Here is a 72021-nt window from a genome sequence, read left to right on the forward strand (position 1 = left end):
CCCAAGGGAAACTCTGCTCCTGGATGAAGATTGATGGGACCGTCATAGCTGTGATAAGACTGTAGTGTGTCGGCTTTCTTTTTGTTGAACATATCAGCATAGTATTGACATTTAACAGGAATCCCTGGGGCCTTATGGGAGGTTGTGGGTATTGTCAAGTTTGCCTTTGGATCTTTGTTCACATCTATGAGTTATTTGGGGAACTGAGTAAGCTCTCAGGAAACAGGATTGTTGGCAAGATGGGGAGTCAAAGCGTGCCATGCCTGATGAGCAGCTCAAAGACGATGATACAAGCATGCCAATGACAACTGATAAATGTGGTGAATGAATTAGCCCAAACTGGAGTATTTCTCAGTGGCCTCTCAGGGTAGTTACCTCTAAGAGAGCTGTCTGGTGGGCAACTAGACCCAATGTAAGAAGTGACCCATTTATGGACTCCACTAACTTGGGGGAGTGCTTGCATTGAGTGGGGATATTGTGTGCTTGAGCAAACTCCATATCCATGACATTTTCTGAGGCACCTGAGTCCATCAGCACCTCTAGGTTGGTGTTGGGCATCAATGTCTAAACTGACTAAGGCGTGCAGGCTGGATGAGGAGTCCACCCGTACCAGTTCATCTTTAATATCAGCATTCGGGCCAAGCCAGAAATGATAACGCTGAGTAGCCTTGTTGCAGTGATGACAACTACCAGCATTGGAACTCTGCTGAATATTTAGCAAGTGGCCAGCATCCTGAAGTGCAGCTTTGGCTGTAAGCTTTCGACTTTGGTCATCAAAGATCACCACAGTCTGAATAAAGTCCTCAAATTGTCCCAGAAGCAGGTTTGATTTTTCCAGGAGCAGAGATACCCAAGCCAGGGCCTCTCCAATAACTAGACCAGGGGTAGGTAACCTATGGCACGTGTGCCAAAGGCGGCACGCGAGCTGATTTTCCATGGCACTCACACTGCCCAGGTCCTGGCCACCGGTCCGGGGGCTCTGCATTTTAATTTAATGTTAAATGAAGTTTTTAAACATTTTCAAAACCTTATTTACTTTACATACAACAATAGTTTAGTTATATATTATCAACTTATAGAAAGAGACCTTCTAAAAAGGTTTACATGTATTACCGGCACGCAAAACCTTAAAATAGAGTGAATAAATGAAGACTCGGCTCACCACTTCTGAAAGGTTGATGACCCCTGAACTAGACTGATAATCAGTCCTACTTGGGCTTGGTCAGTGGGGCATGACTGCAGGTGTAGCAGAAATAGGAGATGGTGCTGATTTAGGAACCCACAACGTTTGTTGTGCTCAGCATTGATATTCTCAGGTTGGGGAAGGTTGGACTCTTGGGGGCAGGGTTGGAGTTGAAGATGGTGCAGCTTGAGCTTCCAGGATTGAATTCTGTGCCCGCAAGGGCTCCCATTATCTTTGTCAGAGAGATATTGGGTGTTGTAGGATCCATGCTCACTATATCAACTCTAGTTCCCTTAGCTTTGTGTTTGGGCTGCTTAAGCTGTCACAGGGTCAGGATGTGGGCAGTCATGCCTAGTGGTTAGAGCAGGAGTCAGGCCCCGTGATCAGAACTGGCATTAATCTAATGATTAGAGCAGGAGTCAGTAGCCAGGAATCAGATCCCAGGTCAAAGTCGAAGGACAGATGCCAGGGTCAAGTGTCAGAACCAAAGTCAGGAATCAGAGATGAGGGTCAGGATAGGGTTACCTGGAATTAGGCAAGGCAGAGGCACTACAGCGTCCAAGGCAAGGCAGGAGTGGACTAGGTCCAAAGCAAGAGTGGGTCTGGAACAAGGCAGAAGCGAGGCTGGGAACAAGCAGACATAGGAGCAGGGGTGAAAGTAACTTAAAGGACTTGCCGGTACTCTGGAGTCCTGAGGAGGGGCGAGACCTCCACCGGAAAAGGCGGGGACTTAAATCCCCAGGCCCTTTAAATCAGGATTTAAAGGGCCTGGGGCTAGGGCTGTGGTAGCAGCAGCTGGGAGCCTGAAGCCCTTTAAATCACCCCCTGAGCTCCCAGCTGCAGAGGTGTCTGGGAGCCCTGGGGTTTGGGGGCGATTTAAAGGACCCGGGGCTCTAGCTGCTGCTACCGCAGCAGAGCCCTGGGCCCTTTAAATTGCTGCCGGAGCCCCAGGGCTCCAGCAGCAGGGCCCGGGGCTCCAGCTGCTGCTACCCTCAAGGGCCCTTTAAATCGTCTCCGGAGCCCTGCTGCTGGAGCCCTGGGGTAGCGGCGGCCGGGCTCCGGTTGCTATTGAAAGGACCAGGGTGGTAGAGGTAACGGGAGCCCCGAACCCTTTCAATACCAACCAGAGCCCTGCTGCTGCTACCCCAAGGCTCCAGCAGGCTCCGGAAGCTATTTAAAGGACCCGGGCCCTTTAAATTGTCCCCGGAGCGGCAGTGGGGCTCCAGTGGCGATTTAAAGGGCCCGGGGCGGTAGCGGCAGCAGGAGCCCTGGGCCCTTTAAATCGCCACCCGAGCCCTGCCGCCGCTACCCCAGGGCTCTGGCAGCGGGGCTCTGGTGGCAATTTAAAGGGCCCTGGGCTCCAGCCCTTTAAATTGCTGCCCCAGGAAGCCGGTCCACCCCGGTATGGCACACCAGCTCTTGCCAGCAGGGATGGCAGGTTTGTAGAAATTTTGGTGGTGCCCAGAACCTGCCCCTGCCCAAACTCTGCCCCCCCAACTCTATCCTCCACCTGCCTAAGGCTCTGGGAGGGAGTTTGGGGATAAGAGAGGGTGTGGAAGGGGGTGCAGGGGTGAGGGCTATGGGGTGAGGCTGGGGGGGAATTGGGGTGTGGCTGGGGATGAGGGGTTTGGGGTGTGGGAGGGGACTCAGGGCTAAGGCAGAGGGTTATGGTGCATGGGGATGAGGGCTCTGACTGGGGCTGGAAATGAGGGGTTTGGGGTGTTGGAGAGGCTCAGGGCTAGGACAGAGGGTTGGGGTGTGGGGGGGATGAGGGCTCTGGCTTGGGGTGTGGGCTCTGTGATGGGGCAGGGATGACTTTGGGGTGCAGGCAGGCTGCCTTGGGACTGGAGCCAGAGAGGACGACTCCCCCCAGCCCTCTCCCTGCCAGCAGCAGCGAGCTCTGGGGTAGGGACCCCCTTTTCCCCCCTGGCAGCACACTTTCCCCCCCCCTCCCCCACTGTCACTGCACATGCTCCTAGGGCCCCTCTCAGGTCCAGGAATCCCTCTCGCCTCCTCTGTGGTGGGTGCCATGCCCGTGGGGGCTGCCATCACATGTGCGCCTCCTCCCCTGCTGCTGCCCCTCACTGTAGCCTCACTGGGGGTGGGGGATGGGGCTGCCCCTTGCCCAGCGTGGGGCAAGAGTGGTAACTGCGGGCAGGGGGGGCGGCTGTACTAGTGGAGGGTCCCACCAGAAAATGAAAGGGTCTGAGGGGGAAGGGCAGCCCGCCCTGGCAGTAGTGGAGGGGGGGCACTAGGACCCTGTGGCGGCAGTTAATGCAGGCAGGCAGCATGGAGCTTCAGGGGAGAGACACAGAAGGATGGTGCACGGGGGCAGCAAAGGGGGGCCAGCCCACACTCAGGGGAGGCACGGTGGGGCCTCAATATTGCTGGAGCCAGGAGGATGAGTCAGAAAGGGAGAGAATGCACCATTTTCTTGCTGGTACGCTACTGCACCTTTTCTTACCGGTCCTCCGTACCGTCCCATACCGGCTTACTTTCACCTCTGCATAGGAGCAATCACAGCAATGAGCAAATGCTTTGAGCAGCTGCTGAACTGCTGCTGCTGCTCAACTTAAGAGCCAGTCAGTTGACTTTTCCAACCAATCAGGCAGTGTAGCCAATCAGCCAGCCTGCCACAGGCAGCTGCACTTCTTAGTATGCCAGAGACTGGCTCTGCTGAAGGCCCTGATTCGACGGCTGGATATCACAGAGACTGTAGGTCTGCCTCGGCTGGAACAAGTTATATGAATAAGAACTGGCTGGAATCAACACAAATAAATGGAGTACTCAGCAGAGAAAAAGGAAGACCCAGCAACCACACATTAACTTTTAATGTATGCTCTTTGAAGGTGCAATTGGAAAAAACCCAGGAGCAGGACAAAGAAGCCAAGGTGCGGATGCTGGCCTTTAAATGGCACACAGAGAGCAGGAACTCAGGGTATGTCTATGCTAAAAGTGCTACAGCTTCACAGCTGCAGCTATGCACTAACTACGGTGATAGAAGAGTTTTTCCATCGCTGCAGTAAATCCACTCCTTTAAGAGGCAGTTAGGTCATTAAATATTGATTAAAGGCAGTTAGGTCAATGGAAGACCAGCATTCCCTTCTGGTTCGTCACCCCCCAAAGATGTGAAACCAGTTCCCCAGAAACCAGTTTATTTGGCATACACACTCCATGCAGTTTATACACCAGAGAGCTGCTTTGGATGAAAATAAACAGAAAGTTTATTTAATTGATAATTCCCAGATTGAAAGACAAAATAGTAAGGGGAAGCAAATATATACACGTTGCACAGAAAATAAACCTAAAGATGCAACCTCAGACTTTGCATTTTCATATTAGATCAAATTCCTTTTCTAATAAGAGTTACCTATTGCCTTAAAACATTTCCTTGCATATCTCCTGGATGTAACAGGGAACCAGCATTCATGAATGGCCTACTGCCTCAAGACTTTCCCCCCAAGTACTGGATTAAAAAAACCCTCAATTCCAAGACTGCTTTTAAAAGGCTTTTCTACCTCTCTCAGTTCATGGTGATTCATGGTTAGTCAGAGTAGGTAAACTCCCTCCTGACTGGAGAGCCCAGATGTTCTTTTCAGTTTTGAGATGTCTCAATGTCTTTCCACTAACTCTAATGATCCATCGTTGTCTTTTCCTGGATGGAGAATGAATAGTTACTTGAAGCCGGTTTCCTATAAACATCTAGTTTGGAAGGTGCCCTTTCCCGCTTGACTGCTCACTGCCCTGCTGTGAGGTGTAGCTGAAGTTGAGTGAGGTAAGCTCCATCATTGATATACCTAAGTGACTATACAAAGCTAGAAAATGTATACGATAAATAAAATTAAGCCCTTTTTCATTGGAGGTCAGTGGAGTTTTTGGCTTTCTGAAACGCAGGCATATCTATAGATTTAGGAACCTACCTTAAAGTTCCTATTTTTTCAGAATCTTAGTTTAACTGATCTAATTGGTCTAATTTGAAACCCAGGCCTGCACATGCACCCACCTGCATGCAGTGCCCTTCTCCAGCAGTACCACTTAAATATACAGGTGTTAGAAGATATCAACTGTGTGCACAGGTTTTAGAGCTGAGAAAGTGTGGAAGCAGGAGTGTGTGCACACAAAGTTGTTCACACACTCAGTGGAGGCCAGGGTGTGTCCCCAATACAAGTGAAGCATAGTAGTTTTCTTCCATGGCTAATTTACAATCCCATGAGCTCTGAAACAGGAGTCCTTGGGTTGTTCTTCCACATCTCAGTCCTGAAAAATCCATCTGTGTTTATGTGGATGGAAATCAGGAAAGGATTCTGTAACAAGCTGTCAATTACACAGACACATCTTTGCATCCCCTGCCTGAGAGCTCATGCCTGTAAACAAATCACTATTTCACTAGACAGAAAACACATTGAAGTGTGATTCCAAGACAGAGAAAATCAAGAGGAATCATAGGTTATGGCATATAGCTCCTGCCCCGAAATAAAGGACAGCTGTGGTCGGCTGGATTACTCTTATGGCTGGGAGTCAGGACGCACGGGTTTAATTCCTATGTCATTCCCCAAAAGTCTGTTAATTCTTTCTGTGCCTCAGTTACTCTGGTGATGACAATGCTTCTTTCTCATCATTATAAAGCACTTTAAGATGGACTGATGTAAACGTCTAAACAAGTGAAGTATATTGGTATTATTATTAAAAGATGGGATATCTAATTCCAGTTGCTAAAACATGGCTCCTTAGCTCAGCTACTTTGTGTCCTGGCCTTTCTTGGACACATAATACATCAACTTTTCACAGTCACAGGCTACACAACAGAGGTAATTTCCTATACGTCCTCTACAAATGAATACTGGGATATCCCTAGAGCTTTTCATATACCGTATTAAGATACATTAACACCTTTGTGTTTACATACCAACTCTTCTCCTTCAGGTACCAAAATCACTTTTTAAAACAGTGAGTCAGAAGCCAGCGGTGCAGTAACTATGCAGGCAAATGAGAGAATTCTGATCTCAAATAATTTTCAGAAAACCTGAGCCTGTTTCTTTGAAAACGTATTAGCCCAGACCCTGGATTTTTTTCTCTGAATGTTTTCAAAGAGTTTCCTGAGAATCCTTACCTTTGCTGGGTTCCCCTCACACATGGGCACAGAACATGGTTTACAACACCACACTCTAATACTGCCTTTCCCTTTAGTACTGCCCTCTAGCCTTAGAACTAGATATGAGTCCCAAGGCTTAGTATTTTACTTCACCCCTCGTACTTCAAATACAAAATTGAGAGTACTACATCCCGTTGAGCAGGATAATTTGGGGTGGGAATGGTTGGACCTTTTGGAAAGGCTCTGATAGGAAGGATGAGTCTCTGATGCTCCTGACCTAGCAAACTTCTAAAGGGAACAGACAAATGTGAGTGGGAAATAGCTCAAATCTGCTCACAAAGAGACCTCAGGGGAGAGAGAGTGTGTCAGTCACATGACTTTCAGAGTCATACTCTGGCAGCCATTGTTACAGAGATGATTGTGTGGACATTTTAGTTGAGTAATCCATCAAATCTTCAGGAGAAGAAAGGGTGAAACCAAGGCTTTTCGCTCCTTAATATGTGACATTTTTAAGATCTAAAAAGTTCACATGCCCACACTCAAATGCCAATTAAATATATATTTATTAAGCTACAGTAAAAAAGCTGCTTTCACAAGATTAAGAGTGATAACATCAAAAAAGAAATAAAAATTATAATTACTTATCTGACAGCCAGAGTATGGGCCTAATCCCATTCTCACTAAAATCAAAGGAAAGATGGCTATTGATTACAGTGGGTATTAGATCATACCTTAGATTTTATTACAACATCTTTGAGGTGATTCACTGAGCCACTCTACCTTCTCTCAGACATGGAGACAGGAACTGACTGTGATAGCATTCAGCAGCCTGGGACTCAAACAGACTCTCAGTCATTGTTGAGAGAGGGAACCAGCCAAAGGACAGCTATGATCTTTTCTTTCTGACCTATGGAGTGACTGAAGTGTTATCTAACTCAATAACAACAAAAATATTTCGGTTTCAGAGTAGCAGTCGTGTTAGTCTGTATCCACAAGAAGAACAGGAGTACTTGTGGCACCTTAGAGACTAACAAATTTATTAGAGCATAAGCTTTCGTGGGCTACTGCCCATTGACAAAATATAATTGAGTGAATTAGGTTTTAATGCTCAATGTTTTGTGACTTGCCAGGGCAGAGAAACTCTCTGGTAGGACTGATGCAAATACTTTCAGAAGTAGCAAATTTGCCTAAACACTGATCCTGCAGCTACCAGCCACAACCCCCAGACCAGCACCTGCAGCCAGCATTTGAGCATGTCTAAACTGAGGCATGTCTGATGTGGCCTGTGTTGGTAGCCAAAAAGCTAACCCTTGTAGCTTTTGGATAACTGGTTGTGCTGCTGTTTGAGTGCTGGGCTTGACTTCCTATCAACTCACACAAAGAAACAATTCTGAGTTTTCAGAGACACTTCGGCGTGCAGTAGGTATATTTTCCACACCTCTTAAGAAAGGCTGTGAGTTCTTCTGAACTGGCACTTGTAGAAACAGTTGTGTAGGACTGTGGGATATTTATCTTTAAAAATAGGAGAGGACCCCTGGAATTTTTCAGGAAAGCGATCTTGTTTAAACAAAACAAAGCTCTATTTTCCAAGCTTCTCTACATGATTCCAGATACAGAGCCAGATTCTGCAGTCATTTACATGTATGTAAATTCATAATAACTCCTTTGACTTCAGTGGAATTACTCTAGATTTACTCCAGAAAGCACCATTTGGTCTATGCTCTTTTACATGGACCTGCTTCTCAAGTGACACTTGGCATAGTGCAGAATCCTGGCTGATACCTGTTTCAGTTTGGGATTGCCCAAGATCAAGATAATAGAGTGTCTCATGGGATAAGCAGCCATTACAACTATACAGATGACATCCCAGCTGCTGTTAGTTGAGAAGATGTTAGCTAATGTGAGAATCAAAGCAACAAAATCGAAAAAGTATAGGATGAGGAAGGAGACGATGGATTCTATGGCACCCATGTGGGCCTCCGTGTTGGGATCTGTGAAGCCAGTTGCCTTGTTTTCGATCTTCCTGGTGTGTCTCCACAGAGAGGTTATTAACAGGACAGTGGAAGCAACAAACACTAGTAAAGGGAGACATATCCCAATGTTGTAGAGAAGAATCTGGGGAAACAAATTGATCTCCTTCGCAATTGTCCCCTTTGTGGTGTTTGCCATGGAGTTGTTGCAGTACACATTGTAGATGTCCCACAAGAAAGGAAAACTGCTCAGTAAGGAGAAAAGGGATGATTCTACCAGCAGCCATGGAACCAGACTGGAAATTTTTCACTTCAGCCAGAGGAACCAAGGGCTGGGTGAAACTGGCTATCTTGGCACAGTAGAAGACACTGAGCCAGGCAGCAAACCAGAGGCTGGAGTAGTTCAGGAACATGACGAGGGTATTGAAAATTTTGTATACCTTATCCTCGTTGTAAAAGGCTGGATAGAACATGCTGCAAACCACCATCAGCATGAACCAGGACTGCAGGCAGAGTATGGATAAGCTCAGGAAGATCAAGATCATATCACAGGAGGACAGTCTACTGCTCATGACCCAGTTGGTGAGATTGATAGCCACAATGATTCCATTTCCCCCAATTCCTATGATGGATTCAATGGCTAAAATGATCAGATAGAAGATATGAGTTGGCTTGTCTGCCCTCAGGGAAGCACAGTCTTCACCTGACATCCTTGTGGGCTCCTAAAAGCTCTGGACACCTAGGAATATGCCTGCCTATAGATGCTGGTGTCAGCTGGCTGCTGTCCCCACATTCCTGCCTATTTATCTCAGAGGAAGAACTCTGCAATAGATCATTTCTCATTTATTTTGTTTATTTCTTACATTATTGGATGATCAAAAGCCCAGCTACATTCCCTGGCCCTTGGTGAATCCATGCTGACTGTTCCTGATCACCTTCCTGATGACCATCCTGGTCAGGTGGTCGATAATAGATCTCTACCGCTATATTCTTATTATTAGAGCATGGAATTTCTATCCATAGAGATTCTATAGTACAGTTTGATTCATTTATGATTTTTACTTCATTTCTTTCTTGCTTTCTTTCACATATAATGCCACTCCCCCACCAGTATGACTGCTCTGTCCTTCCGATATATTTTATACCCTGGTATTGCTGTATCCCATTGATTATCCTCATTCCACCAAGTTTCTGTGATGCCTATTATAGCAATATCCTCATTTAATACGAGGCACTCTAGTTCACCCATTTTATTATTTAGACTTCTAGCTTGGCTAACTGCAGGGAAGGATTTCTTTTCAACCACAGGCAAACAGCCCAGTAGGAACGGCCACCTCTGTCCCCTTAATTAAATTCCCATATTTCAACCAGGTTACCATGAACGATATCACTCTCCTGAGGATTACACAGCAAGATAAAGAACGGATGTTGCTTGAATGCCAGCAAACACCGGGACCATACGCTGCCAGGCTTTGTCATGCAATGATACCAGATTACTTGCTACTAGCATGGCGTGGTCAAGTGTCCTACCATGGAGGACGGAATAAAGCAGCACTGCCCAGAAACCTTGTGGAAAGGCTTTTGGAGTACCTCCAGGAGAGCTTCATGGAGATGTCCCTGGAGGATTTCCGCTCCATCCCCAGACACATTAACAGACTTTTCCAGTAGCTGTACTGGCCACGAATGCATCCCAAATCCTCAGGGCAAAGTAATCATTAAAAAACGCTTGCTTTTAAAACAAGTTTTATATTTTAAAAGGTAAACTCACCTGAGGTCCCTTCCATGGGGTCATGGTCTTGGATACTGGCTTGGGAGGGTACTTCAGTCAGGCTAAGAAAAAGATCCTGGCTGTTGGGGAGAACGGAGTGTTGTATGCTCTCTGCAAGCTCGTCCTCCTCCTCCTCCTCTTCCCCGTCCGCAGAATCCTCAGGTGTGGCTGATGAGATTACCCCTGCCTTGGAATCCACGGTCAGAGGTGGGGTAGTGGTGGCGGCCCCCCCTAGAATTGCATGCAGCTCGGCGTAGAAGCTGCATGTCCGCGGCTCTGACCCGGAGCGACCGTTTGCCTCCTTTGTTTTTTGATAGGCTTGTCTGAGCTCCTTGACTTTCACGTGGCACTGATCCCTGATGATGGCCTTTCTCCATCATGCCCTTGGAGATTTTTTCAAAAGTTTTGTCATTTCGTCTTTTCGAACGAAGTTCTGCTAGCACTGAATCCTCTCCCCATATAGCGATCAGATCCAGTACCTCCCGTACAGTCCATGCTGGTGCTCTTTTTCGATTATCAGCCTGCATGGTTACCTGTGCTTATGAGCTCTCTGTGGTCACCTGTGCTCTCCTGTGCTGGGCAAACAGGAAATAAAATTCAAATGTTCGCGGGGCTTTTCCTGTCTACCTGGCCAGTGCATCCGAGTTCAGATTCCTGTCCAGAGTGGTCCCAATGGTGCACTGTGGGATAGCTCCCGGAGGTCAATACCATCGAATTGCGGCCACACTAACCCTAATTCGAAATGGCAATATCGATTTTGGCGCTACTCCGCTCGTCGGGGAGGAGTACAGAAATCGATTTTAAGAGCCCTTTATTTCGAAAAAATGGCTTCGTTGTGTGCAGGGTTAATTCGATTTAACACTGCTAAATTCAAATTAAACTCATAGTGTAGACCAGGCCTTAGGTGCATGTACATGAATGCAAGAAACCTGGGAAACAAGCAGAAGGAATTGGAGGTCCTGGCACAATCAAGGAACTATGATGTGATTGGAATAACAGAAACTTGGTGGGGCAGTTTACATGACTGGAGCACTGTCGTGGAAGGGTATAAACTGTTCAGGAAGGACAGGTATGGGAAGAAAGATGAAGGAGTTGCATTGTATATAAGAGAGCAGTATGATTGCTCAGAGGTCCAGTATGAAACTGGAGAAAAGCCTGTTGAGAGTCTTTGGGTTAAGTTTAGAGGCGAGAGCAACGAGGGTGATGTCGTGGTGGGTGTGTGCTATAGATCACCGGATCAGAAGGAGGGAGGTAGACAAGGCTTTCTTCGGACAACTAACTGAAGTTTCCAGATCACAGGCCCTGGTTCTAATGGGAGACTTCAATCACCCTGACATCTGCTGGGAGAGCAATACAGCATTGCACAGACAATCCAGGAAGTTTTTGGAGCATGTTGGGGACAACTTCTCATACAAGTTCTGGAGGAACCAACTAGAGACCGTGCTCCTCTTGACCTGCTGCTTACAAACAGGGAAGAATTGGTAGGGGAAGTAGAAGTGGGTGGCAACCTAGGCAGCAGTGACCAGAAGCAGGGGCGGCTCCAGGCACCAGCGCAGCGAGTGCATGCCTGGGGCAGGAAGCCGTGGGAGGCGGCCTGCTGGTTGCTGTGAGGCCGGCAGGCAGGCAGCTTTCAGTGGCATGCCTGCGGGAGGTCCGCTGGTCCCGCGGCTTCTGCGGCAATTCGGCAGCAGGGATGCCGAATCCATGTGACCAGTGGACCGCCTGCAGGCGCACTGCTGAAAGCCGCCTGCCTGCCATGCTTGGGGCGGCAAAAAACATAGAGCTGCCCCTGACCATGAGATAGTCAAGTTCAGAATCCTGACAAAAAGAAGAAAGGAGAATAGCAAAATACGGACCCTGAGTTTCAGAAAAGCAGACTGTTACGGAGTATTGGGGGACTCAGGGCCCTGCACCCCCGGCTTCCTGTGATCCACCATGACTCTCAGCCAGCCAGTAAAGCAGAAGGTTTATTTAGATGACAGGAATACAGTCCAAGACAGGTCTTGCAGGCACAGACAACAGGATACCCCTCAGTTAGGTCCATCTTGGGGTCCCCGGGCACCCTAGCCCCCCTGGGAGGTCAGAGCCCCGTCTGCCTCCCAGCTATGTCCCTAGCCAGCTCCCAAAACTCTGCCTTCAGCGACCCCTCCCACAGCCTTTGTTCAGTATCCCGGGGCCAAGGTGTCACCTGGCCTCCAACCCCTTCCTGGGTTCTCATGTTACATGCTCAGGTATTCTCCTTCGGGCAGTCTCCCATCCCCCAATGCAGACTATCCTAGCCACACTCCCCTGTCAGCATTCACAGACCACAGTAAGAACAGTCCCAGTTCGTCACACAGACTTAGACTCCTTTAGGGAATTGATGGGCAGGATCCCCTGGGAGGTTAATATGAGGGGGAAAGTAGTCCAGGGGAACTGGCTGTATTTTAAAGAAGCCTTATTAAGGGCATAGGAACAAACCATCCCAATGTGCAGAAAGAATAGCAAATATGACTTGCTTAACAGTGAAATCTTTGAGCTTAAACTCAAAAAGGAAGCTTACAAGAAGTGGAAATTTGGACAGATGACTAGGGAGGAGTATAAAAATATTGCTAGAGCATGAAGGGGTGTAATCAGGAAGGCCAAGGGACGATTGGAGTTGCAGCTAGCAAGGGATGTGAAAGGTAACAAGAAGGGTTTCTACAGGTATGTTAGCAACAAGAAGGGTTTCTACAGGTATGTTAGCAACAAGAAGGCCAGGGAAAGTGTGGGACCCTTACTGAATGGGAGAGGCAACCTAGTGACAGATGATGTGGAAAAAGTTGAAGTACTCAATCCTTTTTTTGCCTCAGTCTTCACAGACAAGGCCAACTCCCAGACTGCTGCACTGGGCAGCACAGTATGGGGAGGAGGTGAGCAGCCCTCAGTAATGAAAGAACAGGTTAAGGACTATTTAGAAAATTTGGACATGCACAAGTCCATGGGTCCAGATCTAATGCATCCAAGGGTGCTGAGGGAGTTGGCTGATGTGATTGCAGAGCCATTGGCCATTATCTTTGAAAATTCGTGGTGATTATGGGAGGTCCCGGACAATTGGAAAAAGGCAAATATACTGCTCATATTTTAAAAAGGGAAGAAAGAGAACCCAGGGAACTACAGCCTCACTTCAGTTCCCGGCAAAATCATGGAGTAGGTCCTCAAGGATTCCATTTTGAAGCACTTGGAGGAGAGGAAGCTGATCAGGAACAGTCAACATGGATTCATCAAGGGCAAGTCATGCCTGACCAACTTGATCGCCTTCTATGATGAGATAACTGGCTCTCTGGATGTGGGGAAAGCGGTGGATGTGATATATCTTGACTTTAGCAAAGCTTTTGATAGAGTCTCCCACAGTATTCTTGCCAGCAAGTTAAAGAAGTATGATTGGATGAATGGACTATAAGGTGGATAGAAAGCTGGATAGATTGTCAGGCTCAGTGGGTAGTGATCAACGGCTCGATATCTAGTTGGCAGCCAGTATCAAGCGGAGTGCCCCAGGGGTCAGTTTTGTTCAACATCTTCATTAATGATCTGGATGATGGGATGAATTGCACCCTCAGCAAGTTCGCAGATGACACTAAGCTGGGGGGAGAGGTAGATACACTGGAGGGTAGGGATAGGGTCCAGAGTGACCTAGACAAATTGGAGGATTGAGCCAGAAGAAATCTGATGAGGTTCAACAAGGACCAGTGCAGAGTCCTACACATAGGAAGGAAGAATCCCATGCACTGCTACAGGCTAAGCAGCAGTTCTGCAGAAACTGAGGATTACAGTGGACAAGAAGCTGGATATGAGTCAGCAGTTTGTCCTTGTTGCCAAGGAGGACAATGGCATATTTGGCTGTATTAATAGGAGCATTGCCAGCAGATTGAGGGGAGGGATTATTCCCCTCTATTCAGTACTGGTTTTAGGTATATCTCCATATATATATCTCTCACAGAGCTGGAAAGGACCTTGAAAGATCATTGAGTCCAGTCCCCTGCTGTCACTAACTGACCCCCTGAAGGATTGAACTCATAACCTTGGGTTTATCAGGCCAATGCTCAAACCACTGAGCTATCCCTCCCCCACTGGAGTAGTGTGTCCAGTTTTGGTCCTCCCACTACTGAAGCGATGTGGACAAATTGGAGAGAGTCCAGCAAAGAGCAACAAAAATGAATAGTGGGCTGGGGTACATGACTTACAAGGAGAGGCTGAGGGACCTGTGGGGAGGGATAGCTCAGTGGTTTGAGCATTAGCCTATGAAACCTCAGGTTGTGAGTTCAGTCCTTGAGGGGGCCACTTAGGGATCTGGGGCAAAAATCAGTACTTAGTCCTGCTAGTGAAGGCAGGGGGCTAGACTCAACTCAATGATCCAAGGTCCCTTCCAGTTCTAGGCAATATGATATTTCCATTCATTTAATAATTTTAATTAAAAAAAAATTAGCCTGCAGAAGAGAAGAGTGAGGGGGGATTTGATAGCAGCCTTCAACTACCTGAAGGGGGGTTCCAAAGAGGATGGACCTAGGCTGTTCTCAGTGGTGGCAGATGACAGAACACGGAGCAATGATCTCAAGTTGCAGTGCGGGAGGTTTAGGTTGGATATTAGGAAACTCTGTTTCACTAGGAGGGTGGTGAAGCACTGGAATGGGTTACCTAGGGAGGTGGTGAGATCTCCCTCCTTCGAGGTTTTTAATGCCCAGCTTGACAAAGCCCTGGCTGCTATAATTTAGTTGGTGTTGGTCCTGCTTTGAGCAGGGGAATGGACTAGATGACCTCCTGAGGTCTCTTCCGACCCTAATATTCTATGATTCTATGATTAGCAAAGCTGATCAAATTACTCTTTACAACTGTGAAAGTCTGATTTCCAAATGGTATGGAAAGCAGATTTCTCTCCATCATACTCTGACTCATCAAGTTTGGCTTCCTGGCCCCTTTCACTGCTGCTCTTTCCCACACAACAGGGAGTGAAGAGGATGGATGCTGCTCCAATGGGATTCCAGGCCAGGGGCTCTCAGAGCTGCTCCTGCCCCCAGAATGTCCAGCAGAAGCTCTTGCTGCCGTTTACATACTGCCCAAGGTATGACAAATGGACTGGGTTTACTTGTAGACCTGTCTATGTATGACAGGGAGGGTGCAGGTCACATAGGAAACAGATCACACATTATGTTCATACTTATCTATAAAGATAGTGGGCCAGATCCTGACCCTCACTTCAGCTCCTTTGCACTGTTGCAAAGCAGCCACTGGCAAGTATGGGAATAGGAGGTTTATGATGTTGAAGTAAGGCTACCTTTGCCCAATTCTGCATTCCATGGGTACTGCATCCAGTGCTGCTTCATTGGACCCAAGGCTCGGGCCCCATATTTTATCTAACAGCCTCAGATGATGGGGTTCTATAGTAGAGTTTTCATTATGCATTAGCTATTTAGCAAATTGTAATGGTTTTATTAGCCATTAAAGCTGGCAGGTACTGTAGTGTGTGGAGTGGCTGGGCTGTGATTTCTTAGCCAGATGTTGAGAATTCATTGTATGAGTGAGTTATGGAAATGGTAAATGAATAATTAGGGTGCTTGCATCATTCCAGAAGAAAAAAAAATTTCTGACAAAAATAAAGATCCATCTCCAAGCAATTCTAGCCTCCAGTTGTAAGATACAGCCTGCCCTGATCTCCCCTTCTTCAGTACAGCATCTGTCAGTTTACATGGGCAACATAATCAGCGTACTCCAGAGAACTATGTGGAGGAGAAGCCAGTAACTAGGGAAGGGCAAATATGCCATCCCTGTTTATCATTTTTCCTAACATATAGGCATTCTCATATAGGTATTTCTCACCTATGAGCATTATCATTTATAGTGACTGTGAATGTCACTGAGCTAAAGGCATCGACCTGTCTGCAAATGATCAAATCTTGGTCTCTCTCTGGGACTGTTTAATATTTGTGTGCAGTGGCCAGCCACAGCAGCTGCCTTCTGCTTTTTCTTCTGAATAGAACCGTTCTCTTTGCGGTTCAACACTCATGTTTTCTACTTTTTCCTGATTTTTGGCGATGCCTGCAGCTTCTGGTTTACCAGTTGCTGAAGCACCTCCTATTATGTGAAGACAATTAATGGCACCCATCGCGTTTTCCTCAGGATGAAGATGAGAAACTCCAGGCAGACATCCTGGATACTCCTGTGTGAAATGGTGAAAGCCTTCAGATTCAGTCTTGCTGCAGCCTGGGATGTCTGTAAAGAAGCCTCTCCAGGCATGATGACCAATTTCAGCCTCAGTTACAACAAGCCATCACTTCTTTTTAACAGCTACATTTCCTTCTGTCTCATCCTCTTTCCCCTGGCCTGTCCTTGGCCCTTAATAGTAGCATCACTTTTTTAATAAAGCTCATCAAGACCATCTGCCAGCACAACAGGTATCTGGAGTAGACCATGGTCTCTGGAAAATCTAACCACAATCATGCCATCCGAACCTTGACTTCTCTCCTCATTCTCTATATTTTCTATTACGTGCCTGAGAGTTTAATCCTTCTGGATATTTTTTCATATGACCGCACCTGGTTCTTAATTTGCATTACCTCATTTCCCATACTCATGTTTGCACAGGCCATCACCCTGATGCCCAGTAACTCCGGTCTGAAACAGGAAGACTTGGATACCCTCTGAGGCATCAAGCAATCTCCCAGCAAAGAGACAGACCATAAGCCAGCCCCGTCTTTAGAGAGTAATATTTCTTATATGACTTTGGTCATGTAAAATGTTTTATAAAAGCAACTGTTCTACCTATCTAACTTCTCTCTGTCTCTCCCTAATCTATACTAATCTGTTTTAATATTTTGTAAATTCCAAGGCCAGAAGGGACCATTAGACCAACTAGTCTGACTTCCTGCATAACACCAACCAGATAATTTCATCCAGTTGCCCCTGCATTTATCCCAATGATTTGTGTCTGACTGAAGCACTTCTTCCAAAAAGACACCCAGTCTTGATTTCAATACTCCAAGATATGGAGAATCCGAAGGCTCCTCATGATATCTCAGCCCTTGTATGTAAAACCATTTTCTATCAACATTTCTGCTTCTGTTGTTTAATATCATGTGTTAGGATATAGATATTCAGGTCTGTCTGCAAAGACCTGTACTTTAAGATTTGAGGTATATGTTTATCATTTGGCTAGTTGTAGAGGTATAAAAGAGAGAATCAAAATCACTGTCTGCCTGTTTATAGGCCTTCTCTCACTATGATAGTCTAAGGCCGTGTCCTTAGGCTGAGGTCTTTGGCAGCAGAGGCAGCTATAAGCTGGGAAGTGAACGGTCACATCCTCACATTCCAAACTAGTCACATGGAAATAAGGCAATCTGGGGCTGTTAGAAAGGTGATCCGATCTATCACCTCCAGAGAAAGGGAAGAGCCTAAAAATTTTAAAGAAAACTTAGTTTAATAGCATCTTGTCTGGCAAGAACTCACTTATCAATAGCTGGGGTGTAAAATTCTCATTTCTGTGTTGTTCTATCATTGTAGTCTCCACTTCCCTATTGTTTGTCTGTATAATCTATGTCTGGTTCTGTGATTGTTTCTGTCTGCTGTATAATTAATTTTGTTGGGTGTAAACCAATTAAGGTGGAGGGATATAATTGGTTAGATAATCATGTTACAATATGTTAGGATTGGTTGGTTAAATTTCAGTAAAATGATTGGTTAAGGTGTAGCTAAGCAAAACTCAAGTTTTACTATATAGTCTGCAGTCAATCAGGAAGTATGCGGGGTGGAGGAGCAGAATTGGAATCATGTTTTGGTAAGGGGTGGGGGGAATAGGAACAGGGACACAGGCCAGGCTCTGTAGCATCAGAGCTGGGAAGGGGTACACTGAAGAAGGAAATTGGAATTGTTGCTTGCTGGAAGTTCACCCCAATAAACATTGAATTGTTTACACCTTCGGACTTTGGGTATTGTTGCGCTCTGTTCATGCGAGAAGGACCAGGGAAGTGAGAGGGTGAAGGAATAAGCCCTTTAACAGCATGGGGCTCCCTCTTTTTCTCAAGAAGGAGAGGGTGGGCAGCTATAGGGACTCAACACCTCCTTCGAACCCTTCTCAGGTTGGGTGATGCAGGGGGCAGTGGGCAGTAGTATAGGAACCAACCTGACCCCATTGAAAATACCAGACTCTGTAACTTTCTATTTCCAACTGGAATATCCTCAGGTCCCTGAAATTTGCCTAGCCATTCAAGTCAAAAAGGGGCAACACTGGTATCAGGAATAGGATTCAGTTTCCAAGAAGAGAAATTGTGAGCTGGTATTCCAGCTGAACCAAAATGATGGCAATACTTGCAGAAATCAAAGATAATAAAAGGGAATTGAAACAAGACTAAAAACAGGAACTGGATGCTTTACAAAAGAATTTAAAACAAGACCTGGAGGTTTCACAAAAGGAACTAAAGCAGCATCTGGAGGATTCCCAGAAAGGGCTGAAGTTTGACTGTAAATGGAGGAAGTTGTTGGAGCAACAACTACAAAGTGTCCAGACAGGTTGGGAAGCTCAGTTGCAAAGCTCCCAGGCTGGAATGGCAAGACAGATTAAAGAGGTGACCAGCAACCTGACTGCCATAAACCAGGAGTTTTCCATGAAATAGTGGAGACCAGGCAGCCTTTAGTCAACTTGGAACTTGTTAACAGAGATGAGCTGCAGCAAGGACATAAGGAGCTGACAGTTCAGCTCCAGAAGGAAATCAAAGGATCACAGATCACAGTGGAAAGCAGCCCTCTGGATGAGGACTTGGGTAAGACTGGACAGTTACAATAGTTTTCTACCCTATTTGTAACACAGAGGCCCAGAGGGGAGAGTTTGGGCTGTCCCAGCTCAAATAATGCAAACTCCCACTATCTTTGAGAGAGAAACTCCCTGGGAGACTTATTTGGTTCAATTCAACTTTATAGCTCCAATAAATGTATGGGAAGATGGACATAAAAGGGCATTTCTAGTGGTCAGCTTGAGAGGCCCAGTTCTACGGTGCTGCAGAATCTATCCCCAGAAAAGACATGGAGTTACCCAGACCAGCCACAAGCCCTACATGCAGTTTGGAGCTAGCCATCAACCTGAGCTGGCCGGGGTACAGCTAAGAGCTAGGAGGAGAGGGAAAGAAGAAACCCCTCCTGAATTGGCTGTGGATACTTGTGTTCCTGGCATTCCGAGATACCACCACAACCTACCAAGATAGACTGGTGATGGACCAATTTATAGATCCTTAGCTACACTTGGACTTGCAGAACAAGATCAGTGAAAGGAGGCCAAAGAAACTGAGAGAGGCAGTGGAAGGTGATGCAAATTTAAACATCTGAAATCCAGAAAATGAAAAGATACACATAATACCTATATGGGGTATGGGGTGGGATAGCCAATGTGTCAGAGAGGGAGCTGGTTTGGAGGAGGGGTGAACTGGGTGGACCTGGAACATGGCTGGGGAAACCTGGTTGAAGCAGGACAGGAGTCCAAGCTGGGAGTGGGTAGTGGGAGTGAGCGGCCCAGCTCAGTGTGCATCTTGGATAACATAACCAAAGTAGTGTACAGAACTCCAGTAAGCCATTGCCTATGATGTGTGTACACAGCAGCATGGGACAGGAGACAGCAAAGAGCAACTTCTTGCATATTAATGGTTGCTACAGTGCTAACTAATGGCTTAATGGGATGGGAAAAGGAGGGGGAGCCAGAAATATTGAGGGATCTACATATTTTGGGTAATGGTGGGGCAGGGATGCAGAAGGAGAGAGACACACACCAGTCTTCTCTCAGACACTTAAAGTAACTGTAATAATTAAATAATAAAACTGATAAGGTTTTGGGACTGTGACTCTGGGATCCTCTCAGTGCAAACTTGGAGAGGGCCTACCCTCCCCTGTAACCCAGATCCGGCCTGACACACTCACTACCTCCACCAAATGTCATAATATTTATCTAAAAGGTGTCATGTAAGGTATCATATGTGAACTGGGGACACCCTGATCCTGAAAATAAAGTATGGGTTGTGTATGAAGAGTTATATATATGTGCTGGAAATAGGTTCTTAAATTGTGTTTGTGAGGCAGCGTATAAACCCAGCCTGCCCTAGACAAAGGAATGTGGATTCGCCTGTCTGACTGTCTTGGTGACAGGCAGAGGACAATGAACGTACATTTACATATAAGGTAAAAAAGCTAACAAGTCAACAAGCGGTACCTTAGTGAGCACACCAGTGGACGGAGTCTGCACCCCATGAATCCTTCCTGGCTCTTGAGGCAGAGAAAATGGTAATATAAAGGGAGCAAAAATTATGTTTTCCATTTAGTTATCCATCACTTACGGGACATAAGGTATAGTTCCCTCTGAGTCTGTGAAGGTTGAATCCCCCAGCCTGGAGGGCCAGGGATACTGGTAACTTGATGTGAGTAAAAAAACTGCTTGGGCAAAGATTGTAACTTGCTAAAATTAAGTTTTAGTCACTATAAAGTAGTTTTATTTTGTTTTGTTTGTATCCATCCCTGTCTCTTTTTCTCTTGCTTGTAATCCCTTAAACCTCTGTTCTTGGTTAATAAACTTACTCTTATTTTATTACAAAACCATCTCAGTGCTGTGTATTAAAGTGAAGGGTGAATCCATAGCTAACCTAGCAGACTGATGTGTGCACTGTCTCTTTGGAAGCAGCAAACTCAATCATTTCTGTGAGTGTCACAGTGTGAGGGGGGAGATGCCTTTGGGGAACTGGGGTCACTGATTTACCTGCAAGACAAGGTTTAGATTGGCAGAGTTTTGAAAAGTTTGCTGGCAAGGCAGTCAGGTTGGTGTGGCAGGGAGCTGTCACACAGCTTAGCAGCAACAAAGCTCTCACTTGCTTAAGTAGAGGGATATCACAGTGATTTACAGTTCTGGATGTCCTGAACAGAATGTCACAGGGACATACACCATGGATGAGATTTCTGTCAGTGGCCCTGTTAGCAACTAAACATTGGACACATTTCAAAGCACTACCATCATCCCCATTCCATTATAACAAAATGTACAGGAGGGGAAGAGAACTGAGGAATCACATAGTAACCATACAGCCTGGTGAAAAGACCACTGGACAGGGACTATTCCTAGCTCAGCCACTGGCCTGCTGCGTGAAACTTTACCTTTCTCTGCCTCACTTTCCCATCTGTAAAATGGGAATAATAGAATCATAGAATATCAGGGTTGGAAGGGACCTCAGGAGGTCATCTAGTCCAACCCCCTGCTCAAAGCAGGACCAATTCCCAACTAAATCATCCCAGCCAGGGCTTTGTCAAGCCTGACCTGAAAAACCTCTAACAAAGAAGATTCCACCACCTCCCTAGGCAACCCATTCCAGTGCTTCACCACCCTCCTAGTGAAAAAGTTTTTCCTAATATCCAACCTAGACCTCCCCCACTGCAACTTGAGACCATTACTCCTTGTTCTGTCATCTGGTACCACTGAGAACAGTCTAGATCCATCCTCTTTGGAACCCCCTTTCAGGTAGTTGAAAACAGCTATCAAATCCCCGCTCATTCTTCTCTTCTGCAGACTAAACAATCCCAGGTTTCAGAGTAACAGCCGTGTTAGTCTGTATCCGCAAAAAGAAGAACAGGAGTACTTGTGGCACCTTAGAGACTAACAAATTTATTAGAGCATAAGCTTTCGTGGACTACAGCCCACTTCTTCGGATGCATAAACAATCCCAGTTCTTTGAGATCTACTGATGAAAAGCACTATATAAAAACTAGGTCTTTTGATTATTACCTAGCTATAGTAGCATATCAGCTGGAAACCTAGTTAATGACAACAGCTGTCTAAATGACCATTGACTCCTACCAACAAACATTTCTGAATCAGATTTAAAAATTAGAAAATTAAATGGCAAAAACGTAACACACAGTTAAGGTTGCCCAGTGATCGCTTGTGCCCTTCCAGAACACCAAGTTCAGCAAAACTTCTGAAAACTTCTGATTTAATTTCAATCAGTTTTGAAAGTCAAACATTGCGCAGCGGCTATGTGAGACATACGCTGACAAGATTAAGGGTTTAACGCTGCAAACGATAAACATCTGTTGGTCCTTTAGCGATCATAATTCATTAGGGCTCACCTATGAAAGAGATGGTCTCGGGAAAGAACTGAGACAAGTTTTGACTCCAGTGATTAGAGATGGGAATCTGCTTGTATTTAAACTCTTTGTATTTAAACTCAAAGAGATTAGGCAGATCGGGGGTCACATTCAAGATGTATTTAATGCCAAACTCCTCTAAAACGTCCAGATTGGTGGAGTCCTTAGCATGAAACACAGCATTAAGGTAAATGCCCATGCAACCTTAATTCGCTTCTCTTTGAGCAATACCCCAATACACCCATAAGACACACACTCAAATTCTGCCCTTTCACTGTAATAGACGAGCACTATCTCCACTTACCCTGCACTGCACTGAGCCTACTCCACTGAGAGAATACCACACTGATAAAATTTAACCACCACTTCATACTCTTTTAAACCTCTTCAAATCTGCACACAGGAAACATGTAATTTCCCCTCTCCATCATTAAATCCACAGACTGCTCTCATATCCCACATCACTAATACCTATGGCAAGAAGATGTCAGTGCCCTGCTACCAGAGGTGAAAGTAAGCTGGTTTGCCGTACCGAGGTGGCCTGGCTTCCCCAGGGAGCAATTTAAAGGCCCTGGGGCTCCCAGCAGGGGCTGGAGCCCCAGGCCCTTTAAATTGCCACCAGAGCCCCACTGCTGGAGCCCTGGGGTAGGGCTGCAGGGCTCTGGGGGCTATTTAAAAAGTCCGGGGCTCCCGCTGCTTCTACTGCCCCAGCCCTTTAAAGAGCCATCGGAGCCCCAGCTCCACTACTCCAGGGCTCCGGCGGCTATTTAAAGGGCTGGGGCGGTAGAAGCAGGGGAGTCCCAGGCCCTTTAAATAGCCCCCAGAGCCCAGGGGTAGCAGGGGGATCCAGGGGCTATTTAAAGGACCCGGGGCTCCAGCTGCCTCTGCCACCCCAGTCCTTTAAATAGCCACGGGAGCCCCGCTGCTTCTCCAGGGCTCCCGCAGCTATTTACAGGGCCAGGGTGGTAGAAGCAGGGGAGCTGCGGGCCCTTTAAATAGCCCCCGGAGCCCCAGGCTGCTGCTGCTACCCTGGTGGGGGGGGGGCACTTACCTTACAGGGCGGGCTGGGGCTGGCTCTGACTCCCTCAGCCACGCCCCTTCTTCCCTAGACCCCGCCCCTACCAGGGGCCAGAGCTGGCCCCAGCGTACCGTAAGTCACTGGACTTACTTTCACCCCTGCCTGCTACTGAATTCAGTATAATTCTATACTGAAATAATGTAGATTGGAACCTCACGGTATACATGCACCTCTTTCCTTTGATAACACTGCTCTACAGCCAAAATGCTTCTGAAATAAATGTAGTCAAACTTTACTAATTCTGGGTCACTGAGAACGAAAATGATGCTTAAAATTCTTGATTGGCTCTAGTTTTCAAGATGCTATTGGGTCAGTATATACGACCTTGACTTGGGAATGGCAGAGGATAAGTGAGTTATAAAGGGAAGGGATCTCAATTTAAACCAGAAATGACTAAAATACATCTTTGACTGGATCTATGAATAAATCTATGACTGGGTTTGGACAGTACTTGCTTTTTAGGCAAAACAATGAATGATGCAATCTGAAGCTGGTATTGCGTCATACATGATATGAATTGCATCATGTTATTCCTAGAAGTCATGGATGATGCAATCATAACGAAGCTTACATCGCTCTGCTGAACAAATTGCCCTATATCGGCTCTAGAAAGCATACACTGTCGTGCTCTCTTATTTGTCAGTGTTTGATTTTGCAAAGGGACACATTTCTGTTTAGCCAAAGTGAGCAGAGATGCCTTGTACTTGTGTGAACAGTGCAGATAACTTCTGCTATGTTTGTGGTGAAGTGACTTTTGCATCACAAAAGCGCAGTATAACCACTATGGTTAAGAAAGTCTATCACCTTTCTTTTGGCTGCAAAATTGGAGATCAGGACAAGAGGTGGGCCCCACACATATGCTGCAACACTTGTGCAACAAATCTTCGCCAGTGGTTGAACAGGAAAAGGAAATCTATGCCTTTTACAGTGCCAATGATTTGGAGAGAGCCAACAGATCATACCAGCAATTGTTACTTCTGCATGGTGCCTCCAGTTGGGAAAGGTGTGTCAAAGAAGAAAAAGTGTACTGTGCATTATCCAAACTTTCCATCAGCTATATGCCCAGTACCCCACGGAGAAGGACTGCCGGTTCCTGATGCACCAGAATCATTCTCACTTGAGTCATATGAGGAAGAGGAAGAGGATGAAACTTCTGGTCCTGAACCATCAATGTCACAGGACCCACATTTTCTCCCATCCTCCTCCTCTGAACCACACCTCATAACACAAGGTGAACTGAATGACCTTGTCAGGGATTTGGAACTACCCAAGAGTAAGGCAGAGCTGTTGGGCTCCAGACTACAGCAGTGGAATCTCCTGGCAGGTGATGTTAGGGTTTCCATGTTCCGTGACCGTCAAAAGGATCTTGTCCCATTCTTCTTCATGGAAGGTGATCTTGTAGCCTGCAACAACATTGATGGTGTGATGGCAGCCCTCAACATCGTTCACGATCCAGATGAGTCTTAAAGCTGTTTTACTGCATAATGGCAATGTTTTGCCATCAATTCCAGTTGGTCATGCAGTCCATATGAAGGAAACCTATAACAACATGAAACAACTTTTGAGGTGCATAAACTATGACCAACATCAGTGGCAGCTTTGTGGCGATTTGAAGGTTGTTGCTCTCTTGCTTGGTCTGTAGACTGGATACACAAAGTACTGCTGTTTTCTCTGCGAATGGGATAGTCGTGCAAGAGATTCCCACTACATCAAGAAAGATTGGCCACTCTGACAGTCATTGGAGCCTGGGAGGAAAAGTGTTCAGCATCCACCACTTGTTGAATCAAGGAAGCTTTTGTTACTGCCCTTACACATCAAGCGGTCTGATGAAGAACTTTGTCAAGGCCATTGACCAAACACAAGCAGCTTTCAAGTACCTCCGTGGAAAATTTCCAAGGTTAAGTGAAGCTAAGATAAAGGAAGGTGTCTTTGTTGGTCCTCAGATTCGTGAACTTCTTCGAGATGATGCATTTGACCATGCACTGCGTGGCAAGGAAAAGACGGCATGGAAAGCCTTCCAGTAAGTGGCAATAAATTTTCTCGGAAACAACAAGGCAGACAACTACAGGTTGTTGGTGGAAAACCTCCTCAAGGTATACAAAGCCTTGGTTGCAACATGTCACTAAAGATATATTTTTTGCACTCTCATCTAGATTTTTTTCCACCGAACTGCGGAGCAGTGAGCGATGAGCATGGCGAGCGATTTCACCAGGACATTGCAACAATGGAGAAACGCTATCAGGGCAAATGCTTGCAGACTATTGCTGGACAGACATCAATGCTTGCAGACTATTGCTGGACAGTGACAAGAGAAGCTCCATTTAATGAATACAAGAGACAAGCCAAGAAGCGCCGAGTAGACACTGAATAGGACTAAACGATGTACATAATAGTTTTTTGCCTTTTGTTTCATAATCAATTTTATTTATATAACCCTTTTGCTGATTTTTAAAGTGTTACATAAACAGGACAGGTGAAATATTATCATGTAAAGCAACCATAAACACATGAAAAGACCTAGGTTTACAATTTATGATTAAAACTCTACTATCTACACAATATACATAGACATAAAATGTAAAAACTTAAATATCTTAGAAACAGTAGCCAATCAGTTTGTTTTAATTGTCATATTTGAATTCAGCACATCAAAATACATAATAAATAGCACATTTTATCGCTGAAGCAGACGACTTCTCAAAAATTGTAGACCAGTGTAACAAACATGGGGGGACTCAGACCCAGATCTACTCATATCACAATCACAGCTGCTCTGACTTATTCCTCCACCATTCAATACAGCTACTCCTAACACAGTTAACACAACTAGTATGAATGTGGATAATTCCCAGTGACAATTGTCAGCTCCAGCTTCTTGACTTTCAGACGTTTACATTTTGCTGAACTCAACTTTCTGGAAAAACATGAGCTATCACTGGCCAGCCGTAACTCTGTGTTAATGAACTTTTTGCCATTTAGTGAATTATTTGCTTTGCCTTAAAAGACAATAGGTAGAAGATTGCACAGTTCATGACTGACGCAGGCCAAGCTGCCATGTGGTGGGAGGGGCTGAAAAACAATCACTATCCCCGACCCTATTGCAATTTTGCAAGATAATGTCACTAAACCTACATTTCCCTGTTAAGGCATCCAAAGTGCTCCTCTTTTTCTCTTTGTTGCTTTATCAGTTTCATTTCTAGACAAATTAGAGGATTGGGCCAAAAGAAACCTGATGAGGTTCAACAAGGACAAGTGCAGAGTCCTGCACTTAGGACGGAAGAATCCCATTCACTGTTACAGACTAGGGACCGAGTGGTTAGGCAGCAGTTCTGCAGAAAAGGACCTATGGGTTACAGTGGACGAGAAGCTGGATATGAGTCAACAGTGTGCCCTGGTTGCCAAGAAGGCTAACAGCATTTTGGGCTGTATAAGTAGGGGCATTGCCAGCAGATCGAGGGACATGATCGTTCCCCTCTATTTGACATTGGTGAGGCCTCACCTGGAGTACTGTGTCCAGTTTTGGGCCCCACACTACAAGAAGGATGTGGAAAAATTGGAAAGAGTCCAGCGGAGGGCAACAAAAATGATTAGGGGGTTGGAGCACATGACTTATGAGGATAGGCTGAGGGTACTGGGATTGTTTAGTCTGCAGAAGAGAAGAATGAGCGGGGATTTGATAGCTGCTTTCAACTACCTGAAAGGGGGTTCCAAAGAGGATGGATCTAGACTGCTCTCAGTGGTACCAGATGACAGAACAAGGAGTAATGGTCTCAAGTTGCAGTTGGGGCGGTTTAGGTTGGATATTAGGAAAAACTTTTTCACTAGGAGGGTGGTGAAGAACTGGAATGGGTTACCTAGGGAGGTTGTGGAATCTCCTTCCTTAGAGGTTTTTCAGGTCAGGCTTGACAAAGCCCTGGCTGGGATGATTTAGTTGGGAATTGGTCCTGCTTTGAGCAGGGGGTTGGACTAGATGACCTCCTGAGGTCCCTTCCAACCCTGATATTCTATGATTCTATGATTCTAAGAATGTCCCCTTGACATGGCCCATTGGCACTGCAGACAAAGGAGCCTGTAGCAGGAGTATTGTGACATCAGAGGGAAATCAGCAAGTCATCAGCCTCTCCCTTCATTAACCCTAGCACTACTGTCTGCCCTGGACACCTCTCCCTTTGATAATGCCCATCTGATGCTGCAGACAGAGTATCTCACTGTTTAGATGCAATAATTAAGGCTACGTTTTAGTCACAGGTATATTTAATAAAAGTCATGGACAGGTCACGGGCAGTAAACAAATATTCACGGCCCATGACCTGTCCATGACTTATACTATATACCCCTGACTAAAATTTGTGGGGGTAGGGTGGCTTAGGGAGGCAACCCTGGGGGTGCTGTGGGTACTTGGGGGACATGGCTGGGGGGGTGCCCCAGGTGCTGGGGGGGCGGGTGCTCAGGGGGGTTGCGGGTGCTCGGGGGGCATGGGTGCTGGGGGGGCATGGCTCGGGGGGGGGAGGGTACTGAGGGGGAGGATTGGTGGGGCTGGGGAAGGTTCCCTACCCAGCTCCTGGGAAGTGACCTCCAGCTCCTAGCTCCACGTGCTGCCTCTGCTCCTCCCCAAGCCCTGCTTCTGCAGTTTGGCTGGGAACAGCACCCAATGGGAGCTGCAGGGATGGTGCCTCTGGATGGAGGCAGCACGTGGAGCTAGGAGCTGAGGGAGGGGAGTTCCTGTCGCTCTTCTGGAGAACCCCCCCTAGAAAGCACTGCCCCACACCTCAATTCCCAGCCCCGAGCCCCCCCACACACACACACGAACTCCTGCTGCTGGGGAGTGGGGGTCCTGAGTCTGTCCCAGCAGCAGCCAGTGTGACTGGCCCAGGGGCTGCCCGAGCTGCTCAGGCGACTCCCAGGCCAGCCGCACAGGCTGCTGCAGAAGTCATGGAGGTCACGGAAAGTCACGGAATCCATGACTTCCGTGACCCTCGTGACAAACATGGAGCCTTAGCAATAACACAGTTTTCGCTGACCAAAGCCACAGTGCAAATCTCCAGCCTCACTACTGCTCAGCTAATAGAGCCCCTGATTTGAAGTAGCCCCTGATATATCAGTGCTGATTTTCTCCCCCCACAACACTGTCAAAGCACCTCAGTCCTGACCTGCAATTTCATTTGCTGCCTCATTTCAACCAAGGGGATTGAAGTATGCAAATGAACTGGTGGGAGTGTGTGATGATTGGCTGAATTACCTCTGATGTCACAGTGCTCCTCTCTCTGCAGCACCAACTGGGCACAGTGTGGAAATCAGGCTTTTATTGTGTTCCTGTTTTCCAGTTATCACCAAAATCATTTAGGGCTCTTTCCACTGATGCCTAGAATGTCCCCATAAATATTGGAATTGATTGGACATGGACTTCACAGATTATTGCATTACGACCAGACAAACAGAGAAATGCCATTGAGTTCTGTGTTGGGCCTCACTTTCCTCAACCAACAAGGAGCCAAGTCACCTCCCTGTTTCTTCAATAATAATCTGCTTATCTATTCAAGGGACACCATCATAGGACCTAACCACATCAGCCACGCCATCAGGGGCTCGTTCACCTGCACATCTACCAATGTGATATATGCCATCATGTGCCAGCAATGCCCCTCTGCCATGTATATTGGCTAAACTGGACAATCTCTACATAAACAAATAAATGGACACAAATCAGACATCAAGAATTGTAACATTCAAAAACCAGTAGGAGAACACTTCAGTCTCCCTGGACACTCAATAACAGACTTACAAGTGGCAATTCTTCAACAACAAAAATTCAAAAACAGACTTCAATGAGAAACTGCAGAACTGGAATTAATTTGCAAACTTGACACCATCAAATTAGGTCTGAATAAAGACTGGGAGTGGCTGGGTCATTACAAAAAGTAATTTCCTCTCTGTTGATATTCACCCCTTCTTGTCAACTGTTGGAAATGGGCCACATACACCCTAATTGAATTGGCCTCATTGGCACTGACCCCTCCCCCCAACTCAGTAAGGCAACTCCCATCTTTTCATGTGCTGTGTATTTATATCTGCCTACTGTATTTTCCACTCCATGCATCTGATGAAATGGGTTATAGCTCACGAAAGCTTATGCCCAAATAAATTTGTTAGTCTCTAAGGTGCCACAAGGACTCCTCGTTGTTGTTTTTTAAAAAAATATATTGTAACTTTAGCGCCCTCGTGGCCAAGATGGAGTCTGCTCTGCAGGCGGCTCTGGCCAAGAGAAGGCGTGCGCAGGAATGCAGCAGGAGAAATCCCTTCCACCCCAGGGGCACCTGTTCCAAACCCTCCAGAGTGAACACACACCCCCACAGGAAAAGTACAGTGGATATAACAAGGGAAATATTTATTTACAGAGGGATGAGAGGAGAAAAACAACAAGGGGAAATATAGGAGGAGCAATAAGACAGGGTTGCATCCAAGCCAAGCCCCCACAGGCCCAATGGTAGCACAATCTGGAAGGGCAGACACTGAGCAATGTGTCTGCACACAGAGTTGAGGAGTCCTGAGCAAAGTTCCAGTCCAGTGGTGAGTCTTGGGTGCTCCTGGTCGTCTTTGGCGCCAGTGAACTTTCCCCCAACAAACCCCTCCGGTGCCCTCTTCTGCCGCTCTCTGCAAAGCTACACAGAGCGACCACCTCCCCACTTAACTAGCTACAGCCTCCCTCCTTGTTTCCAATGCAGAGTCCCAAGCTTCAGTACTCACAGCCCCATGCAGCTCTTGGCAGTCGTGATACTGGGTCCAGTTCCGGCCTGTCCTTCTTGGCAATTCCTCCCTGGCACAGTGCTCCTCCTGGCTCCTGTCCTGGGGTGTCCCCGATCGGCCACCCTGTCCTTCACAGGCTTCAGGCAGGTTCTCTGCTGCTTCACTTTTCCAGAGCCTGCAGGCTACCTCTCCCTTTCCTTGGAGCTCCAGCGCTGCCCCCTGGCATTTCCCTCCTTTTTTTTTTACTCCCCCCCTCCCCCTTAGGAAAAAGATTTAAAGGGCCATGTTCTCTAAACCCCAAAGGGGTTACAATATGTTTCCAAAGATTTTAGGCATAACAAAGGATTTTATATCTTACTAAGGTACTGATTTTGCTGGAGCGTTCTCTTAAAACTAGTTCATCAAATGATCAGAAGTAAAGAAAGGGAAATTCATTTGTCCAGCTATCTGGAAGGAAAGGGGTGTTGTTTTTTTAAGGGCTCTCTTCAACACGGGGGGTGAAGGGAGAAAGGGATGGACAGAAAGGACAGGAAGACTTTGGAAGCAAGTTTTTTGTACTATAGTAATTAAAATTAAAATGTGTATTTTAGATAAGGGTGGTCTTTTGAAGGATTTATTTAAAAAACTATATTTCTGAAGATCCAAGCATTTAAGGCTAACGATGAATACTCAGATTGTGCATCTAAAACTTTATGGAAGGATTTTTTAGAGACGTGATTTTATCATCTTCAGCAACACACTAATGAAATATTTTTAAAGCAAATTTTAAACTAAGGTCCTGTAGACTAACATGTTCTGAGTAAATATTGCAGTAATACACAACTGTTTTTGTCAGTAAATTCAGAAACTGACAATATATACCGGAGGTTGGCAAATGCCTGTTAAAAGGCTTCATTACCACTTGGATGACGCTTTAACAGTCTAAATGTGCAGGCTGGAAGGCTTTTTCACTTTTAAGTTACTAGATCCCCTTTGGAGAAAGCCTCACCAGGCTGCAGTAGTGGACCTGTTATTCCTTGATTTTAGCAAAGCTTTTGATAGGCTCTCCCACAGCATTCTTGCCAGCAAATTAAAGAAGTATGGGCTGGACGAATGGACTATGAGGTAGATAGAAAGTTGGCTAGATTGTCGGGCTCAGCAGGTAGTGATCAATGGCTCCATGTCTAGTTGGCAGCCAGTATCAAGCAGAGTTCCCCAAGGGTAGGTCCTGGGGTTGGTTTTGTTCAATATCTTCATTAATGATCTGGAGGATGGGGTGGACTGCACCTCAGCAAGTTTGCAGATGACACTAAACTGGGAGGAGTGGTAGATACGCTGGAGGGTAGGGAAAGGATACAGAGGGACCTAGAGAAATGAGAGGATTGGGCCAAAAGAAATCTGATGAGGTTCAACAAGGACAAATGCAGAGTCCTGCACTTAGGATGGAAGAATCCCATTCACTGTTTCAGACTAGGGACCGAATGGCTAGGAAGCAGTTCTGCAGAAAAGGACCTAGGGGTTACAGTGGACGAGAAGCTGGATATGAGTCGACAGTGTGCCCTTGTTGCAAAGAAGGCTAATGGCATTTTGGGCTGTATAAGTAGGGGCATTGTCAGCAGATCAAGGGATGTGATCATTCCCCTCTATTCGACATTGGTGAGGCCTCATCTGGAGTACTGTGTCCAGTTTTGGGCCCCACACTACAAGAAGGATGTGGAAAAATTGGAAAGAGTCCAGCGGAGGGCAACGAAAATGATTAGGGGGCTGGAGCACATGACTTATGAGGAGAGGCTGAGGGAACTGGGATTGTTTAGTCTGCAGAAGAGAAGAATGAGGCGGGATTTGATAGCTGCTTTCAACTACCTGAAAGGAGGTTCCAAAGAAGATGGATCTAGACTGTTCTCAGTGGTACCTGATGACAGAACAAGGAATAATGGTCTCAAGTTGCAGTTGGGGAGGTTTAGGTTGGATATTAGGAAAAACTTTTTCACTAGGATGGTGGTGAAGCACTGGAATGGGTTGCCTAGGGAGGTGGTGGAATCTCCTTCCTTAGAGGTTTGTAAGGTCAGGCTTGGCAAAGCCCTGGCTGGGATGATTTAGTTGGGAATTGGTCCTGCTTTGAGCAGGGGGTTGGACTAGATGACCTCCTGAGGTCCCTTCCAACCCTGATATTCTATGATTCTATGATTCTATGAAAGTGAAAACAAAGAGCAGAACTTCTGAGGAGATTAACATAACATTGCTTTTGTTTTGTCAGAGAACAGGTAAATGGAATGAACATCTCTATGCGTATACGTTTATGGTGTTAAGAAATAGGACTGATGTTTTGCTCAAGTGCCATTTGACTCCGACAGGCTTGGTAGTAACGGCTGCTAAACCCCAGAACCCTCCCACTGTTGTAATGCCAGAATCGGTGTCCCCTTCGGTTCCTCCACCCCCACAGGCTTCAGAGAGAACCCCCCAGTGGGATTGTATCCGTTGATTACTGAGAGTGTGGTAGCCCGTCCAGGAACTCAGGAACGGCCAGCTCAGATAGTGTCTGTATATTCGCATGTTCCTTTTAATCCAGTCCATCTAGCTGCTTTTAAGGCAGCGGCAGGAAAATTTTCAACAAATCCAAGCAAGTTCATTTCTATCTTTGAAGGGTGTCTAGCTAGCCATAAGCCTGACTGGGATGATTGTAATATACTTATGAGAACCCTGTTGTCTGAAGTGGAGCGGAATCAGGTCATAGCCAAAGCCAGGAAGGAGGCACAGAAAAGGCATGATGAGGAGAGAGAAGGCAAGCCCTTGCCAGATGTCGCTGTCCCCCTATGGGACCCCCAGTAGAATCCGAATGAGGAGGGGGATTTGAGGCTGCTTAACTCCTATAAGGAACTGCTTATGCATGTCTCCGACACTCAGCTGTCAGGCATAACAATTGGGCTAAGCCTTATGAACTAATCCAGGACTCAAAAGTCCAGGGGCTTTCCTGCAGCGTATTCGGGATACCATCAGGCAAACTACTAGTGCAAACCCAGATGATCAGGCAACTGAGGCAATTATAAAGGGTATCTTCACTAGCCGTGCGGCCCCTGATATTAAAAGGAAATTGCAGAAGAAGGAGGATTTAATGGGAATGTCTATGGCTCAGATTTTGGGGACTGCAAACGGGGCTTATAGCCTTAGAGAGGGAGAGAAGGAAAAAAGGCAAGTGAAAATGATGGTAGCGGCGGTGCAGGCCGGCGGCAAAGAAAGGCCACAGAAAGGTGGAATGGGCCGGGGAATGAGAGGCCATGGATGTGGACGCCCTGGTCCCCGGGAAAGGCGCCTGGGTCGCAACCAGTGTGCCATATGCCGTAAGGAGGGACACTGGAAAAATGAATGCCCTGAAAGGGAAGGTACCCCTATGATGGCAGCGGAGGATCAAGATTAGGGGTGTCAGGGGAGACGGACCATCCTACCCCCGGAACCCCAAGTAAATGTGTGGGTGGGAGATGCAGATATAGACTTTTTAATAGACTCTGGAGCAGCAAGGACCGCTGTAAACAACTCCCTACAGTTGCCAGTGGCAGGCTCCCTCACTGTGGTGGGTGCCACAGGGAAAGGAACCAAGTGCCCAGTATATGCCCCAGCGGAATGTGCCTTGGGAAACAGAACTGTATCACACAAGCTGGTTTACCTCCCTGATTGTCCAACACCACTACTAGGACGGGACCTGCTTTGTCACTTAGGTGCCACCCTGCATTTCACTCAAGATGATATAACCCTCACCTTACCCCCTGAGAATGCTTGGATAATGACCCTTGCAGTCGAACCCTCAGCTATCCAAGCCCCAGAGTGGAGTGAGTGGGAAAAGCAGGTTTTTCCTCTAGTCTGGGCATCAGGGTGTCCCAGGGAAAGCAAACCGTCAAACCCCTGTGCATATTCAGCTCCTCCCAGGAAAAAGCCCAGTGCGGATCAAACAGTATCCGATTAAAAGGGAAGCCAGAGAGGGACTACAAGAGACTATAGATCGGTTCCTAGAGTGCGGTGTATTACGAGAATGCCAGTCAGCTTGGAACACCCCCATTCTGCCCATACAGAAGCCCAATGGCACGTATCGGCTGGTACAGGACCTCAGGGCAGTTAATGAGCGGGTTAAGACTCTGCACCCCCTGGTTCCAAATCTGTATACACTGTTGGCCTCTATAGGGGGGCAATATACCCATTTCTCAGTCCTAGATTTAAAAGATGCTTTCTTCACGATTCCAGTTGACACCCAGTCTCAGGAGATATTCTCCTTCGAATGGGAAGACAAACGAAGGGTTAAAAAGCAGCTTTGCTGGACAGTATTGGCTCAAGGATTTAAAAATTCCCCCACTCTGTTCGGCCAGGCTTTGGCCAGAGACTTGGAGGAGTGGGATAATTCAGTCAGAGCCCTCCTGCTGCAATATGTAGATGACTTGTTAATTGCTGCTGTGGGTCTAATCCCCTGTCTCAGAGCTACTGTGAGTCTCCTAAACTTTATTGGACTGCGAGGATACAGGGTATCTCAAAGCAAAGCCCAAATTGCTCTTTCAGAGGTTCAATATCTGGGATTTCACACCAGGCAGGGAGAGAGACAGCTTTCAAACAAAAGGAAGGAGGCTATCTGCCAAGTTCCCATCCCCAGCAACCGTAAACGGCTTAGGGCATTCCTGGGCATGGCAGGTTTTTGCAGAATATGGATTCCAGAGTTTGGACTGTGGGCTAAACCTCTGTATGAATGTGTCAAGGGAGCGGAACATGACCCCTTTCACTGGTCCCCAGAAGCAGACAGGGCATTTAGAATCTTGAAAAGGAAGCTAATGGAAGCTCCAACCCTGGGTTTGCCCGATATATCTAAGCCGTTCCAACTGTATGTGCACGAACGAAAAGGGGTAGCTTTGGGAATGCTTACCCAGCTATTAGGTGCCTGGAAACGTCCTGTGGTATACTTTTCTAAACAACTGGATCAAGTTTCAAAGGGATGGCCAGCCTGTTTGAGGGCGGTCACAGCTACTGCTCTAGTGCTTGGGGAAGCTGAAAAACTGACACTGGGAGGAACTGTGCAAGTGTATGTTCCCCATATGGTCCGAGCCTTGCTGGACACTAAGGGTGGTCTTTGGCTCACTCAGGCTCGGGTTGCTTGGTACCAGGCGAAGCTATTAGAGAATCCTGAAGTCACCCTGCAGATCTGTCCCTCCCTTAATCCAGCTACCCTGCTACAAGAGACAGAAAAGCAGAAACGTGACTGTCGGGAAATCATAGATGTTCAGTATTCTAGCCGTCCAGATTTAAAAGATCAGCCACTCCCAAATGCTGACTTGGAATGGTATACAGATGGAAGTAGTACTGTTGTGGATGGGCCAAGGAGGGCTGGTTATGCTATTGTGTCTCTTCATGATACCGTGGAAGCTGAGAGTTTACCTGCTGGGACATCTGCCCAACTTGCTGAACTAGTGGCCCTGACTCGTGCACTTGAGCTGGCAAAAGACAAACAGGTTAATATCTTTACTGACTCAAAGTATGCTTTTGGGGTATTGCATGCTCACGCTGGTTTGTGGAAGCAAAGGGGAATGCTAACAGCCCAAGGCTCTCCGGTCAAGCATGGGTCTCAAATTCTCCGGCTTTTAGAAGCAGTACAACTCCCCTCAGCAGTAGCAGTGGTGCATTGCAAAGCCCATCAAAGGGAAGATCAAGATGTAACCAAGGGCAATGCCAGAGCAGACAGGGAAGCTAAGCGAGCTGCTACCCTGAAATCACCAACAGAGGAGAATGCCCAAATGCATGCCCTTATCCCATCAGTGGGTGAGCTTGCAGCCCCTCAGTACTCCCAAGAGGACAGAAACCTGGCTGACAGTCTCGGTCTCCAGGAAAAGGAGGGATGGCTTTATACCACAGAGGGAAAAATCCTCCTGCCCAAGGGCTTGATTCGACCAGTGTTGCAGAAACTGCATCAAACCACACACGCAGGCAGAGAGGCTCTTACCCAGCTTATGAATAAATATTTTCTAACCTCTGGACTTAAACCCCTAGCATCACAGGTACAAGCTGAATGTTTAATCTGTCAAAAGAATAACCCTCGACCAGGAGTAGCAGTGCCACCAGCCACCCTGGAACCTACCCCAGGCCCAGGATTAGTGTGGCAAATAGACTTTACTGAGTTTCCCAGAACCCAAGGGTACAGGTACCTTCTCGTCTTAGTGGATCAATTCAGCAGATGGCCTAAAGCCTTCCCATGTCGCAACAACACTGCCAAGACAGTGGCTCTTAAGTTTGTCAAGGAAATCATTCCTCGCTTCGGCCTTCCTCAGTGGATGGAATCTGACAATGGAACACACTTCACATCTCAAATTGTTCAAAAGATATCAAGTGCTCTGCAAATCCCCTGGAAACTCCACACACCCTGGCGACCACAAGCCAGTGGAGTAGTGGAACGCACAAATCAGATACTCAAGCGACACCTCTCAAAGGTCTGTCAGGAGGCTTCTCTTAAGTGGCCTGATGCTTTGCCCCTTGTGTTACTTTGCATTTGTGCTCTCCCTAAGGGTAGGATAGGGCTTAGTCCCTTCGAGATTATGTTTGGAAGAGCATGGCCTATGAATGGTACCCCAGTTCTGGCAGGGGAATGGGAAGTGGGGTGTGGTTTCTTGTCTCAGTACATGTGCTCTCTGTCTGCTGTTCTTTCTTCTCTTCACAGGTACACCAAAGATTCACAGCCTCTTCTGCTGGATACTCCGGTCCACTCCCTGCAGCCTGGTGACTCCGTTCTCGTGCGAACCTGGAAGGACGAGCCTCTCCAAGAAAAGTGGAAGGGACCCCACACTGTCCTGCTTGTCACCCGTACAGCGGCAAAGGTCGAAGGACACAAGAACTGGATTCATCACTCTCGACTGAAAGCAGTGCCCATTCCTAAACAGTGGACTGTCCAGCCTGCGGAGAAGACTGCTAACGACGATTTGGGACTTAAGCTGTTATTCAAAAGACAGTAAGGGTCACTGGGAATGCGTTTTGATCTTTCTGAACAGTCACAGCATACTCTCCGCGAGAACCCTGAGCATTGGTTTTATTTTCTCACAGAAGGCCAACCTGGCCTATATATTTGGTCTTGTTATTTTTTTACTTGTTTAGTGTCAACAATTCTTCTTATCTTCTGGGCATTTGGGTTGTTGTAATTGTCTGTGCCCTTATAGGAGAAGAGTGTTGTACCTATGTCCCAGAGTTTTCACAGGACATTAACAAGCACATCTTGTCAGCTGAACGGGCCTTTAACCAGTGGAAGGCCCAGGAAAGAGAACCCACTATTTTGGATTCCCTTTGGGGTTGGATACCTGGTTTAGGGGAACTAGGAGGTATAGGGGGAAGCATTGTTCGCATCTTGCTCACAGGTGTGGTGATATGTTTTGTTCTTGTTCTTTTGCTCATTTGCTGTAAAGTGCTCATACGTAAGATTTGTACCTCCCATACCCCAGAAATTCCCTTATACCCTCTCATTGATAATCCTGATTGCATGGAGCTTAATCGCATTTTGTCTTTAGAGTATGAGAAAACTCTAACAAAGGTTTGTTGAGTGTTCTCAAAGGAGGGATTGTTGGGGTCCACTAGGTATAGCTACCAGGTAACTCGGGAGAGTGGAAGGCCAAAAGTGCCGATGAAGCTCTTTTGCTCTGGGTCCATGAACCACAGTGACTCCATCTTGAGAACTCTCACCTACTTCTGTGCTAACTGCTTACATGCTCTGAAGTAGGCTGAAGCAGAAATGTAATGTCAGCTTTTTAGCAGATGGCTGCAGTTTCACTCACACTAGCAGAAATAATAGAGATAAGAAGCGAGGGAAAGGAGGGGTAGTTAGTTTGCAGGCGTCTAATCCAAGGTCGCAAAGACTGGGAAAGTTTTCTCACAAGCTTATGTAGAGTTTATTGTAACAGTTGTCTGGAAGGGAGGGGTAAGGAGGAACAGCCAGACAAAGAAATGTATGTAAACAGTTTGGAGTATAAAAGGTAAAAGTTGTTTGTATTTGTTGCACTGGATTTGAGATATGCTGGTCTCCTAGTGCCATTTCAGAGTTCTGAAATAAGCTTGGCTTGCTTTCTCCCCTCGGTGTCTTTATTGGTGCCAAACACACCGGGCGATGAACCCCCTGTTTGCCATCTCGGGCCCAGTTCTGGGCAGGCAACAAGTACATTAGCTTTTTCCACATCCTCTGTCACTAGGTTGCCTCCCTCATTCAGTAAGGGGCCCACACTTTCCTTGACTTTCTTCTTGTTGCTAACATACCTGAAGAAACCCTTCTTGTTACTCTTAACATCTCTTGCTAGCTGCAACTCCAAGTGTGATTTGGCCTTCCTGATTTCACTCCTGCATGCCTGAGCAAGATTTTTTCTGCTCCTCCTTGGTCATTTGTCCAAGCTTCCACTTCTTGTAAGCTTCTTTTTTGCGTTTAAGATCAGCAAGGATTTCACTGTTAAGCCAAGCTGGTGGCCTGCCATATTTACTGTTCTTTCTACACATCGGGATGTTTTTTTCCTGCAACCTCAATAAGGATTCTTTAAAATACAGCCAGCTCTCCTGGACATCTTTCCCCGTCATGTTATTCTCCCAGGGGATCCTGCCCATCAGTTACCTGAGGGAGTCAAAGTCTGCTTTTCTGAAGTCCAGGGTCCGTATTCTGCTGCTCTCCTTTCTTCCTTGTGTCAGGATCCTGAACTCGACCATCTCATGGTCACTGCCTCTCCTCATAAGTCATGTGCTCCAACCCCCTAATCATTTTTGTTGCCCTCCGCTGGATTCTTTCCAGGTTTCCATCCACTTTTGCTTCCCCTACTAATTCTTCCCAGTTTGTGAGCAGCAGGTCTAGAAGAGCTCTGCCCCTAGTTGGTTCCTCCAGCACTTGCACCAGGAAATTGTCCCCTATACTTTCCAAAAACTTCCTGGATTATCTGTGCACCGCTGTATTGCTCTCCCAGCAGATATCAGGGTGATTAAAGTCTCCCATGAGAACCAGGGCTTGCGATCTAGTAACTTCTGCTAGTTGCCGGAAGAAAGCCTCGTCCACCTCACCCCCCTGGTCTGGTGGTGTATAGCAGACTCCCACCACGACATCACCCTTGTTGCTCACACTTCTAAACTTAATCCAGAGACACTCAGGTTTTCTGCAGTTTCATACCGGAGCTCTGAGCAGTCATACTCCTCTCTTACATACAATGCAACTCCCCCACCTTTTCTGCCCTGCCTGTCCTTCCTGAACAGTTTATATCCATCCATGACAGTACTCCAGTCATGTGAGTTATCCCACCAAGTCTCTGTTACTCCAATCACATCATAGTTCCTGCCTTTGGAGATTTCCATTACTTGCATCTGAAGAAGTGAGGTTCTTACCCACGAAAGCTTATGCTCCCAATACTTCTGTTAGTCTCAAAGGTGCCACAGAACCTTTTTGCTTTTTATCATAGTTCCTTGACTGTGCCAGGACTTCCAGTTCTCCCTGCTTGTTTTCCAGGCTTCTTGCATTTGTGTATAGGCACTTCAGATACCTCGCTTATTGTCCCGCTTTCTCAATCTGAGACAAGAGTCCTCCCTTCTTGCACTCTCCTGCTCGTGCTTCCTCCCGGTATCCCATTTCCCCACTTACCTCAGGGCTTTGGTCTCCTTCCCCCGGTGAACCTAGTTTAAAGCCCTCCTCACTAAGTTAGCCAGTCTGCTTGCGAAGATGTTCTTCCCTCTCTTCGTTAGGTGGAGCCTAACCCAGGCCTTTTCCCTGCACAGGGAGGACACCACTTGCGTTTCAAACTCCTTTATCCTTCTTCCCAGAGCCACGTAGTCTGCAGTGATCCGCTCAAGGTCATTCTTGGCAGTATCATTGGTGCCCATGTGGACAAGCAGGAAGGGGTAGCGATCTGAGGGCTTGATGAGTCTCGGCAGTCTCTCCGTCACATCATGAATCCTAGCTCCTTGCAAGCAGCAGACCTCTCGGTTTTCTCGGTCGGGGCAGCAGATAGATGACTCAGTCCCCCTGAGGAGGGAGTCCCCAACCACCACCACCCTCCTCCTTCTCTTGTGAGCAGTGGTCGTGGAACCCCCATCCCTAGGACAGTGCATCTCATGCCTTCCAATCGGTGGAGTCTCCTTCTGCTCCCTTCCCTCAGATGTGATTCATTATTGATATTAGGACAATTGTCTGAATATCTTAGGCTGTGTATGTGTGTGTGTGTGTGTGTGTGTGCGCGCACATGTGTGCGTGTTGCACCCCATGTTGTTGTGAGTGCTGGCTTTTGTTGTCATATCTCAGAACATAGATTCACATTCTTAGATTTTAGGGCCAGAAAGGACTATTGTGATCATTTAGTCGACCTTCTGCATAATATAGACCACAGAATTTCACCCAGTGATTCCTGCATTAAATCCATGTCATTTGGTTGAGCTACAGTGTGTCTTTTACAAAGATGGCAAGAGAGATAGTCAAAAATTTTCCTGCTGAACCTTTTTCTGTCAGAAAATGTTGATTGACAAAACAAATATTTCACAGGAAGTATTGATTTCAGCAAAATTTTGGACAGGAAATTACTGAGGCCTTGGCTGCACTTGAGAGTTAAAGTGCAATAAAGCCGCCCACAGCGCTGTACCTCACTCCCCATCCACACTGGCAAGACACGTACAGCGCTGTGTCTCAGTGGCTACAGCGCTGCAGGTACTCCACCTCCCCGAGAGGATTAACAGCTGCTGCGGAGTGGTCGAGACGCTGCTGCTCCAGTGTAAACGGGGAGTAACCTTATTACGCAGTGATTGACCTGCGGGAACTTCCCATAATCCTTTTAGCTGAAGCTTCCTCTCTTTGTTTTGTTGTGATTCCTCTCTTTGTTTTGTTGTGAACTCCGGATGTTCCGCTTCGGAGCTGCTTATCAAAAAAACAAACACAGCTACTGTTTGCTTTGAATGAGTAGAGGCAGGCAGGGGGGCTCCCTTTGGAACACCCACAGCTAATGTTTGCTTGAAGAGAGAGGCGGCACGGGGGGAGGGGGATTGGAGTCCGTTTCGGCGAGCGGCTGCTTATCTGGTCTATGAGAAAAAAACAAACAGCCACTGTTTGCTTTCAGTGAGTGAGAGAGGGGTGGAGGAGGGAGGGGGGTCAGAATTTACAAGGCAGCGTGCTGACACAATCTCAGCATTCCAAAAACCCACTCTCTCTCCCCCCGCGCTCCTTGTCAGACTCCCACCCCCCCCTTTTGAAAAGCATATTGCAGCCACTTGAACGCTGGGATAGCTGCCCATAATGCACCGCTCCCAATGCCGCTGCAAATGCTGCAAATGTGGCCATGACAGTGCGCTGGCAGCTGGCAGTGTAGACAGACTGCAGCAGTTTCCCTACTCAGCTGTACGAAGGCAGGTTTAACTCACAGCGCTGTAGAGCTGCAAGTGTAGCCATATCCTGAATTGTATTATTTCAACTTATATATTGTATTATAACACCACACAATATCCACACACACACACTCCCACCACAACACACACAAAACCAACACATGCTCAATACCCTCCACACATATCACACTCAATTCACACCCCTCAGACATCACCCAAGCTACACCCAACACATAGACAAGATACACTATACCACCATCACACACTTCATAAAACACCCCACACCCAACACTCATCTAGTACCCACACACCCACTGTCAGACACACACACAACACATATACACCGTCACACGCACCGGGGCAACACACATGTAACTTTAGCACCCTCATGGCCAAGATGGAGTTCGCTCTGCAGGCAGCTCTGACCAAGAAAAAGCATGTGCAGGAACACAGCAGGGAAATCCCCTTCCTTCCCAGGGCCATCTGTTCCACACCCCGTGGAGTGAACACACAGACACGCTGGAATAATACAATGAATATAGGAAAGGGAAATATTTATTCACAGAGGGATGAATGGCGAAAACAACAGTTGAGAAGATGGGGGAGTAGTAAGACAGGGTTACATCCAACTAGGGTTGCCAACTTTCTAATTGCACAAAACCGAACACCCTAGCCCCGCCCCTTCCTCGAGGCCCACCCTTGCCATGCCCCTTCCCTGAGACCCTGCCCCCCCCACTACATTCCCCCTCCCTTGGTGGCTTGCTGTCCCTCACCCTCACTCACTTTCACTGGGCTAGGGCAGAGAGTTGGGGTGCGGGAGGGGGTGAGGGCTCTAACTGGGGATACGGGCTCAGGGGTGGGACCAGAAATGAGGGGTTTAGAGTGCGGGAGGGGGCTCTGGGCTGGGGCAGGGGGTTGGGGTGCGGGAGGGCTCCCACTGGGGGTGCGGATTCTGAGGTAGGGCCCGGGGATGAGGGGTTTGGGATGCAGGAGGGGGCTCCAGGCTGGGGGGTAGGGCAGAGGGGTTCAGAGTGTGGGAGGGAGCTCCCATTGGCCGCAGTTCCAATTGGAGTGCGGAGCCAGTGCTCAGGGCAGAAGCAGCGCGCAGAGCCCCATGGGCCCCCTGCCTAGGAGCCAGACCTGATGATGGCCGCTTCCAAGGTGCAGTGCAGAGCCAGGATAGGTAGAGACTAGCCTGCCTTAGAGCTGCAGCACCGGCGACCAGACTTTTAACGGCCCGGGCAGCGGTGCTGACCAGAGCTGCTAGGGTCCCTTTTCGACTGAGTGTTCTGGTTGAAAACTGGACACCTGGTCACCCTACATCCAACGCAAGGCCTCACAGACCCAGTGGTACCACAACATGACAGGGCAGACACCTAGCACTGCATCTACACTCAGAGTTCAGGAATACTGGGCAGAGTTCCAGTCTGGCAATGAGTCTTGAGTGCTCCTGGTCATCTTTGGTGCCAGTGACCTTTCCCCAACAAACTCCTCTGGTGCCCTCTTCTGCTGCTCTCTGCAAAGTCACACACAGCAACAACTTTCCCACTTAGCTAAATACAGCCTCTTTCCTTATTCCCAATGCAAGGTCACACAGCCCCGTATAGCTCTGGGCAACAGTGATAGTGGGTCCAGCTCTGGTTTGTCCTTCTCAGATGATTGCTCCCTGGCAGGGTGCTCCTCCTGGCTCCTGTTCTGGGGTTTCCCCAGTCAGTCACTCTGTCCCTCCCAGGCTTAAGGCACGTTCTTGGCCGCTTCACTATGTGATGGCCTGCTCACTGTAGTCCTCTTGTCTGGAGCTACAGACACACACACCCTGGTTTTAAAAGGGCCACACACAAGGTTTTAAAGGGACCACACTCTCTAAACCCCAAGGCGGTTACACATACAACACAACCATATCACATATACAGAGGCATTTTAACCTTCTCTTAGATATTCCCATAGAATATCATCTCTAATTCAAGGTCTCAGTTCATATATTCAACCAAGAGCCTAAGAGGTATTTAGGCCCCATTGAAATCAATGAAAATTAGGAGCCTAAATACATCTGAAAATCTGGGCCTTAACGATTTGGGCCTTGGACATCTCAGGGATTCCCTCATATTCCATGACTGCACTCATCAGCTTTGTCCCTCAGACACAATGGAGCTGTCTCAGGCAAGGGGAAAGCTCATATGTGCAACAGACAGTTTTCGGGGGTGGGTGGGCTGATCAAAGACTCTAGAACAAACTCCCACAGGATCTAAAAAAAATCACCTGAAAACTCTTTCCGTTCCACTTGCCAGGGGGCTACTTCAATCTGTCTTCACTAACAGAAGCTTGTAGCACATCATGAAACAAAACCACCAATAACTGCCTGTAACCCTCCATAAAAATCCATATGTGCTTTTGCCCCTAGGGGAAGAGGGAGAATGAATCACACATGATGACAGAAAATAATGTCACTTGACTAACACTTTTCACTTGTCACTTTTCTGACATTTTGGGGTTTCACTCAGACCAGTAAGGGGTCTGTCCTGTAACCCTGGGTGTCTCTGTCCTGTGCAGTTTTGGCTCAGGGCCCTGACACCAGCAGCCTGATTACAGCACAGTGGCCTCACCCTGGCTTCCACCACCCTGTTTACTCCTTGGAGGGTGACACCAACGTCACCCTTCCAGTCCCAAGACTCCCCAAATCGTCTCCTCTGCAGTGCCCAGTCCCTCTCACTGTACCCTCACATAAATTATTGCATTCCCTGCCTCCAAAGAGACAGAGTACACACAGCACCCCGATAGTTTGGCTGAAAACCCGCGCTTCAACTTAAGGCACAACTCTGAGATGTTTCTGTAATCAAACAAAAAAAATGTTTATTAATAAGGGCATAGGTTGGAGTGATTACAAATAACAGATAGGAAAGGTTACAAATAAAACATACTTTCAAGTGACTGAAATTTAATTCTAGCAAGTTACAATCTTTGCCTGATCAGTTTCCTAACTTATATCAAGTCATCAGCATCCCTGGTCCCCCACACCACAGGACGCAACTGTCATAGGCTTGAAGGTGCTGTGACCTGTTGCCTGGGATGGATGACAAAACAACTTTTTGCCTCTGTTTATATCTTCTCAAAGTCCACTGACCCTGTTTCAAGAGGTAGGGAGGTTTTCTGGGAGTGTATCCCTCCATCCCCCATCAAGATGGTTAATTGGTCAATTCCCCCCATGATGGCTTTGTCTACCTTGCTTGTAAATGTCCTTTTCATTGTCTTAAGTCACACCTTGCTTAATTTACACTGGAGACACAGTCAAACTGCAAAAACACATTCCTTTATTTGAGAAAGGCAGCGCTTAGGCACGGTCTGCCAAACACATTTTAGAAATATACTTCCAGCACACATCTCTAGTTCTTTATACAGCACCCGTACATACATCAATGCATTATATTAATGAGCAGCATGTTAGCAGTTTGCATAGAACATCTTACACAACACCTTTTAGATACAGATTAGATGAGTGAATTGGGGCAATGAGAGTGTCAGGCCTCGAGAGTTCTGGTATGGTGTTCCCTCTGCCCATTGGCTCCCTGGATCACAGGATGGAGGCAGAATGAACACACATGATGAAAGACAATAATGTCACTTAATTAAGGACCTTGTTTTTAGGTTTTTATTTTGTTTGAAGTTTCTGGGGAATATCTCAGTGTTTATTTCAAAAATTAAACAATGGTGGAAAATCAGTAGAAAAAATTAACTTGGCAGTTTTCTGGGGAAATATCAGGGAAATATGACTCTCTTCTCCTAGGATTTTTTTTTGTCTATTTGTTTTTTAACTTTCAAGCCTCCTTCATCCTCTGTTCTGAAATGTAAGCAGATACAGTTTTTTGTTATCAACCCATTTTATCATAAAAAGTAGTTAAATACCTTTATTTTGCTTTCACTGCTGATGACAATCTGCACTATCTGTAAAGTTGGTAATATATATGTGGTGTGTGGTGGTTGTGGGATTGACACCAGTACATACACTACCACTCAAGTTGTTCCAGTGCTTTTGGCTTCCCACTCTGGAAGGAGAGATGGTGGCTTGGTAACCTGGGTCACCCATTTCTCCTGGAGCAGGGAGATGGAGTTCCAGCACATCTAAATTTGGGTAAAAATTGTTAAAAATGGAATAACGATTTTTGTAAAACTCAGCAAATGTTCATTAAAAAATCAGTATAAACCAAAGATGAAGGTCCTTACACTTAATGCACCACTGAAAGATGCTCCAATGCTACAGTAATGGGCATAGTATATGAATTTGTATAGAGGAGACGAGGAGAGGATGGGACGGGGGGTATCTTTTAACTGCTATCTAATTGTGTGTGTGCATTAAGGTTCCTATAAATAATGTCCATTTATCCTCCTGGATTTTAAAGGAAAGTCTGGAGTTTGGATGGCGGTTAGGGCCATCTCTGGAGTTAGAATTATTCTGTTGCTGGGTTTTTAACCATTACCACACAACGGACGGAACGTTCATTCTCCATCCAGTACCCTATTGAACAACCTGCAATACCGAGAGGTGATATTTTGCAATTATTATTTTTTGGTGGTTCAGACTCCATCTCACTCTCTTATGATCTCTTATGCACCTTGTGAAAGAAGCATCGTTCCTGGAATAAACTTTTAAAAAGGATTCAATATGAAAAAGGAAAAATTCACGATGAAGAAAATATTAGGAATAAAAAAGCAGGACAAGTTCCAGGCAATCTGATCAATGAGAAATTACAGGGAAAATCACAGACCCTGTCTCAGTCACACTTATATTTCTTGCAACTACATAAAACCCCAATATAAAAGGTATCTGAACTAGATCCATGGCAGGGACTATCTCTGATGCCTCCATGCCCAGTTAGTATTTAGGAGAGAAAGAGTTTAATCATACAGCATTTACATCCTCACAGGATATTTGATCGGAACTCAGTCATTCTTATATTGATGTCTCAGGGACGCCAGCTTCAACGTCGTCATAACCCGGGTCTCCAGGAGGCGGGAATGGGCCGTCTCTCTCAGTCCCTGAGGCCCCTTCACTTCTTAGGGAGTGCAGATTCCAATCTGAAAATATCAAAGGAGGCACATTACAGCCAATATATCTATTCTACACCTGTGTGCACTCACCTAACATGGGTGAGCAGCCTATAGTACGGGCTGTGAATTATTCCCTCTGTTCCTCTGATTGGGATTCTGACAAGTTTAATCCATTATGTCATTCTGTTCCATAAAGAAAACATCTGGGAGTAGATTCTCTCCATGCTGAGATCTGACGGGTGCAGAAGTGTGGGAATGTCAGTGGCTTGGTGACACCTCCCTAATGCTTCAGTCGGGGCTGCTTAACTCCCGATGGCTGGCATAGTCCCTAAGGGGACATCTGCCAGGTGAGACCTGGTGGGGAGGAGCAGGGCAGGGCCCCTACCCCAGGGGACATGCAATGGCAAAGAACCCAAAAGGGGAGGATGTCATACAGTTCATCCTGCCCACACAATACACGTTTGCATGTTATTCTCATCAAGTACAATGAAATGCACATTTCATCCCAACCCACTTTCCTCTGAGGTGCAAAGTGGGAGCTCAGCCCTCAGCATCAGACTGTGAGGTGCTCTGGTACAATTGGGTCCATTTGCATATTGAAGAGAGTGATTTCAAAACTGAAGCCAGGCCACTAACTAACCCCATCGCAGGGCCCTGCTCTTCCCATTACCATCCAGGGCACTGCAACCTTTTTTGGACCCTGATCCTGCAAATCCACTCATATAACTTTGCTGATCTGGACAGTCCCACTGAAGTTGGCACTAGGGTGGAGCTTGCAGGGGCTATAGCCACCCCAAAATTTGTCTTAGCATCCCCATAGCCACCCAGTAGCAGCTGCCACTCTCCAGTTGACTAGGCAGAGCGGAGAGAGTGGCGGCTGCTGGCTGGGTGCCCAGCTCCAGCATCAGCAGAGAAGTAAGCCTGGGCCGGGTGCCGGGGTGCCCAACAGCAGCCCCCAGCCCATGTCCCTGCCTGCCGAGATGCATCATCCAGGGCAGGTGGATGGTCCAGGGCTCCTCATAGTGGCCTAGACTGACCTGCTCTGGCCCAGGCTCCTGGGCCCCACCCTCCAAGGCCTCTGTTAGCCCAGAGCCAGGTCCCCCTGCCTGGACAGCTTTTAACGGCTGCAATCAGCCAGTGCCTGTCACTGCCTGGCTCTGGCTTCCAGCCTGCAACCTGGCCAGGGGGCAGGGCCACAGAGGGGGCAGGGCCACAGAGAGGGGTGATACCTCATGGTGAGGAGGAGCACAGCCCCCCCAGGTTTCTGTCTGGCTCACCTCAGTCCCCCCACCAGGAAGAGGCTGGTGTCACCCTTGAGTCAGTGAGAATATTCATGTGATGAGAGTGACAAGTGGGCTCCACTGTTTGTAGGATTAGGGCCTTATCTAGGAATCATCATGTATTTCAGTCCAATTAACCAGGGCCGGTGCAGGAGGCAGCAAACAGGGCTGCTAACAGGGGAGTTTGAGTGGGAGTAGCAGAAGTCAGGGTGGGAATACAGCTGAGAAGGTTAGTTTAACAATACAGGCAAGTCTCATCTTACGCGGGGGTTCCATTCCGAGGTTAGCGCATAAAGCGAAAACCGCGTATAACTGCCTTACATTGACCTAAGTCTGTAGTGTAGACCAAGCCATAATGAGACTAGCAATCAAACTGCAAGAATTACAACAGGGCTTTTCCCCACTTACCTCTCTGTGAATCCCTGTTCCTGTCATTCACCCGAGGGGCCCAAGTAACTTCCCGGGCACACTGCCCTGAACCAGGATCATGTTCAGGGTCAGAAACTTCTCTGACATCGTCATAACCATCCCCTGGGACATCTCCAGGCAAGGCATCGCCCTCTGAAAAAGAGACAGGAATTAATGGTAATCAGGGCCAGTGCAAGGAAGTTTCGCGCCCTAGGCGAAACTTCCACCTTGCGCCACCACCCCACCCAGCTAACCCCGCCCCCCTCCTCCTNAGCGCCGCTCTAATTCTCCTCCCTGCCCAGGCTTGTGGTGCCGATTGGAGGAGAATTAGAGCGGGGGCTGTGTGCTCAGCGGAGGAGGCAGAGTGGAGGTGATCTGGGGCAGGGAGCGGTTCCCCTGTGCACCACCCCCCCCGTTACTGCGGGTGGTCCTCCCCGCGCCACCCCGCCCCAGCTCACCTCCACTCGACTTCCTCGCCTGAGCGGGCTTTTAGGCACCCTCAACCACTAGGCGCTCTAGGCAGCCGCCTAGTTCGCCTAGTGGTTGCACCGGCCCTGATGGTGATGGTAATGAGAAGAGACCTTCCACTGAATAGAGAAATAAATTATACACCAGGTAGGAAGGGCCCTGAGGTACTAACACTCCCACAATGATAAGAGATCAAAAGTCCCCTTCTCCCCCCACAACTTCAGTGTCAGAGGAATTTTATACAGGTCACATTTATCTGACACATTTTAAGACTTGATGTGTCTGTAAATTGCTGGACGGAACCTAAAGCAGACCCAGGTGGGGATGTGGGAGATCTGGAAAGAGATGGCTGGGGGTAGGGTCTATGTCACAGGAAGATTTCTTCACTGTAATTTGTTATTATACTAATTATATATCAATTAGTAATTAGTAACAGATAAATGACACTTTAATTTGTTCTGTTTATCACCCACTTCCTAAATTTTCAATTATGGTTAAAAGCTTGTTTTGTTCTATTTCCCTGAACTAGTCTGGCCCATAAACCATCCTCAATCTGCAGTCTCTGGAAGCTGCACCACCAGTTCAGGACAAGATATGGGTCTGTGTGTGAAATCTGTACATCCCTTCACCTATCACAGTGCATGTGAAACTCAAGTCTAGATCAGTGAACTCAGCACAGGCAGGAATGGTGGAAAGGGACCGTTACTGCAGATCAGAGGGCTGTGCTCAGAGAGATTGTCCCCTAATATTGTGAGTAATGCTAGTGCATATGAAAGTGAGGGCCAGGGATCAGTGACTAGAATCAGGCAGCATGGGCAGGGGGAGAACAAGCTTCTTCTAGAGTCACACTGGTTGGCTAATGTGCCTCTATTCCACATGCTTTGCTATTTCTTGGTCTTCTCAGTGCATCTCTGGACTAAACAGTGCACACAGCCATGTTTTATGGGAGAAGAGTTTGTCAAACAGTTGCTTGCAGAAGGCTTGATCCTGTGAAGTGCTGAGCACTCTGAGCTCCCATTGATCGCAGCAGGACGGAAGATGCTCAGCACCTTACAAGAGCAAACCCATAAGACGCAATTTTTGTCTCCACAAAGACAATATTATTAGCTTTTTCCTGGGCTAACACTGGTCCCAGAAGGCAGATTCACTCCTCACCTTGGTCGTCCGGAGTCTGGGGATCATCATTCAATGCAGGCTCCTCCACGTTATCGTAATCCAACTGAGACGCCCCAGGGGAAGCTCCCTCTGGAACAGTGAACACAACACTCAGCTCACTCTGAACACACCCAGTTCCTGAGCAGGTTTCTAGTTCCCCATTAAGTGCCTGTTGCATTGGAGTCCAGGCTATTTATCCTGGCGTTTGTAGGAGAAGTCACAGGGTGATCAAGGAGAAAAGGGAAAGTCACGGACATTCTGTAAATTAGGAGTGGTGTCACTGTGACAGGTTCCCCCCAGGGTGCTACCTGGAACTGGGGTACCACTGAGCCCTCTGACTCACCTGCCTGGGCTCCATCTCACACTGTTGCTGTGACAAGCTGCAGACCCACTCCCAGTCCTACACTTCCACCAGCATTCACACAGGTAGGGACACACCCAGCTGCAGTTACATGCAGGCTCTCTGACCAGCCACTGTATGAACCAACTGTGACGGTACCTCCCATAAGGCTTTATGGAAATAAGCTTAGAATGTGTTTTATGCTACATATGCCATAAAGGTTATGATCTACTGAATGTATTAATCCTATTTGTATTCATGTATCATTTTTGTATTCGATGTTATGAATGTTGGCTGTGAACTGGCTTCATTTCTAAATAACCTTAGTAGAGCATTTGGTCAGTTCCTGGAGAAAGGAATGTTGAAATGAATTACCTAATCCAGAAACACTTAAAGGACAATGGATCTTGGAATGCTCCAATCCAATAAGAAGTCTACTTGAGGACAATGGATGCTACCTGTAAAAACTATGAATCATGCATGGACATGTGACTTGCACATGTGACTTGCCCAGGTGACTCCTAAACTCCATCTTGGAGCTGGACTTTGCATAGGATTGAGGAGGGGGTCTCCACCCACAAGAGAAAGTCTATTTAAACCCTGGGGAGACCCCTCCATTTTGTCTTCAGCTGGCTAAAGAGAGGAGCCATCATGAAGAAGCCCCTAGCTCCCACCTGAGCTGGAACAAGAGCTGTACCAGGGGAAAGAATTGTGCCCAGGCCTGGAAGGGGTCCAGTCTGAGAAAAAACTTACTGAAGCATCTCTGAGGGTGAGATTATCTATATTCAGTTTGATTAGACATAGATTTGCACATTTTATTTTATTTTGCTTGGTGACTTACTTTGTTCTGTCTGTTACTACTTGGAACCACTTAAATCCTACTTTCTGTATTTAATAAAATCACTTTTTACTTATTAATTAACTCAGAGTATGTAATAATACCTGGGGGAGCAAACAACTGTGCATATCTCTCTAGCAGTGTTATAGAGGGTGAACAATTTATGAGTTTACCCTGCATAAGCTTTATACAGGGTAAAATGGATTTATTTGGGTTTAGACCCCATTGGGAGTTGGGCATCTGGGTGTTAAAGACAAGAACACTTCTGTGAGCTGCTTTCAGGTAAACCTGCAGCTTTTGGGGCAAGTAATTCAGACCTTGGGTCTTTGTTGGAGCAAACAGGAGTGTGTGGCTCAGCAAGACAGGGTGCTGGAGTCCCGAGCTGGCAGGGAAGGCAGGGGTAGAAGTAGTCTTGGCACATCGGGTGGCAGCTCCCAAGGGGGATTCTGTGATCCAACCCGTCACACCAACAATAGAGAGGCTACAGCCAAAACAACTGACAACATTCCAGTCTATGACCCCAGAGCTGTATCGTCCTGCCCTGGTCAAAACCCCGACCAGTATGAATTTATTATCCAGTTTGCCTCCCCCTCCATGTGCAGAGGAAATGCAACAGCCTTTTCTCCTTGAGCTAAGATTTCCAAGCACTTCATTCCAACTCACTCATTTAGATAAAGAAAAATCAAGTTTACTAACTAGAAAAGATAGATTTTAAGTGATTATACGTGATAACAAACAGATCAAATCAGATTACCTAGCAAATAAACAAAAATGCAAACTAAGCTTAACATACTAGAACAGGGGTAGGCAATCTATGGCATGCGTGCCAAAGGCGGCATGCGAGCTGATTTTCAGTCGCACTCACACTGCCGGGTCCTGGCCACCGGTCTGGGGGGCTCTGCATTTTAATTTAATTTTAAATGAAGCTTCTTAAACATTTTAAAAACCTTATTTACTTTACATACAACAATAGTTTAGTTATATATTATAGACTTATAGAAAGAGACCTTCTAAAAATGTTAAAATGTATTACTGGCACGCGAAACCTTAAATTAGAGTGAATAAATGAAGACTCGCCACACTGCTTCTGAAAGGTTGCCGACCCCTGTACTAGAAGGATAGGATTTGACTTAACAATCTCTCATCCTGACTGATGATAAAGGCAGGCTTACAGACTCTCAAGGTACAAGCTGCACTTGCTTTACAGCTAGGAATCCTCAGGTTTTCATACACAGGCTAGAAATCCCTTTAGTCTGGGTCCAGCTCTTCCCCCAGTTCAGTCTTTTGTTCCTTTAGGAGTCTTCTTGTGTTGGGAGTGAAGAACCATGGATGATGTCACTTCTTGCCTTCTATAGATTTAGCATATGGCAGGAGCTATATGTTTTAATCTTGGTTCCCAGGCCAGTTTTTGGAAAAATACTGACATCCCAAAATGGAGTCCAGTGTCATATGGCTTAGTCACATGCCCTTGCATATCTTTCTGAGTCACAGCAGCCATTACTAACAGGCTGTCTGGAGCGTTCTCAGGAAGTTTAAGCCATTCCACAGCCTATTGTCTTTGTTGATGAGCCATTGGCACTGTCTGTCTTCTTCACTGTAATACCTGAAAGGCTGGCTGTAGGTGTGTTCCAGAGTAAGCCCAATACAGATCCATAGTCAATATTTATAACTTCAGATACAAAAATGATACATGTATACAAATAGGATAATCATATTCAGCAAATCATAACTTTTCCAATGACACCTTACATGACCTGTCTTGTACAAAATTCATCATAATTATGCCATAATCATATTATAATAATATCACTATGAAGAATATGGGGTGCAATGTCACAGCAACCTTTAATTTCTCACAAATATTTTGGGGCCCATCCCCACTGAATCCAATAGCAATATTGTCAAGTCCTTCCATGGGATCTGGATCTGTGTTGGTGCTGAGCTAACACTGGACATACTGACAGTAGCTGCTACACCAGAACTGACCTTTGTGAATCCAACTGAACTATAATAATAATAATTAATGGAGATATCCCATCTCCTAGAACTGGAAGGGACCTTGAAAGGTTATCGAGTCCAGCCCCCTGCCTTCACTAGCAGGACCAAGTACTGATTTTGCCCTAGATCCCCAAGTGGCCCCTTCAAGGATTGAACTCACAACCCTGGGTTTAGCAGGCCAATGCTCAAACCACTGAGCTATCCCTCTCCCCAATAAACTCTATAAACATGGTGTAAAGTCTCTTAGTTTATATAGGCTAGATTGTGATTTGGGCTTGTGTTCATGCCATGGCAGCAGGTGGGTAAGACCATGGGCACAGATTAGGGTTTTGTTTAATGCTCAGTGTCAGATATGAAATTCAGATTCTTCTATTGCAAGCAAATATTCCTGGGCCCCATTTCTTGCAGGTCCTCCCGCGGGGGAGGGTACCATGAACTGCACACAGGAAGGGCCAGAATTTGATCACATATTTCCATCACAGGATTCATCAGAAATATTTGAAAGTCTGGTTAAATCCGATCCCATCAGAAGGGATACAATCAGTGCTGGGCCATGAAATCGAGTAAAGGGAAATGATGGCCTTTACAGAAAGTGACGTGGAAATTAAATTCTCCAACCAGATTTGAGTATTTTTCTTTGTATGCCACCTTACCCCATTACCTCGTTCTGATCCAGAATCGCTTCCCCCCTCACTGTCCCCGGTGTAATACTGCAGCTTCGTCACTGAATCCTCTGCATAAGAGACTGGAGAGACAACAAATGAGATGTTATCACAGTGAGAGCAGCTAAACTGACTGCTGGCTGATGCACCCGGGTCCTAGAGCAGGATTTACAGCATCCATATATTCCAGGCATAGCCAAACCATGGCTCTTCTACAGTTAAAGTGCAGCTCGTGGAGAAACTACGGTCTAACACAAGTTGTGGCTAAAATTAATATTAACACCAATTTTTTAAAAAGGCTATACAAATTGGTGAAAGAATTTCAAAATTGGTTTTCACTCCTACTGAGTAAACCCGATAGTGAGAGTGAGATTGATAGAAAGAGAAGCTCTCACTCATATGTGCATTATATCAGGAAATTGCATCATTCTGTATTCAAAAGTTGTGCTGTGTGGACCTCGAGTGCTCGTGATCTCCCTGCATTCCACAGAATACAGGCAGTGTTTACTGTTCATATGTCACATTTGAATAGTTTTAGATTTAAGTTTTAACCCTACATTAATTTCGTGGATAACAATGATATCTTCAGATTGTAAGAAACACAAGTATGAAGAAGAAAACCAAAGTTTTAAGTCAGAATGGGAGGAAGATTCTGATTCACTGTTAAAGGTGGGAAACCCCTGGGCCTTATCTGCAATGCATCGAAGCGAGCAACTTGAAAAGTCATTCTGAAACGAATCACAATAAATTTTCATCTAAATACCCTTCTGAATCAGAATTAAGGAAAAACAAGATAGCCACATTAAAAATACACCTAAACAGTCAACAGACACTACTTTCAGCGTTCAGTAAAGAAACTGACACAACGACCAAAGCTAGTTTTGTTATAGCATGGAATAGCACACATGCTCACTTCTGTGAACCCCGTATAGTGCAAATGATTGGTTAGTGTTTTTGCGTAGCTATGTTTTAAGTAAAATAATTAGTTAAGGCATAGATAAGAGAAATCCTTATTTTAACTACATAATGAGGGTCAAAAGACAAGCTTGTTGGAACTTAACTCTAGAATACAATAAGGATTTGTCTGTTGTTCTGTATGTTGTTCCCTCTCCAGATGGAGGGAGAAGACAAGCAGGTACAATACCTCCTGAAATATATACCTGGAATAATCCATCTAAAACCACAGAAACTGTGAGTAGGGCAAGGAGATGTGTTAGGTTATTTCTTGTTTCGGCTTGTGAATTTCACTGTGCTACAGAGGTAGTTTCATTCCTGTTTTTGTAACTGTGAAGTTGAGCCCAGAGGGGAATCCTCTGTGTTTTCAATTTTTTTATTACCCTGTAAAGTTACCTTCCATCCTGATTTTACAGGTGCGATTCTTTTTCTTTTTTCTTTATAATAAAGTTCTTTTTTTAAGAACCTGATTGATTTCAAGGTCCTAAAATAAAGAGTCTGGTTGAGCTCATGTTGCTAAGGCAACTGGTTGGTATTTTAGTCTCAAGCCTCCCCAGGAAAGGGGGTGAAGGGGCTTGGGGGGATATATGGCGGCGGGATAGGGACTCCAAGTGACCCTTCCCTGAATTTTTGTGTAAATCACTTGGTGGTGGCAGCAATATACCGTCCAAGGACAAGGAAAGAAATGTGTGCCTTGGAGAAGTTTTAACCTAAGCTGGTAGAATATAAGCTTAGGGAGTCTTTCATGCAGGTCCCCACATCTGTACCCCAGAGTTCAGAGTGAGGGGGGAACCCTGACACTCCCACATTGTTGAAAGATTAGGCCCCTCCCCTCCCAGAATCACAGCCTGTGACCAACTGGATGCACTTACCATGCTCAAGAGAGCCTCACAATGTCCTAAACTGAAAGTAGCATGTTCCCAACTGATTGATATTGAGTCAAAATGGCACAAAGGTTGAAAGGTCCATGACTCAAAGTTACCCACATCTCCTGGGCTGATCTCTCTGATCCCAGGGCAGGAGGGAGCCAATCCAGCAGACCAGAGGCTGTGGTGGGAGGGGGGCACAGAACATCCCCTGCTCCAGCAGTTTTCAAATGATGCTATAGCCTGGGCCCAGAGACAGTCATGTTGCTGACTCACAATTAGTTACACTGCAAGGCTACAAGATGGGCAGATGGGACTAGCTGGGGAGGGGGCTCACCTGACCAGATGCGGATTACTGTTTTGTGGGGCCCTGGGACAGAGCTACTTCTATCAGTAGTCCCCTGCCCCTGGCGCTCCTGCCGAGAAGCAGGGTCAGGTTGTGGGGGCTTCCCCCTCTCCCTGGCAGGAGTGCCGGGCAGGCATACGGGGTGAGGCACGCCCTGCACCCTGATCCCGCTCCCTGGCAGGAGAGGCAGGCGGAGCAGGTGTGGGACCAATTGTCCGGGGACCCTGGGCACAGGCCCCGTTGGTAAGGGCCGGCTTTAAGCCGATTCGGCCGATTCCCCGGAATGGGGCCCCGCGTCTAAGAGGGCCCCGCAACGTCCGGGGCTGCCAGCGGAGCAGGGAAAAAAAAAAAAAAGCCGCGTCCTGCTTCTCCCCCCTCCCTCCAGCGCTTGCGCCGCCATACAGCTCATCAGCACAAGCCTGGGAGGGAGGGGTGAGGAGGAGGAATGCAGGCGTGCTTGAGGAAGACACGGGGCCAGGGCGGATATTTGGGGAGGGATCCAATGGGACAGGAAGGGGGCGGAGTCAGAGCGGGGCTGGGTCGGAGTTGGGGTGGGGGGGCGCGAGACAATTCGCGTCCCGGCGTGGGACCCCGCATCTGCTAAAGCCGGCCCTGCCGTTGGTCCAGTGGCTAATCCATCGCTGTATCTACGTGAGTTCAGTAACTGGCCCACAGCAGTCCAGGGTTCACAGAGCTGGTGGCTGAGGATATCTAGCTGTGGGTCATGGCCTCAAGATGGAAAGTTCAGTAGGAATGAGACACACATACCTGAGTGACCCAATATCTGCTTCTCTCCCATCAGGTTATAATCAATCTCCTCATACACGGGATCTGAGGGTCTTGTGGCACCTGAAAAAAAAGGACAATGTTTGCAGAAGGTCATAGAAACTATAGATAGGAAACCCTATTAGATCATCCAGCCCTGCGCCCTGGGGCCAGTCCAGGACCGATCCGTACAGCACATTCCCAATGCTCTGTCCAGTCTACATTTGAATGTGCCAGGTAACAGAGACCATGTCCCTTTCCACAACAACCCTTTGATGATGGTTCCCATGAGCTAGTTTCCTGTCACAAGTCTCTCCTCATATTTAGCCTAAAATTTCCCATTGTACATTAATCTCATTAATCTTTGTTATTCTCCCTGGTATCACCTGAAATAATTCCTCTCCCAATCTGATATTTACAGCTATGAGCAAAATAGCACTTACATACATATATACTTAGTACTACACATGCTGCCTAGGGACTGTGTGGGCATTAACTAGTGAATGTTTTTGCGCTTTTTAAAAATGAAAAGTGCCAAATATTGGAATTGTCTTTGATTTTTTGGCAATTATCACCCAAGCTCTTTTCCAGCATTTCTTCTTCCTCGAACTCTCCCTCCTACTGATTCTCTCTGTTCAGTGTCCTCCCTCACATGCACTTTCTTGTACTTTCCCAAATGTGATCTCTATTTTTTGCCAATATTTACCGTCTCTCTAATCCCCTATTTATTATTTCTTTGTCACCACTGCTCTCAAATGCACCCAGGTTAGTGTTATCTGAAAGTGTTTTTGCTCTCCTGGTTATTTCTACAGCCAGATCATCAATGACAATATTAAATAAGACAAGACTTAGCATAGACCTGAGGTCCCCTCACAGCTCTGCCAATGCCCACAGCTCTTTACAGTTGCAGCTCTCCCTGCTATTGCAGAGACTTTCAGACAGTGACACTAATCAGGACCTACCTCTGTGCTGTGCCCTGGCCCTTTGCACCTGCACACCCAGAATGATTAACAGCAGGCAGAGAAGGACCCCCAGGATAATGCAGATGACAACAGGCACCGTGACTCTCCCACTGTCGGTCAGAGGGCGGCGTGGGGGAGCTGGATGGAAATGAACATGCAACAGGGAGAGATTATTTTGTGAGAGTCAGGGGCTCACCAGTGTCTGATTGCACCACCTAGGAAGCAGGGTAATGGGCTGGGACACCATGGGGGCAGCTCACAGGCTGCTGTTTAAATCATGGCCCTGGTGGCTAGAACCAATAGACAGGAATTGTCCTCCTCAGCACGGCCTGCAGCTCCCACCCGGGTGTCATTCACCCTTAGATTTCACACTCTGTGTAAAGAAGCTCATTTTCTCAGGCTGGAGGTTCCAGCTCACTCCCTGTGAGCCTGGCACTAGATAAATTTAACCCTTGATTGGAAGAGAATGTGTTACCTGTTGTAGCAGGTGAAGCTGTTGTTTCTGTCACACCTGCAAGGGGAAAAGGAAGGAGAGTAGGAGTGTGGAGTGAGGGGGTAGTGACATGCTGTTACATGATTGTTCCTCTGAGTCCCCATGTGCCTCTGCACATCACCTACATTTCACCCATGATATCTTCCTCAGAGCAGCCCAGGCTTAGTGGCTTAGCCTGTGCTGGATAAAGGAAGTGACATGGTCTGATGCCTTAGCACATTAGAATAAAAAAAAGTCCCAACACATCCCATCCATTAAGGAAAAAGGAGGCCTGGTCTGTGGGCAGGAATGGGGACCCAGCTGCTATGATGCTTGCTCTCTCTTAAAAATTATATAACAAAGCAGAAACATCTCCTGTCACTCACCCGAGCAATTCACAGCAGTATCTTCCTTATGATCACAGTTACTCTCACCCCATGGCATGGCAGGACAGTCCCAGAGAGATGACTCTGTCCCTCTGCAGTTCACCTTCTCCACCCAGATGGGACCAGTCCCCTCGCCAAATGCAGCCTCGCCCGGGGCAGATACAGCAGATCCACAGCCCAGTTGTTTACACACAACGTTAGCATCCGCCATGTCCCAGGAGTCATCACAAACTGTTCCCCAGGCGCCACGGTACCAAACCTCCACTCTCCCCGAGCATCTGTCCTCTCCTCCCACGACACGTAACTTCTCCTGGCCTGAAAATGCAGAAACGTCACATGTTACTGGGACAGCTGGGAATGTCGTTAGAGACTGAGAAGGAGACACAGAGAGGCAGAGATACCTGTGCAACTCGCAGAGTTCAGGCATTCAGCAAATGGATTCTGAGATGGTTTCCCTTTCCTACCTGTGGAGATAAAACACTGAGGTGAATGGACTGGGTGCATGTGTGCTGCAGCACTTTATAAATTGGTCAAAAGCTAAAATCTGGTAATTTAGATAATTAGCTCTTATGGTGTTTCTCTGGATTTTGAAGTCTTTGATCAGTTCCCAGCTGGCATGCATGTGTCTTTATGTAACTGGCAGGACAGTATATCTAAGCATTTGTTTACACTTGAAATGCTACAATGGCACAGCTGCACCACTTCAGGTAATAACAAAATGTTTTTTAAGTACATCAGAAGCAGGAAGCCTGCTAAACAACCAGTGGGGCCCCTTGATGATCGAGATACAAAAGGAGCACTTAAAGACGATAAAGTCATTGTGGAGAAACTAAATGAATTCTTTGCTTCAGTCTTCACGGCTGAGGATGTTAGGGAGATTTCCCAACCTGAGCCGTCCTTTGTGGGTGACAAATCTGAGGAATTGTCACAGATTGAAGTTTCACTAGAGGAGGTTTTGGAATTAATTGATAAACTTAACAGTAACAAGTCACCGGGACCAGATGGCATTCACCCAAGAGTTCTGAAAGAACTCAAATGTGAAATTGATAAACTATTAACTAACTATGGTTTGTAACCTGTCCTTTAAATCAGCTTCTGTACCCAATGACTGGAAGATAGCTAATGTAACGCCAATATTTAAAAAGGGCTATAGAGGTGATCCCGGGAATTCCAGACCAGTAAGTCTAACATCAGTACCGGGCAAATTAGTTGAAACAATAGTAAAGAATAAAATTGTCAGACACATAAAAGAACATAAATTGTTGGGAAAAGTCAACATGGTTTCTGTAAAGGGAAATCATGTTTTACTAATCTATTAGAGTTCTTTGAAGAGGTCAACAAACATGTGGAAAAGGGGGATCCAGTGGACATAGTGTACTAAGATGTCCAGAAAGCCTTTGACAAGGTCCCTCACCAAAGGCTCTTACGTAAATTAAGTTGTCATGGGATAAGAGGGAAGATCCTTTCATGGACTGAGAACTGATTAAAAGACAGGGAACAAAGGGTAGGAATAAATGGTAAATTTTCAGAATGGAGAGGGGTAACTACTGGTGTTCCCCAAAGGTCAGTCCTAGTGTATGCGGGGGAATGGTCCCGCTATTGTGGGGAACTTTTCTGGCTTCTGCACTACCCCGGTGAAGTGGGCTAGCGAAAGGATCCGCGTCCTCGCTCCCACTTCCTTTACCCAGAGGCCTCCCTGCCCTTGAGGACTCCCCTTCCGCTCTCCTTTCTGGCAGAGTCCTCGTAACCCCGACAAGGCTGGGGCCAGGATTCCTGGAGGGCTCGACCCCCAACCCTGCTGTGGTCACCCAGGACAGGGGCTAGGGTATCCCCACTCCGGGGTACTCTCTCTGCACTGGGCACCTCCCTGACCCACTGATCATTTCATACAATTTAAAGCAAATACAAGTTGTTTAATTAACAATTAATTTTAAAAAAGAATAAGGAAAAATGGGAAAGGTTAAAGGAAAACACATCACCCCGCTCTGTGGCAGGGAACATTACAATCAGTGTCTCTGGAACGTCAGGGCAGTTCACAGTCTGTTCCTCGTAGGTCCCAGGCCTCCTTCTCAGGCCCAGGCTGTGCTGCAGAGACACTGTGGATCGGACACTTGCTCTTGCGGTGGCCACATGCTCTCAGGCTCTAGGTGGCAGGACCCTTTTTCCCAGTGTCGCCCCCGCCCGGTCAGGGTTATGATCCCCCTCCAAGTCTGGCCTGCAAGGCCTCTTGGCTGAGGTGTCTCCCTGTGCAGGGCCCACTGCCCAGGGTCCCCCTCACTCTCCCCAGCTGCTCACCGCACCCAGCTCCGGACTGCTCCAGCCCCGGCTCCAGCTCCACTCTGCCTCAGCAGGGCTGCTGCTGCTGCTCTGCCTCCAGCTCCCTGGGCTGCGTCTCTGGCCTCTCTGGCTCTGGTTGCTGCAGCTCTGCCCCCAGGACAGGTCTGCTCTGCAGGCTGCTTCTGTGACTCTGCTCCCAGCTCTGACCTGCTTCCTGGCTGCTTGTCTGGCCCCTCTGGCTCTGGTGGCTGCAGCTCTCCTCCCAGGGCAGCTCTGCTCTCTCTGGGCTGTGCTCTGGCTTTGGGGCTGCAGCTCTGCTTCCAGCAGCTTAGCTCGGGCCCCTGCTCTCTCCTTAGCTCGGCCCCACTCTGTCTGACCCAGGCAGTTCCAGCTCACACGGAGGACGGGACCCACCCTGGCCTCCTGTCATGCTGATTAGCCTGCCCGCCCTGTCAATCAGGCTTACCTGGAGCATTGGCCTCTCGCCATTGTTCCTGGGGACTGTCAGTCTCAGGGTCCTGATTTCCCATCGACCCCTCCCCTTTTAGTGCTGGGAGCTAGCAACCAAAACACCCACACTGAATGTTAGTAAGGGGGCAACAGTCCCCTTACACTAGGACCAATCCTATTCAACTTATTCATAAATGATCTGGAGAAAGGGATAAACAGTGATGTGGCAAAGTCTGCAGATGATACTAAACTGCTCAAGATAGTTAAGACCAAAACAAACTGTGAAGTACTTCAAAAAGATCTCACAAAACTAAGTGATTGGGCAACAAAATGGCAAATGAAATTTAATGTGGATAAATGTAAAGTAATGCACATTGGAAAAAAATAACCCCAACTATACATACGGTATGAGGGGGGCTAATTTAGCTACAACTAATCAGGAAAGAGATCTTGGAGTCATCGTGGATAGTTCTCTGAAGATGTCCACAAAATGTGCAGCGGCAGTCAAAAAAGTAAGCAGGATGTTAGGAATCATTTTAAAAGGGATAGAGAATAAGACAGAGAATATCCTATTGCCCTTATATATATATCCATGGTACGCCCACATCTTGAATACTGTGTACAGATGTGGTCTCCTTATCTCAAACAAGATATACTGGCATTAGAAAAGATTCAGGTTTTTCTAAAAGACATGCTGTAGCTAAACCAAAATGTATAAACTAGATGCAGAAATTACTGGTTAATATGCTATGGCCTGCCAGATTCGATTATTTTAACAGGCTCTTCAGACCTTAAAATCTACAATTTGATTACTTCACTGGATTAGGTCATAACTGATCATGCTGTGTAATATGTATTTTTTAATAATTGATTTCCATGTTTGTTATTAACAGACTACATTCCTATCTCTATAACCTCAGAAACTGAAAATAAGTTTATGCCATTGCTGAGTATGTTAAAAGAATATAGCTATGTATTTCATAAAATATAGTGAAAATATAAAATACCATAATTATATCAAAACCTGTCAGCAAGTTAGACTTGTGGTTTGAGTGTTTATATAGTACAAATAGTTTACTATTTACCTTCACAAGAGATGTGGGTTTCTTCTCCTCTGTTATTACTACATGACTGCTGATTCCATGGGTCTGACGGGCATTCCCACAGAGAACCGTGCTGCTTATTGCACCGAATACCATCCACCCAGGTGGGGCCAGAGCCTATTCCGTATGTAAATTCTTTTAAAAGAATCCCACTGTCTCCGCAGTCCAAATGTTTGCATATAAGTGCCCTGGTGACTGCATCCATAGGACTGTTGCAAACACTGCCCCATGTCCCATTGTAGAAAACTTCCAGCCGCCCAGCACAGGCACTGCCACTCACCAGTCTCAGATCCATGAGCCCTAGAAAAAAATGCAGAAGTTGGCTGTGACATTTTCTGATTCTGAAACACAATGTGGTTTGAAGGCTGAATCCCTGAGATTGCTAACAAACCTGCACATTCTTCTACAGAAGCAACATTCATTTAACAAGTCAGAGAGACTTTTCTGGAGACCAGTGACAGACATATTAACAATGGAATTGTTATTTAAAATACACCGTTCACCAACAGTTACACACAGTGTTACCCAAGATTCAGAATTTAATACATGTTCTAAAGCTAAGGTAATAATACAATATTTCCAGTACCCATTAATATTAACTGTTGTCAGTGTAGACTTTTTAATGGTGACATTGCAGGTGGGTAGGTTAGGAAGAAAGACAGACAGAGAAAGGGAAAGGGAGATAAACTTTCTATTATCCTCATCTCTCTTCAAACACCCATATACTTCACTAAATCCCCTGGTAACCAAACTCATGAGATCATTCACAGAACATACCTGAGCAGAGAACTCCTGCGTCCTCTTTGTGTCTGCAGTTGTGCTGGCCCCAGCCCCCGGAAGGACACTCCCAGAGATCAGATTCGTTCCCAGAGCAGTTCACATCATCCAGCCAGATCTGCCCGGATCCTTGCCCATAATGAGCAGAGAGAGTTGCATTGATGGCGTGTCCACATCCCAGTTGACTGCAAACAACATTGGAGTCTGGAAGGTCCCAAGAATCATCACAGACTGTTCCCCAAGTGCCATTGTAATAAATCTCCACTCTCCCGGCACAGCGACCAGGCCCATCCACCAGCCTGATCCGCCTGCTCCCTACAAGGATGAAACCCAGTGGGTAATATGTAATATAATGATAACTGAACAGCTTCCACACAAATCAATGACACTGCTCCAATGGCTGAAATATTGAAATGCTTTTAAAAGTATGTCTTTAACAAGAAACATAAAGAGAAGTCTGCAGAGTTAGAAAGTGATTAATGCATGGTAAAGAGATCTTAAAAGTGCGTAAGGAAATAAGGCCTAATCCCAAATGCTTGACTTACCTCGGAGAAAGAACTAGCTGAGAGTTTGTGGATTTGCAGAACCAGTTGTGCCTTCAAAACTCAAATCTTTTCAGACGTATTTGAAAATAAGTTTAGAGGGCATTCAAGGAATTATTAGCTCACACATTTGCTTAAGTACTAATAATTATGTTTGTAAGTGCTGAAGAATTGGGAGGTACTAGAAGATTAGAGGAAAGCAAATATGGCACCAATTTATTTTAACAATTATGTAAGAAAGACAAGTGATCCTGATTACTACTGTCCTGTAATTTATATTCCTATCCTGAATCCAATGTAACCATAAGCCATTAGCAGCTGAAATTTACAAAGAAACTGGTCATGCTAAGTACTTTATACTGCTTTTTAATAGCTATCACATCAATGGATGATAAGAATACAATAAATGTAATAACTCTTCATTTTAGTAAAGCATTTGATAAAGTTTCTCACAAAATCAAGCTTTCAGCATTCAGCATTCTGACTTAGATATGATTTTGGCTAGGATGTGATCAGCTGCAGGGCTGAATACACAATGTAATGATAAAATGGCAATGGGTTATGTATAGTGAAAGTCTCAGATTACACAAAACTGGGAGAGACTGTGAACACTGAAAAGTGGGAAATCATAAGCAAAAATATAAAGCCCCATTATATACTATTAACTTTTAAGTATAAATCCACACTAAAGTCAAAGGGGAATTGTGCTTACATCCTGATGACACTATATGACACCAAACTGTGGCTCGCAAGCCACATGCAGTGCCTTTACCATTAAATTATGGCTCGCAAGCCCCCTCCACCCTCCCTTCTCTGCCTACCAGGCCCGGGGGAGGAGGGGAGGGGAGCTCGGGACCTCTGCCTTGCAGTGCGGTGGTGGGGTAGGAGCTTCTGTCCAGCAGGGTGGCGGGTCTCGGGACTTCAGCCCTGTGGGGTGCACTTGCCGAGGCTCGGGGCTTCTGCAGGAGTGGGACTGAAGCCCCAAGCCCTGGCTCCCGGCAGGTGTGCTCTGGCTCTCGAACTTCTGAAGACCATCATACATGTGGCTCGGCGGGCCAGTACTTTTAGCCACCCCTGCTATATGGCCCTTGGATAAGGAAATCAAAATGAGATTCAGTTCAGAAAAATGGAAGTGAATATGTCTGGGGAAAAATAATATGAAGCACATATAATCATTGGGATCAGCTGAGAAGGAGCAAAAGTGAAAGAGACCTAGTGGCAAGAAAGGAAAATAGAATAGATACGAGTCTGCAATCATGGGCAGCAAGTATCAAAGGCAGGGGGAGGCTGTGCCTCCCCAAACAGTCTAGCGTGGTTCTGCCCACGCTCCGCCTCCAGGCCAGGCCCCCTCCTGCTGTTCACAATGATCTGCCCTGGCTGTCCCAGGCTGGAACTCAGAGTAGCTGGCGCTGGGGCCACGCTGCCCAGTGCACTGGGGCTGGGGGCGCTGCAGCCACACAGCCTGGCACTCTGGGGCTGGCTGCCCGGCGCACAGGGGCTGGAGGTGCTGTGACCACACCACCCGACTACCTGGAGCACTGGGGCTGGGGCCTTGCCCTCCGGCTCCCTGGCGCTAGGGCCAGGAGCCACGGTGGGGTGCTTTGAGCTCCTGGGAGGGGGGGCAGAACAGGAGGGAGGCACAGAACAGGAGGGAGGTCCTTAGGCACAAGGGGAGGGAGAAAGGGGGGGTCACAAGGGGAGGGGCAGGGCCTTGGGCACAAGGGGAGAGGCTGGGGGCTAACCTCCCCAAAGGCCAGATCACCAGCCGCCCATGTCTGCAATGTGATACAACTGCAAGAAACTAAGCTGTCTACTCTAGGCTGCCTGCATAGAGGCATCATATCGGAGAGCCGGGAGAGGAGAGTGGTTCCCAGTATGGTTCTGAGAAGAACTAGTTGAATTTTTCAGACAGAAACATTTTCCATTGGAAAATGATGATTTGACAAAATTGCAACAATTGTATTAATTTTTTCAGTTTTAGATCAAAATTATCAAAATGTATTGTTTCGGTAATGCTGAAATGATTAATTTCTGCTTTATCATTTCTACTTTTATGTTACATTATGTCATATTACAATTATAATAAACATAAAAGTCAAGGCAATGGGGTCAAAACAAAATGTTGTTTCAATTTTTCTGAAACAAAATTTTTGAATTTTTGCTTGTGTGAAATTTCAAATTTTAATTTTAATTTGGAGGGAAAAAAATCAAAATTTCCCAGTTTCCTGTGGAATGGGAATTCTGGTTTCTGACTCTCTCGAATTCTGAGGAGCACACCCGTGAACACCCCTGCCTGATCCTACTCCCTTGACATCATGAGGGGAAAATATGAAACAATCTAATGTGTCTTTAGAAATCTATTTATTGTACATTGGGACAGCAAATACCATTATGCATTAACCATAAATGTAAGTTATTGTGTGGTGTCATTACAGGGCAGAGTTAAGGTTGTCTATTTCCAGGAATCTACTACCACTCAGGACAGGGCTCTCATCACTGGGCTATGAGATGACATCCTGATGTGGGTCTCTCTCCCATTGACATTGTTCCACTTTAATTAAATAAATATAATTGGGCAGAGAAAGAATCATGCTATTGCCTAGAGTGCTCATCCTAGAGGCAGGAGATCTCTGTTCAAATCCCTCTCCTCATCAGGGAAAAAGGGGACTTGAACTGGGGATTTCCCACATCCTAGGTAAGTGTGTTAACCACTGGGATAAAAGCGGCACTCCTCCTTTCTGTTTCCTCCCTCCCCACACGCCTTTTTGCTGTTCATGGAGTTTGGTGTCCTCTGAGCATGTCTACCAGATAGGACTCCTCTTCGGCTCTGTGTAACTGACACAGTGTAAGTTACACAGAGCCGCCGCGGCTGGAGGCTCTGCTCCTCTTCGGCTCTGTTTAAGAGCCGGGCTGCCCGAGCGCTACCGGCTTCGGGCAGCCCCCGTGCCTCCGGACCCTGCGCTGCCGGAGGCCGGGAGGGGAAGTGCCCGGCTGGGGGCGCAGGGTCCGGAGGCATAGGGGCTGCCCAAAGCCCGAGCGCTACCGGCTTCAGGGTTTGTCGGGCAGCCTCCAGACCCTGCGCCCCCGGCTGGGCGCTTCCCCTCCCGGGCTCCAGCTGCACTGAGGAAGCGCCGGCTGGGGGCGCAGGGTCTGGGGGCTGCCCGGCAAACCCTGAAGCCGGTAGCACTGGGGCAGCCCTTTCCCCCTGGCTGGGAGTGGAAGGGAGGAGGGGGCGGAGTTAGGGTGGGAAAGGGGCAGAGGTGGGGCGGGGCTAAGGGTGGGGAAATGGGCGGGGCCAGGTCCCGTGGAGGGTCCTCTTTTTTTATTTATGAGATATGGTAACCCTATCCTATCTCATTCCCACTTATTGTATAGGGTGCCTAACTCAGGTGTTGTAAATCACATCATTCTTGTGATTTTCTAAGCTCTTAAAAGATAAGTTTTGCAATGCCTACTTCCCTTTGTGGGTCCAGGCTTTAGTGATCTTTCTTTGAGCTCTCACATCTCTATTGTTTGCAACAGGTCTTTGCTATTCAGCAGAATCTCCTGTGGCTACAGCACTGCCTTTTCCTTGTCCCATGAAATTCTATTTAGATTTGGCTAAGATATACAGTGTTCAAATTGCCATTTCCCTTCTCTCATTTGAGTTCCTCAGGAAAATGTTGGCAGCCTGTCAAAATCACTGACCCTTCTTCCCATGCCGGGCTAACACTATCATCAAAGCAACAGCAGCAGCATTTGCTGTTCTGTGACCAGCATGGAGTTACCAGAGCAGCTGTAGAGGGGGAAGAGAGCAGGGCTGGATTCCTGCCCACTCCTCTGTAAATCCCCAAACCCAGCACTTGGCCTCAGTGGCCCATTTACCACTACACCCCACACTCTTGGGGCAGAGCATGGGACTAGAACCCCAAGAACCTGGCTATGGAGTAAAAGAGACACAGAGTGGATTTCCCCCAGCCATCCTGCTGGTGCAGCACACGGTCCAACAGAAAATCACACAATCTGGGGTAATACATGGAGTGGGAGTTCCCCCAATTTTGAAGGTGAGGGAGAGAGAGCCAGACCGGGCTGGATTTCCCCACAACCACCATGCAGATCCAGCAACCCATCCCCATTCTTGGATAACAGCCTTCTCCTGCTGCTAGCTAATATTGTTAGTTCTGCAGGTTAATAGTAGCAGCAATCTGGGCTCTAGTGCCAAAGATATGAAGTAGGGGTCAAATCCCACTGAGGAGTCACAGGGGGAGGTGAGTGGTAGGGGTGCATATAATAGAATTTGGTTTTACCTTTCTCTTTTTCATAGGAAATTTCACATAAAACTACATTTAAAAAATATTATTTGGGTTGCAGATTCAAGCTGTCAAAAGTTATGAAATAGATTTACGTTTGCTAGTGCAACCTTAATATGGGCTCTTTGTGCATGTGCATTATGATACAGACTTGGAGTATGTGATCACATACTATTTTTTTCACAGACCCCCTGCCTCATTCAGTGCACAGGCTGGATTGTGCAGAATTGCTGAATTGCTGCTTTGCATCGGCACTTAATTGCTAATGAAGTTATGCTGTTGTTTCTGCATATAACACACATACTTTTACTGGAGACAGTCCATAATGTGAAACTCAAATCCATATCTGTTTGAGATCTTAGCACAAGGTGGGTGGAGGCAGGCCCCAGGGTGGGTCATGTACCTATTGGACAAGGACAGACTGTTTGTAAAATGTTTACAGTAAGTCACCTGAGCAAACGACACCGGCATCCTCAGTAATTCCTGCCTGGGCTGTCTCAAACGCGGAGATGTTGCAGAGAGTCAGACGAGTCTCATTTCCTGCACACTGGACATTTCTCAGCCCCACAGGGCCCGTTCCTCGCCCAGACTTAGGGGGGTTATAAGCTTTCTCAGTAACTCCGCACTGGAGCTGCCTGCACACCACGCTGGCATCGTTCGTGTCCCACTGGTCATCCAACACTCTGCTCCACACACCATGGAGGGAAATCTCGACTCTCCCATCACAGCGGCTCTCTCCATTCAACAGTCTGAGTGATTCCGAATGACCTGGGCCCAGGAGAGATGGGAAATCGACTGTGCACATTAGGAACAATACAAGCTATAGTAGTTCAGTGAATTAAATGACCCATATTCAAATCATTGCATTGATACAGGCATCTGCATGTGTCATAGTGATCATGTATGGCAGTGGCATGTGTGACACAGAGATCCCTTAGCAAAGGCTCCCCAGTCCTTTGAAATTCTGTTCTCAGACCTGACAAACTCACTAAACCAAACACACATCTTGTAAGGAATTTATCCATAAGGGGTAACAGGTAAGTATCTACAGAAAGCCCGTAACTTTATCACGACTCAGAACCATTATGAGATGTATGTGCAGGTAACATTTAAGGAATCATGGAAGTATATTGAATGTAGACTTTACAGACTGGCAGTAAAAGTTAGTCACCAGGGATAACAGGTCTCAGTGACGGCCCATTCAAGCAGGCAGGAGCTGTCGCCCCTCCCTGGTTAGCTGGTGAGGTAATGCAAGGCTCAATTGCTCCATTCCCAGACTATCAACGGAAAACCATCAGAGACAACTGCAAACAATCAAAACCAATACAGAGGTAAAAAAGGTAAAAAAAGGAACAATACAACAACAGGGAATCATCCTGCCTATGAATATAGACAAAAGACTGATTCAGTATAACACAGAGTGGGAGAGGCATTCTGGATCCTGTCACTGAGGAGACAATTGTTTGTACAAGTTTGCATCCTGATTCCTGTGAAGCCAGACAGCACTGTAACAGACTTAACTTTTCCAGGAAATCTATTTTTTAGATAGGAAAGATAACTGTTGATAAGTGTAGGCCTTAGGTTGTGTTTTATGATTTTGTTTTATATTGTAACCATTTGTTTTCACCACTCTCTCTTGTTTCTAGTGAACTTTCTTTCTTAATTAAATTTTCTCCTGTTTTATTATAAGTGCTTACAAATGCTGTGTGTTATACAGGAGTTTACATTAAAACCAGTAAACTGGGGCACATTGCACTTTTGGAGAATCTGGGACTTCTGTGAGTAGCCAGTGTCAGGGGCTGGATATCACAGGGGAATGATTCAAAGGGACTTGGAGACTAGGATGCATCTCTTGTTAACCTGCAAGGCAAAGACATGGCTGACATAGCCCAGAGGAGAGTGTTTGAGTGACTAACAGGCTGGTGGTGTTAGGGATCTAACACCCATCCACCATGGACAAGGCAACCTCTTGCTAGAGGCAAGAGGCTACTAGGTGCCCTGGGTTCCTCAAGAACCCTCACAGTTTGATCAGAGTGTGCCCACAGTGCACAACAATACAGCTATTCTCTGCTGTAGACTATGGGGAGAAAAGTACAACTTAGAACAGCCCTGAATCTGCTCTTAGTTACACCAGGGTCTGGGCAAGGCCCTACATGGCACCAGAATAAAGAATGTAAATGCGGCTTAAAGCTGCCTTCCTTGCCACCCAAGTGCAGGAATGGAGTGACTGAGAATCAGGTCTATGGTCTCAGTGAGACTTAAATACCTTGAAGACAGAGAATGGTACCCTGAGTAGGCAAATGGGTGTTGTGACTTATCTAAGGGAGTTTGGCCAAGGGATATTAATGGCTTGTGGTGATTAAGGAAACAATCCAAGGTGCTCTGGAGAACAGTGACCAGTGAGTCTTTATGCCAAAATCTCTAGAAAGAACAGAAGAGAGAGAGAGAGAGAGAGAGAGAGAGAGAGACCCTCTTTACAATGGGGAAACTCTAGTACATGGTCCCACATAGTTTGTTTTGTTTGTTAGTCTTGATTTTAACACAAAGAAATGAACTAATAGATCCAAAATATGGTGCGGTGGCAGCCACTGCATACTTATGGTTGGGACTGAGTTTCTTTTATAATTTTGGCCGCCCTCCTAACTTATCCTAATAAAGGAGTATTGGCATCTATATTTCCCATTCAAATCTGTGGTAAAGGACCATTTTCACTGTCTAATTTAAAGTAAACCAGTTGAGGGTGTACCTTAAAGTACAAAGGGGTTCACCAGTCTAAAAATCATTTAATGTTTCATAGCTTTGTTTCTTGACAGAACAAGAAGCAATGGTCTCAATTTGCAGTGGGGGTAGTCTAGGTTGGATATTAGGAAACACTATTTTACTAGGAGGTTGGTGAAGCACTGGAATGGGTTACCTAGGGAGGTGGTGGAATCTCCATCCTTAGAGGTTTTTAAGGCCCGGCTTGACAAAGCCCTAGCTGGGATTATTTAGTTGGTGTTGGTCCTGCTTTTAGCAGGGGATTGGACTAGATGATTCACTCTGCATCATGAAGAGGAGCAGAGTTGAGACTCGGGGGCTGACCTGAGGGGTGGCACCTGGGAGGGAACAGAACTGATGGGTGGCTGGGTAGGGACAGAACTATTTGCTGGGCAGGGCAGGGCACAGGCAGATGTCAGGGTGAGAGCTCCTGCAGCCGGGGCCAAAATCATCTTACCCAGTGCAGTGGGGCAGCCACTGGGGCACTCTCTGTACCAGTCTGATGAATTGTATCTCTGTCCTAGCTGCTCCTTTCTGTTGGAGGCTAATGTTCCTATTCTTCTTGTTCAGTCTTAGTACCTTCCATGATAAATGGTCTGGTAGGCAACGTTGCTGAAGTTGGGAATACAGGGATTTCTATTTTATTGCATAATCCTTGATCCTAGATCATTCTTCTTCTCCCTGTGCTCTGGAGAGCAGTATTGGACACTGAGAGGCAGGTGTCATTAATCCAGCATTTCTGCTGCACTTACCTGAGCAAATCACACTGGCATCATTGTCATGTGGGCACGAAGATGCACCCAGGGCAGTCACAGGGCAATGGCCCAAATGGGGTTCAGTCCCTTTACAGTGAAATGTGTCTGTCCAGACAGAGCCTGTTCCTTTCCCAAAATGCCCTCCTCCTGGAGTTGATACAGCAAACCCACAGTTGAGCTGATGACAGAGAACGTTGGCATCTGATAGATCCCAGTGTGAGTCACAGACAGTTCCCCAGTCACCACGAACCTGGATCTCTACCCTCCCTGAGCACGCTGTGCTGCCGTTCACCAGCTGGAACCCTGAGTGCCCTGGGGAGAAGGGAGAAGGGGTTTAGAGAGGGAGCCTTGGAGCAATTTTATACTAAATCACTAAGTATCATAGAACCATAGAATATCAGGGTTGGAAGGGACCTCAGGAGGTCATCTAGTCCAACCCCCTGCTCAAAGCAAGACCAATCCCCAACTAAATCATCCTACCCAAGGCTTTGTCAACCTGACCTTAAAAACCTCTAAGGAAGGAGATTCCACCACCTCCCTAGGTAACCCATTCCAATGCTTCACCACCGTCATAGTGAAAAAGTTTTTCCTAATATCCAACCTAAACCTCCCCCATTGCAACTTGTTCTGTCATCTGCTACCACTGAGAACAGTCTAGATCCATTCTCTTTGGAACCCCCTTTCAGGTAGTTGAAAGCAGCTATCAAATCCCCCCCCCTTCTTCTCTTCTGCAGACTAAACAGTCCCAGTTCCCTTAGCCTCTCCTCATAACTCATGTGCTCCAGCCCCCTAATCATTTTTGTTGCCCTCCGCTGGACTCTTTCCAATTTTTCCACATCCTTCTTGTAGTGTGG

General features: G+C 46.7%; 2 protein-coding genes across 2 annotated transcripts; both read right to left on the reverse strand.

Annotated features, from left to right (window-relative positions):
• Positions 1-8000: 8000 nt before the first annotated feature.
• Positions 8001-8955, reverse strand: LOC117874998 (taste receptor type 2 member 40-like). The gene is given in 2 exon segments (XM_034765845.1): positions 8001-8576; positions 8578-8955. Coding segments are annotated over 2 exon segments (954 nt in total).
• A 35604-nt stretch (positions 8956-44559) lies between these two features.
• LOC117885348 (antigen WC1.1-like) lies at positions 44560-60545 on the reverse strand. The gene is made up of 10 exons (XM_034786663.1): positions 60513-60545; positions 58619-58681; positions 58218-58532; positions 57835-57870; positions 57360-57497; positions 56401-56481; positions 53466-53549; positions 49629-49718; positions 48006-48158; positions 44560-46344 (listed from the first exon to the last, which is right to left on the reverse strand). Exons 3-10 carry the CDS (start codon positions 58426-58428, stop codon positions 46220-46222), a joined length of 918 nt encoding a protein of 305 aa, XP_034642554.1. The 5' UTR covers positions 58429-58532; positions 58619-58681; positions 60513-60545; the 3' UTR covers positions 44560-46219.
• Positions 60546-72021: the final 11476 nt, after the last annotated feature.

The sequence above is a fragment of the Trachemys scripta genome, chromosome 1 (genome assembly GCF_013100865.1).
Source record: "Trachemys scripta elegans isolate TJP31775 chromosome 1, CAS_Tse_1.0, whole genome shotgun sequence".
NCBI lineage: Eukaryota > Metazoa > Chordata > Testudines > Emydidae > Trachemys > Trachemys scripta.

Excerpts from the sequence above, each read along its gene's own strand:
- LOC117885348 (XM_034786663.1), bottom strand. The coding sequence starts at position 58,428 with ATGGCGGATGCTAACGTTGTGTGTAAACAACTGGGCTGTGGATCTGCT. Across the intron at positions 53,550-56,400 it reads GCAGATATTGGGTCACTCAG|TCTCTTATGCAGAGGATTCA; the intron begins GTATGTGTGTCT and ends TTGTCTCTCCAG. Across the intron at positions 49,719-53,465 it reads CGATTCTGGATCAGAACGAG|AGGGAGCTTCCCCTGGGGCG; the intron begins GTAATGGGGTAA and ends TCACTGTTCCAG.